This window comes from Brassica napus, chromosome A4 (genome assembly GCF_020379485.1).
Source record: "Brassica napus cultivar Da-Ae chromosome A4, Da-Ae, whole genome shotgun sequence".
Classification (NCBI taxonomy): domain Eukaryota; kingdom Viridiplantae; phylum Streptophyta; class Magnoliopsida; order Brassicales; family Brassicaceae; genus Brassica; species Brassica napus.
Window position 1 is genome coordinate 2,815,744 of NC_063437.1, and position 62,717 is coordinate 2,878,460.

General features: G+C 33.5%; 6 protein-coding genes, 1 long non-coding RNA gene and 1 pseudogene across 8 annotated transcripts in view; 2 read left to right on the top strand and 6 right to left on the bottom strand.

The window, feature by feature from the left end:
• The window catches only part of LOC106445352 (dof zinc finger protein DOF3.6-like), a 2,250-nt gene extending 1,205 nt beyond the window's left edge, over nt 1-1,045 (bottom strand). Inside the window, exons 1-2 of the mRNA XM_013886883.3 lie at nt 734-1,045; nt 1-126 (exon numbers count right to left, since the gene is read on the bottom strand). The exon at nt 1-126 is cut by the window's left edge and continues 1,205 nt beyond it. Coding sequence (XP_013742337.3) covers nt 1-126; nt 734-1,012 — 405 coding nt within the window. The 5' untranslated portion in view covers nt 1,013-1,045. The remainder of the gene's footprint in view (nt 127-733) is intronic.
• Nucleotides 1,046-10,884: 9,839 nt separating this feature from the next.
• Nucleotides 10,885-12,530, bottom strand: LOC106449217. The gene is made up of 3 exons (XR_001289104.3): nt 12,482-12,530; nt 12,200-12,319; nt 10,885-11,822 (listed from the first exon to the last, which is right to left on the bottom strand). It is a non-coding gene; the product is annotated as an uncharacterized LOC106449217 (long non-coding RNA).
• Nucleotides 12,531-26,214: 13,684 nt separating this feature from the next.
• LOC106445351 (psbP-like protein 1, chloroplastic) lies at nt 26,215-27,994 on the top strand. 2 transcript variants are annotated; one of them, XM_013886882.3, is made up of 8 exons: nt 26,215-26,406; nt 26,498-26,579; nt 26,673-26,756; nt 26,857-26,939; nt 27,017-27,139; nt 27,330-27,401; nt 27,508-27,604; nt 27,705-27,994. In XM_013886882.3, exons 1-8 carry the CDS (start codon nt 26,359-26,361, stop codon nt 27,803-27,805), a joined length of 690 nt encoding a protein of 229 aa, XP_013742336.1. In that variant the 5' UTR covers nt 26,215-26,358; the 3' UTR covers nt 27,806-27,994. The 2 variants fall into 2 exon arrangements, with proteins under 2 accessions (XP_013742336.1, XP_013742335.1); XM_013886881.3 differs by having other exon boundaries at nt 26,251-26,406; nt 26,483-26,579.
• A 2,160-nt stretch (nt 27,995-30,154) lies between these two features.
• LOC106445349 (ABC transporter B family member 20) lies at nt 30,155-36,434 on the top strand. Its single transcript, XM_013886878.3, has 11 exons — nt 30,155-30,720; nt 30,948-31,002; nt 31,075-31,250; nt 31,352-31,552; nt 32,174-32,433; nt 32,511-32,821; nt 32,912-33,132; nt 33,225-33,565; nt 33,713-34,488; nt 34,579-34,820; nt 35,067-36,434. The coding sequence occupies exons 1-11, from the start codon at nt 30,331-30,333 to the stop codon at nt 36,294-36,296; spliced, it is 4,203 nt and encodes a 1,400-aa protein (XP_013742332.1). The 5' UTR covers nt 30,155-30,330; the 3' UTR covers nt 36,297-36,434.
• LOC106445350 (3-oxoacyl-[acyl-carrier-protein] reductase FabG-like) lies at nt 36,397-37,797 on the bottom strand. Its single transcript, XM_013886880.2, has 2 exons — nt 37,529-37,797; nt 36,397-37,275 (listed from the first exon to the last, which is right to left on the bottom strand). The coding sequence occupies exons 1-2, from the start codon at nt 37,547-37,549 to the stop codon at nt 36,457-36,459; spliced, it is 840 nt and encodes a 279-aa protein (XP_013742334.1). The 5' UTR covers nt 37,550-37,797; the 3' UTR covers nt 36,397-36,456.
• Nucleotides 37,798-39,691: 1,894 nt separating this feature from the next.
• Nucleotides 39,692-40,888, bottom strand: LOC106449215 (annotated as a pseudogene).
• Nucleotides 40,889-42,096: 1,208 nt separating this feature from the next.
• On the bottom strand, nt 42,097-42,642 carry LOC106447933 (60S ribosomal protein L23a-2-like; the record flags this gene model as incomplete). The annotated part of the gene is made up of 1 exon (XM_048778903.1): nt 42,097-42,642. A coding segment is annotated over one exon (417 nt), but the record flags the coding sequence as incomplete, so codon positions are not given.
• A 5,535-nt stretch (nt 42,643-48,177) lies between these two features.
• On the bottom strand, nt 48,178-50,728 carry LOC106449214 (3-oxoacyl-[acyl-carrier-protein] reductase FabG-like). Its single transcript, XM_022718790.2, has 2 exons — nt 50,699-50,728; nt 48,178-50,447 (listed from the first exon to the last, which is right to left on the bottom strand). The coding sequence occupies exons 1-2, from the start codon at nt 50,717-50,719 to the stop codon at nt 49,617-49,619; spliced, it is 852 nt and encodes a 283-aa protein (XP_022574511.1). The 5' UTR covers nt 50,720-50,728; the 3' UTR covers nt 48,178-49,616.
• Between the last annotated feature and the right edge of the window lie 11,989 nt (nt 50,729-62,717).

Here is a 62,717-nt window from a genome sequence, read left to right on the forward strand (position 1 = left end):
CACCATTGAATTCACCCTGGCTTGGCTTGAGCCAGCCTGAGAAGCCGGGGGTGATGAGAACTGTGGTAAATTGAAATTAGGGTTCTGGTAAGATGTGACACGGTCTTGCTGTTGTGTGTTACCTTGCTGCATATATTAGCATAATACTAAGTTTTTAGGAATGTGATGAAGTAAAAACGCTTTTTAAAGAAACGACTTGAGATTGAAACGTTGTTCGGAGACAAAAGAATATATACAATGAGAAAATGTGCAGATTAATAATATCTTTTCAACAAAGCTGCAGAAAGAAGATGGATTGTTAACTCAAACTAAAGTTATAGTAACTTTTATATTTGATTTTTGTATAATCCAGTGGCTGAAAAAGAAAAAGGTAAATGATAATACAAAGAAAAAATCATCATATAATAGAATTAATTGGAACAAACAAAGACTTGCGTCTTGAAATTAATAAAAGGCCAAATAAATCATCATTATATAGTTCATAGCATATTCGAAAAGATAAGAAAAGGTTTTATCAATTAAGGAATATCTATAAGTATATACGGCGTCCACAAAGAAGAAGAAGCAAACAAGCTAGCAATTTTGTCAAAGAAAAAACTCACATATATATATATATATATATATATATATATATATATATATATGTGTGTGTGTGTGTGTGTGTGTGTGTGATCGAACTTGGAGCAAAATATAAACGGATCAAGAAACATATACAGTATCCTAGATTCATTACCTGCTGCCAGTTGTGTGAATCGAACTGATTAACTGGAAGAGAAGAGAAATCCATCTTTGAAATAAGCTTGAAATGCTTTTTTAGGTTGCATATATGGTGGAAAATCACATCACATAAGAAAGAATTGATCCACAGGGAGAGAGGAAGAGGGAGAGAGATAGGAAGAGAGAAGGGAGGAGCTGAATGAGATACAAAGAAGAGAATAAGTTTCCTTAGTTTATTTATATAAATCTCCTTTCCTATATATATTCTCTTTTTTCCCCTTTCAGTGTTCATCATTCTCTTTAAGCTCTTGTTTCTTTTTGTTTTTCATCAAAAACCTTCTTATTTATTGCTAACCTTTTTGGAATTAAGTGTTGATTAGAACAAGTTTTACTTTGCTTATTTTTCCAAGTCAGTCATCTGTTGCGTCATTTTTCTTGTTTGTATCTCTATATATATATTAATCAAATATGAATTGCTTGATGCATAAAATATTTCTCTTCAATATGTTTAAATCTTTTACTGTATGAACGTGATAATTGTGCCTGCACTATATGAAATTGTATATACATCATGTAGGTTTAAATTCAAATAGTGACCCAAAAATAATTTCTTTACATATATATATATATATATATATATATATATATTTTGACAACAAGACATTCACACTCATATTGACTATGTATAATATATTATTATATACAGATTTGAGTTCACACGGTGACACATAAACAACATTAATATTAATAACACTAGTCTTTATAAGTACATAGGTTATTCTTTCAATTTCAAAAACATGTTACTGTTGCATAAAATAGATAATGAAAAGTTTTTTTGTGTTACAAATAAAAGATATATTCTACTGTTTCATTTATATAAAAGTCCAAAATTTGAACATATTAGGTGATAGGACGATTGCATATATTTATAAAATACTAATATTAAAAAAATATGCATATGAATTGGTTTCAATAATAATTAAGATTTATTGATGTTATTATTTTCTCTTAATATATTTGAACGTCACTAGATTAAGCTTCAAGCATTTACAAGATCAGTAGCACACAATTTTATATATCATTTTATTTTTAGATATTAGTGATTATTATCGTGTTGTAGAAACAGAAACTACTACCAAAAATTTATAATTAATATATCAACTACACTTTAACAAAAAAAAAACATCAACTACATATATAATCATTTGTTCATATTGTTTTATATTTTTGTTTTTACAGATTCCTTATAACTTAAAATGATGATGTAGCCAGTTACACTTTAAAACCTATATTTTACATATTATATTGTTGAAAGAACATAAGCATCTCACATATGTTTGTATATGTTGGGACTTCTGAATAATATGAATTTGCAGCAAGTAGTTAAGATTATGCCTTTGAGCGATATGTGTCCCTATCTGCAATTGATCACATCACTTCACTACACAATTTGGTTCAGAAAAACATCATATATATATTCCTTATCAATCAATGAGCAAAAGACAAGTGAAATCTAATTAAGTTGATAGTCTGGTAGATAATTCACTTATCTTGTCCGATGCGATCCCAATTACTATAAGATAGTACATATTATATAATAGTATTTCATCAGAAAGTATATCTTTTAAATTAACATAACATAATGCAAAAGAAATTATTGTATGAGAGAAACGATAAGGACCAGAGAGTTTTCTTAGCATGTAAGCTTTTTATTTTCTTTTGCAAATGTTTACAGTGGTGCCCGGAAAGAGATGCGAAGAGCGAGAGTGGCCATGCAGAGAGAGAAACCCTAGGTACCTCCCTTCATTTTTATATTAAAAAGGTAACAAAAAACAACGAGGGAGGCGAATAACTAGATTAATTAAAAAATCAAAAAGATTTTGAAATACTAAAGAAACAAATAAAGGTGAATTGGTAGTGGGGTGGTCTTTGGTGGAGTTGTCACAATCGAGTGTACCTTTGTTTTCCTCAGGTAGGACCCAAATTTCGTTTCTCATGGGATTATATTATTTAGTTTTTATCGTTTAACATTATTGTCATTGTGGTTTTTGTCGTATAAATATAATAACCTCTGCATGTAGAGATTTTTGGAGTCCGAAAATTCAGTCTAAGAATGATGTTGGATTCTTTGAAAGTTAATTAGGATTTCTAATGAACAATTGTAATTTCTTTAGATCGCTAGCACTAATTGCACTGAATGTGGTATGTTAGCGTTGATACGAAATATGTTAATCACAAATAGTATATAGAGGAGAAAATGATGCAAGTTTAAGTTTAAACTAGATTCTGATCAGCATTTTGAAAGTGCAAAATTATTTTTTGTAAGACCTAATTAAATTTCAAATTCATTAATTATTATATATATTTTAAATCATATTAAGTAATTCCATTTAAAGAAGAAAAAAGAGGATTTTTTTGTAGATTAATAATTAGTTTTAAAGTTAGTTTTATGAGAAATATGATACATGTTAGATGGCCAAATAACGAATGACATGTATTGTGATTATTTTAGTAATTTAAATCTATTTTCTAAATATTTCAAGAATTATTTTAGTGATAACACATCATCATATCTCATATGTTAAAATGTTTCTCAATTAATAGATAAAGAATATGTGTTGTTCTATTTCTATAATATTCTTTGATATGCATTGTTCAATAATCCTACTAGAATACTTTATATACTGTAACAAGAGTAAATTCATATGTTATACAAAAATCCATATGTTATGGACCCAAATTTATGTCTCTAGTAAAGATCTGATATAGAAATGATGCGTGCATGAGAAGAAAATATAGCTCAAATGTGCTGATTTGGGTAATTTGGAACACAAAACTAAAACTATATGAAAGCATAAGCCAGCAAATCAAATCATGATTGATTCGACAGGGATGTTTCTTTTTCTTTCTTGAGGCTTGTATGTAAGCCATGTAGACCCTAATAATATAGCTTACTGATAAAATTGATCAACTGGAAAGAAAAAAGGATCTCGATGATTTTTATGTTTACATGAGGGGTACGTATGATTACGAAAGAGGAACATGTTGTAGGAAGGTGTCCCAGTCTTCCGCGTTTTCTAAAAGAAAGATTTGTGGTCCTGATTTGATACCAGACCTTATTTTAGATGGACCATGCTATGAGGACACAAACATCAAACACCGCTAACTACATAATTCAGAATCAAGAAATATCTAATGATAATATTTTTATATATAAAAGCTAAGGAGAAAAGGTACACTACTATAGATTTTGTAAATTACGTAGTAGAAGGGGTAGCTTTATTTAATCCGCACTAAGCAACGTTCTTCAACTCAAATAACACAGACATTATTAGTATATCTTTTTTTTTGTAAGCACATAAACTTCGACTACGTGGTTTCAGATTGTCGTGCTCATGATTCTGCCACCGGTTAAATGATTAATTAATCCAGAACTTATATGTCATTAAATGACAATCCCCAGTAACATGACACGAGACTTTGATGAAGCATATGGAGCAGTCCAAGGATTATCAATTCCATTAATAAGCAATGCTTTCCCATTTCTCTTTGATCCGCTTCAACATCTTAGACTAGACTACCACCAAGCAAATTCAGCAAGACTCTAGTTTCTAGAAACGTGCGAACCATCATTTGAATATCAACCTTATGTCTAGTCATTATTTCTGTTTTCTATAGTATTTATATTATTTAGAAGAAGTTCGTCTTTATAGAAATGTGCATGTGGCCATACTAGTAATGACTCATTTTCATGCAACTAAAGAGGATCTTCTCTTATCCGTAGTGTACATCTCAAAAGCCCATATTCATGGTAATAAAGCCACCCCTTTTGTGCAGCTTTTTCTGCATTCATATGTAATATTATATGCACATCTAAACATAATATATATTAATAAGTGATACAACTATGTCGTTATTTAATTTGATCTTCAGTTTCCGAAAGTTTTTAAAATGAGAAAATTAGATGTAACATCTGATGGAAATCGTTTGCACGTGCTGTTCTTTGGTAGAAGATTCCTAGATTCCAACAAGAACATGCGCATTTCCATATTTTAAGAGAAAGCTGCAAGAACATGGGTTTAACTGGCTGCAATATTTGATATACCGTAGTTGAGAAGATACCATAATCTATTTACCTGGTAGAAGTTTTTTGTAATTATATACTGCTTTTAAGCGTATGTTAGATCTGGTGTTGCACTTATTATATACCTATAAGTTTAAAGTAAGGCTTGTAGAGTAGAGTAACATAGATTAATGACCAAGTTGTGGTAGATTGGGTAAATTCCACACGGTAAAATACAGCTTTGTACAACATGTATCACACTTACTTTGTTAAGATATATCTCTTCTCTAGTATATACTTATTGATATTTGATTCATTTACATCATTGCATTGCATGTACATTATGCAGCTTAATTGCATGTTGACGTTTTGGTATATTTTTAAATAGGATAATCTGGCACTATAATCCTTGCTTGTATTCAGTGCCGTGCCTACAACTTTGAGGGCCTAAGGCTAATTTTAAGAACATGGTTTTTCACAAAAAAAAAGTTTATACAAGTTAATGAAAAATACACTAAAGATGTCTAAGAAGAACCAAAATTAAATGTAAAGAACATAATATATGAACAATCGAGCTCTCTCCTTTCTCAAAAAAAAAATAAAAACAATCGAGCTCTCTATAAATATATGTATACACTCATGAACTACTAATGTGTCTTGAAAACATGGGGCCCTAAATATTGATTAAAATGTGGGGGCCTGAGGCTGTTGCCTTTTATGTAAAGGGGTAAGCACGGCTCTGCTTGTATTATGTAAGGTGCAAAGGATTACACATCATTCTATCGAATGATCTAAATATATTGTAATCAATTTATTTAATCCTGGCCACGAGTTTATAACTGTATATACCATATCTAAATACAGAGTATGTTATTACTACGTAGGGGAATTGGGTTGTATGACGTTGAAAAAAACCATAATTCACTTTATAGCCAATTTCCCTAATATATCAATACACCGTTTGTCATTCCTATAATATTGCCATACTACCATTTCATTCCACCGGTGAAACCTGCAAGAAAAAAAGTAATCATAATTAATAATTAGTGACTGTAAAAATAAAAAAAAATGGCCTTGGTTATTCTCACATATCTAACAAAGTAAATTTTCATTGAGAAAATATAGAAAGGTTAATAGATTCATTTTTAGATTTGAGCGACAAAGATACCATTGACTACATTCTTAGAGAAGTTTTGTGGAGGAGAAGACCATTTTCGAAGGTTTGGTAGGTGACAGACGGTGTTGTATATAAATGGAATAGTGCAGATGATATGGAATAAAACTTAGATGATATGGAATAAATTGGAACGTTTAATATCACCTTATTTTGCTTCTGAATTCATAAAAATTTAAAACTTACGTATTTTGATATATGAGTTGGGGTTTATATTTCGTGTAGGGTTTAGTAATGATTGGATAGGGTTTAGTTTCTGGAATATTGGGTTCACCATTGGGAAAGCATTACTTGTTTCTATTCTGTTTGGATATGGAATAGAACACTTCTGAACTTTCATATCATGTGTTTTAATTTTGGTAATATAGAATTGACATATTACATAATATAATTTAATATAACATAACATTATGTATTTTTTTTGATTTTGATATATGAGTTTAGGGTTTATATTTGGGTTAGGGTTTAGTGATTAGATTTTAAGGTTTAGTTTTTAGATAATATGGAATAAAACTTAGATGATGTGGAATATAACTCTCGATGCTTATGTATGTGATCAATAAATTTATACATGGATAATTTTTTCTTCTTTCAAAAAACCACAACGTCACTTACTTTATAAATTGTAACTGGCAACCTATTACACGAAAGGACAGAACATGATAGAATGTGTACAAAAAGTCTGACATTAAATTAAGTCAAAATCAATGTTAATTACTTAATTTCACATTGAGCATGGCTATCTCATCAATAAGCCCGTACACGTAAGCTCACTATATTTTTTTTTTGATAAACATGATAGCTCACTATTTCTACTTGCATATTATTGCAACTCAAATAATATCATTTTAGTCGGTTATGCATAACGGCTGCTGTAGCTAAGAGGAAACTAGACATTCCTTCAAAATGGATCAATGGCTAGTACCATGATCCATACCAACTCACAATCTAGACACTAGATCTTACGATAAATTCCATAATGGAATCCACGTTTTTTTTTTTGAACTAATTTTAATGGAATCCACGTTGAGTCATCATGACTATACTTATTTACCTAGATAAACAACTCTCTTTTGGGTGGGGGATAAAATAAATATGATGACCCATTATACTACATTTAACCAAATTTGTTGCCGTTGCCATAACTTTTCTTGTTAATTCCACACAGAGAGGCTAGAAGATAAAACTTTGTACCGATCACTAATGCGATACCAACAAGGCAACAACATAGGATACTGCCTCTTTATATTTCTTTGTGATGTTGAGCTTCTTAAAGCTTTTACTTTTGCTGTACGCATCAATGCTGAGAGATTATCACATAAAAGAACCGGAATTGATGAAAGCTGAATTTCAATCTCTTTCAAGATCATACACATCCAGATAATCTCTAAGGCTGTTTTTGATAACGATCTGTACTCAACTTCTGTAGAACTTTTAGAGATGTTTGATTTACTGAATCCTCATGTTAATTGCATAGTTTCACCACAACTACTCCAATCACTGTCACTTGTCACTATATGCACTGAGCTTGAAATCTGTGTTTTTGTTGAATGATATCCCCATAGTGACTGTTCCTTTAACATATTTTAGAATCCTCTTCAGGTGACTGTAGTCTGTAACAGTAGGTGCATTCTCTGACAGACATAGTTGACAGCAAATTGTAAGATATTGAAGTTTACCGGCTAGACTTCTGAAGTATGTCGGATTCTGAAAGAGTTCCTCCTGTTGATTGGGATCTCTATCTCTGTTAATCTGAATTGGCAATAAGAGTTGGCATTGGCGAACAGTCAGACATAGAGGTCACAACTAGTAGATCTTCTGCATACTTTTGCTGCGATAGGAATATACCATCTTCGTGAAACTGAGCTTGAATACCTAGGAAGTATTTAAGTTTCCCTAGATCCTTCATTCTGAATTGCTTGTTTAACTCGAGAAGAAGAGTTTGTAGTAGCGCTGAACTGTTTCATGTGATCAACATGTCGTCTACATAGAGAAGTTAATATAATGATGTTGTTACCTTTGATGCAGACGCATTGAAGGATCATGATGCTACAGGTGAAGCCAAACTCAAGCAGGAAGGTGCTAAATTTGTCAAACCACGCCCTCGAAGCCTGGTTGATCCTGTAGATAGCCTTCTTCAGAAGACATACATGATTCAGGTAATCTTTATCCACAAAACAAGTTGGTTATTTCATATAAACCGTCTCATGTAGATCACCGTGAAGAAACGTGTTTTGACATCAAATTTTCTGACATCCCATTGCAGGAGAGTGGCGATGTGAAGAACCATTATGATAGTAGCCGTTCTGATCACTGGACTGAAAGTATCAAGGTAATAGATTCCTTCTTCTTGCTCATTACCTTTGGCAACCAGTCTTGATCTTTTTTTGTCTAGTGTTCCATCTGCATTTAATTTTGTTCTGAACATCCATATGCATCCGAGAACATGCATTCCTTCCTCATAAGGAACCATAACACATGTTCATGTTTCTTGACAGTTTTCAATCTCTTCTGTCATAGGTGCATTCCATCTTTCAAAGCTTCAGTAACTGTTCTAGGTTTCAGATAGGATATCTTCGATGTTATCAGAACATATCTAGGATTAGGCTTCCGGATTCCAATCTTAGACCTTGTAATCATAGGATGATGCGTTTCTGGTGCAGATTGTTGACCGGTCACATGTTGATGATTGACAAGTGATATAAATTGAGCTGGTTGAGGATTACTCTGAGGCTCTTCAGGAGGTGAAGAGATCACTGTCGAAGATGCATGAGCTGATGTACTGACTGAGTTTCCAAGAGGCAGAAAATCTTGTTCAGTAAACTGAGGTAAAAGTTGTTGTAGTACTACAAGTTGTCTTTCAACTGTCTGTTCTAAAGGAACTTGTCTTGTTTCAGGAGCTGAAGGCTGAGTTCTGTAGAAACTCTTCTTCCAAGCATCCATGAGAGGTGTTGAAACCTCTTGCTGAAGATGCTTGTACTTATCAGAGAATGGGTATGAGTCTTTATCAAATATAACATGACGAGAGATGTATACTATGCCCGTAGGAGGATACATACATCGATATCCCTTGAATCTTTTATTATACCCCAAGAAAACACAAGGTAATGATCTCGGATCAAACTTGTTTAATCTCTTAGAGTAGGATAACAAGCACATCCCAAAGCTCTTAGAGCAGTATAATCTGGAGTTGTTCCATGAAGTTTCTGATATGGACTGTTATATGTTTTGTCCAGAGAGGAGGATGGCATGAGATTAATGAGGAAGTTGGCGGTGAAGAAAGACTCAACCCAATATTTATGCAGAAGCTTACTGTCAAAGATCATCGAGAGAGCCAGCTCAATAACATGCATGTGTTTCCTCTCAGCTAGTCCATTCTGCTGAGTGGTGTGAGGACACGAGACATGCTGAGAAATCCCATGACGTTGAAGATGAGTAAGGAAGCAGGTACTGGTGAAATCTCCTCCACCATCACATTAAAAGGTACCGATCTTGCATTGAAGTTGGTTCTCGACTAAACTTTGAAACTTGCAAAAGATAGGATAAAAGTCTGATTTATTCTTGAAGGGGTAAAACCAACATAACGTATATCAATGGTCTACAAAGATTACATAGTAACAGAATCCCTGACAAGATACAACAGGTGCAGGGCCCCCACAGATCACAATGTATCCTTTGAAGAGGTCTTGAAGGAGAAAACTAGATTGAAAGAATGGTAATCTACTGCTTTTCCCAAGTCGACATCCCTCACATATCTTCTTGGTACATCGGCTTATTGTGATAGATTTTAAAGCAGAAAGCTGCTGGAGAACCTGCAGATTAGGATGACCCAGTCTCCTATGCCAAACATCATCTTAAGAAGACTGTTGCATAGAGGAGAACAAGGAGCATGCCTTGGAGCTTGGTTCCAGCATGTACATACCCTTAGTGTTTCTTCCCTTTATCAACAACCTCTTTGTGCGCTTGTTCTTTACACGAACCCCAACATCATCAAATTTAAAAGAGCATGGATAATCTTTTGTTGCTTTTGAAACAGATACGAGAGACTTAACAATACTAGGACATACTAACACACCAGACTAGGTCTTCTGTGTTTTCTTCACTTAAGCCATGAAAGTCACTTTAGTCTCCCGCATCGGCAGAGAAGTTCTCTCTCTATCTCTCTCTCTCTCTCTCTCTCTCTGTTTCTTTGTTCTCATTAGTGGGTTTAGTTTCTTAATGAAATCGAGGGCTTGAGTTTGCTCGAATAGCGAAGTGGTGTTAAATGGTGTTTTATTGTATTGTAACAGGCTAACAGCTAAGAAATTTTACCCATCGAGGCAAATACTGACACTTTCCGTGGCTCCTGAATCAAAGAACAAACCTATTGTCCTTAACAGCAAGAAACCACTCAAAGACTACTCTGATCATAAAAAACCACATCATGTTGGTGATACATAAGACTATCATCCAAAGCTTGATCATCCATATCTAAAAGAATGTTATGCAGCAAGCAACAAACAAAGATCATCTTTGGTAACCTGTTTCTATCAGGCCTCCACATCACTCCATTTATTATCCTCCACTTATCTTTAAGTTTTCACAATGCCATTTGCCCCGGTTTTGTAGTCTCAGAGTGTCTTCTGTTGAACTGAGTTTGAGGAAGTGGTAAGAGTTTGCGTTGGTATGGAGTGAGAAGCCATGGAAGAAGAGGAAAGCTTGAGTCACCTACAATGCATTCTCTTAGCTCTGCATCCAAATGAGTTTGATAAACAAATTACAAATATACCCTTGGTTTGAGTTAATCATATGTTTGATATTAATTTTAACTATACTAATTTTTATTATTTAGTCTAAAATATATTTACACTAAAATTATTTTAAAATTATCATTTTGACATTTATAAAATTTTATTTCATATAAATTTATAAATTTTTATATAAATTTGCATTAAATTTTAAAATAGAGACTCAAATTTTAATAATCTTTTAATAAACTTTCAAACAACTCAAAGTAGACTCAAATTTTAATAAACTTTCAAACAACTCAAAATAGACTCAAATTTTAATATACTATCAAAGTACACTCAAATTATATAAAACTGAAATTTAAAAGATGTCTCCAAACAAATAATCTTCTTGAATCTTCACATTCTTCACTCTCCAATTATAAGATTGAGATGGGATCTACTGTCCTGAAACAGATATGATTAAACTTTTAAATTCATATAAAAGCAAATGATATAACATAAACATAAGCATGATCTCAGACTCATAGCAAACAAAGCACTCAACACAAAATGATCTCAAACTCGTATCAAACAAAGCACTCAGCAAATGATCTCAGACTCAGCAAACAAACTCGTGACTGATAATGATAAGATCCATGAATGACTTGAGAGTACAAAACTTCACAATGATCAACTGAGAAAACATAGACTAATTAAACTTTTAAATTCACATACAAAAATGATTATCTCAGACTCATAGCAAACAAAGCACTCAACAATGATCTCAAACTCGTGGCAAACAAAGCACTCAGCACAAAATGATCTCAGTGATAGAGTCTTGAACTCCGATCTCTCTGAAACACTCCGTAATGTCTTCTTATTGATAACACGAACCAATTACAAGAATGAATGAAGCTTTGAGTACGATTACAACTATGCTCTCATGGCGAACACAGATGCAATCATCAGTCTCATGGCGACTGAGAGAGAAGACTCATATCGTCTTTCTACATACAACATCAAAGCATAACTCTCTTCATCGATCAAGCTCTCTATTTATACTTCATCTTCGTCCTTCTCTATCCCAACTGCAAACCTTCCCAGTCCGCCAGAGTCGCTTATCCTTTTAATCCTCGTCCACGTCAGCTTGATTTGGTATCTTCATTTAAGTACATATCACTCAGACTCAGCAAACAAACTTGTGACTGATAATGATAAGATCCATCAGTGACTTAAGAGTACAAAACTTCACAATGATCAACTGAGCAAACAGAGACTGATTAAACTTTTAAATTCACATAAAAGCAAATGATATAACATAAACAGAAGCATGATCTCAGACTCATAGCAAACAAAGCACTCAACACAAAATGATCTCAAACTCAGCAAACAAACTCGTGACTGATAATAAGATTCATCAATGACTTGAGAGTACAGACTTTCACAATGATCAACTGAGCAAATCGCATGTCAGGTTCTCTGTTTATTCCAGCAATTCAACAAGACTACAAACATAACAAGACCATAGACACATACCTGTTTGATGCTAATATAGAAGTCTAGTTCCTCTTGCCATCTCCATAGTAATAGAGTCACGCATACCCTCCATCACTCTTGCTTAAGATTTACTCACGCTCATGACTCAAACCATTGTTTCTATTCATTTGCAAGTTAAGATACATCATTCATAATTCACAAGCTATGAGATTCTGCTAGTGAGATAAGCTAAGCTAAGCTAAGCAAATCAGAGAACAATCAAACCCATCACTGAACAGACGAAATTCAAACAGAAGAAAAATGAAAAGTCGAGAGAGAGACTTCGAGAGATACTCCATAGAGAGAGATGCGGCGAGAGAGAGGCAGAGAGTGTTACGTTTGATCGTTGTATCTTAGATTCAGTTCGACTTGACTTGGCTAAGTAAAAGAAAGACAAAGAAATTTGTTTGCCCAGTTCGTGGATCCACCACTACGTCTGGGGGGAGGCTCTTGCTCCCAATCCACTATCAGATCACCGGGAATAAGCCTCCGGCGTGATTACACTTCTCCGATCTCACTATCTCTTTGTTTACAGGTTACAATAGAGATGAGGAAAACGAGATTACAATCAAGGACTATAGATCGATGAAGCTATATCCTGCTGAACTCGATTCCACGCTCGAGGTAAGCCAGCTTCCTTCTCGATCTTTCTTCTTCTCACTTGATCGCTCTGAGTGTGTGTAACAAACTCTCTTAACAGAATCTCCTTTCTGTTGCAGGTTATGAAGACGACGGCCCAACTCCTGAAGCCCAATAGCCTAAGCTTTTTCTTCTTCCTGATAGTGGACGGCCCATGAAGATAGGCCCAGGAGAGTCAAGACATAAGCCCACACAACATTCTCCACCTTGGCTTTACTCTCCCTCTACCTTCTCATTCGGACAACCTAGCTTCCAGTCGAAACTCTCGACTTTTCTCATCTCTTCAGCCTCTGTCACGATCTTCACCCTCTATCTTCAATCAAGCTCCTCCTTCAGTGTTTACCCTCCAAACCTCTCGGAAACAGCTCTTAATCCCTAGATCGATCAGCTCACGTCACTTCGCTTCGAACTTTCAGGTAACTCCACATTTTTTTTTCTCAATTCTTGCCTTTTAACTCACTGATTACTGACAATCCAAAAATGACGCTCTGTCCCTTTTTCAAACATGGGAGATAACAACTGAGATATCTCTTCCTGCTGCCAGACGACCCCTCTGTCATCTTCCTCAGCTGTAGGCAGTGAAGCCTACTCCAGAACCTTGACGTTTACTAGACTCTTTTCCAGAGTCTTGCCAGGTACACACTTAGTCAGGATATCTGCTAGATTTAGACTTGTGTGAACCTTGATAACTATGACTTCACCTGCTGCGATCACCTCTCTGATGAAATTGAACTTAGTACGAATGTGTTTAGTCCTCTCATGATAACCACCATTCTTAGCTAAGAAAATTGCTGACTGTGAATCACAATTAATCTTGACTGCTTGCTGTACATAACCCAACTCTTCACAGAACCACTTAAGCCATAACGCCTCTTTAGATGACTCTGTTAGTGCCATGTATTCTGATTCAGTGGTTGATAAAGCCACAACTGGTTGGAGGCCTGATCTCCAGCTAACTGTGTTGCTTCCCACTTGAAAAATATACCCAGTAACTGATCTGCTTCGATCTAAATCTGTAGCATAATCCGCATCACAAAATCCTTCCACTTTGAATTTTGAATCTTTAGTAAACGTTAAGCTGTAGTTGAAAGTGCCCTTAATGTACCTTAGAATCCACTTTACTGCTTCCCAATGAACACGTCCTGGATTCCCCATGTAACGACTAACCAAACCAACAGCATGTGCTATGTCTGGTCGTGATCCCACCATAGCGTACATAAGACTCCCAACTGCGCTCGCATATGGGATGTCGTCCATGTAAGCCGCTTCGATCGCACTCTCTTCCTCGTCTAAACTCTTCAACTTAAACTGAGATCCCATAGGAGTTGTAACTGGTTTGCAGTCTGACATGTTGAAGGTTGAGAGTACTTGCTTCAAGTACTTTCCCTGAGACAACTTCAGAAGATCTTTCTGTCTATCTCTGAAAATATCCATTCCAAGGATTCTAGATGCACGTCCTAAATCCTTCATCTCGAACTCTCGATTCAGACTTTCCTTCAAATTTTGAATTCCTTTAACATCCTTCGAAGCTACCAACATATCATCCACGTAGATAAGCAAATAAATCTTATCTGAATTTTCTTTGCCTCTAATGTAAACACACGGATCATAGCTGCTCTGTGTAAACTTCTGATCCTTCATGAACTCATCAAAACGTTTGTTCCACTGTCTTGGCGACTGCTTGAGTCCGTATAACGATTTTTTCAGTAGACACACCCAATTTTCTTTCCCTTTTACAATGAACCCCTCTGGTTGCTCCATGTAAATCTCCTCATCTAGGAAACCATTCAGAAAAGCTGTCTTGACATCTAGTTGCTCTAGTTCTAGGTCCTCATTCACGACTAGAGACAACATCAGTCTGATAGATACATGTTTTACAACCGGTGCAAAAACTTCATTGTAATCTATCCCTTCCACTTGCGAGTATCCTTTTGCCACCAATCTGGATTTAAACCTCGGATCTTCAACTCCAGGAATCCCTGGTTTCTTCTTGTAGACCCATCTACAACCAATGACACGTTTCTTCTCAGGTCGCTTCACTAAAACCCAAGTTCCATTTTTCTCCAAAGAAATCATCTCTTCTACATTTGCTGCAGTCCATTCCTTGTTCTCACGTGTTTTCATAGCTTCTGCATAGGAACGTGGTTCATCTATCTCAATGTCTTGTGCCGCTGCCAAAGCGTAAGCCACAACATCAAAGTCATCAAACTTAGATGGCATCTTAGTCTCTCTTCGACTTCTGTCTCTAGCTAGAATGTAGTTACTCAGATCCTGTTCTTCTTCTGTGCTGCTATCTGACTCGTTCAATACTGAATCTTCTTCAGTAACTGATCCTGAAACTACTCCACCTGAAACTGAAGACTCCGTAGTAGTGCCTGAGGTAGATGCCTCAGCATCATGTAGACGACCCGTAGGACCTTCAATCAAATCTGGACTGAAAGAAACTCTTTTACCTTTTCCTTTATCAACTGTCTTCATCTGAACTTGTTCTCCGGCATCATTGTCACGCTTGGACTCTTGCTTAGCAGAATCTTTGAAGACTTCTTCCTCATGGAAGACTACATTTCTACTAACCACACATATCCTCTCTTCTGGCATCCAGACTCTGAATCCCTTTGTTCCTTGAGGATAGCCAACAAAGTATCCCTTAGTAGCTCTAGTACTAGTCTTTGACTTAACTGAATGAACGTAAGCTGAGCACCCAAACCGTCTCAGGTGGGACAGACTTGGCTTAAAACCACTCCATAATTCTTCTGGAATCTTGAAGTCTATAGCTGAACTTGGTGACCTGTTGATTAGGTATACAGCTGTAGACGCGGCTTCAGCCCAAAAACTTTCTTCCATCCCACTTTCTGCAAGCATACACCTCACACGTTCCATAATAGTCCTGTTCATCCTCTCTGAAACTCCGTTCTGTTGCGGGGTGTATACACACGTCCTGTGTCGCTTGATTCCGGACTCTTTGCAGAACTCATCGAATCTAGTATTGCAGTACTCCAAACCATTGTCTGTGCGTAAACACTTCACCTTCTTAGAGGTCTGGTTCTCCACTTCGAGCTTCCACTCTCTAAACTTTGAAAAGGCCTCATCTTTAGTTCGTAGAAAATAGATCCAGACCTTTCTTGAGTAATCGTCTATGAACGTTATGAAGTACCGCTTCTCTGCTAAACTAGGAACAACTGTCGGTGCTCCCCATAAGTCCGAATGAACATACTCTAGGACCTCTCTAGACGTATGTTTTCCTTTCTTGAAGCTTTGCTTGTGTGCTTTTCCTAACACACATTCCTCGCAGAATCCAAGTGATCCCACGTCCTTGCTCTCCAGATAGCCTTGCTTGACTAGAGCTTCCATATTTTTCAAACTTAGATGACCCAACCTAGAGTGCCACTTCTTTGTAGCATCAACTCTAGGAGCAGACACATGTGCTTCACCCTTTAGCACGGTTTCCTGAAGAAAGTATAATCCGTCAGTGTAGATGCCTGTTACAACTTCTCTACCATCTTTGTAGAACTTAACTTTGAACTTATCTCCAGTGTAGTTGCATCCAGATTTCTCTAGACATCCATAAGAGATCAAATTTCTTCCCATTGTAGGCATGTACTTAACTCCAGTAAGCACAACTATAGAACCATTAGGATTTCGTATTCTAATGTTTCCCACGCCTTTGATCTCGCTGAAGGTATCATTTCCCATTAATACCTTTCCTCCTTCGCCTTCTTGGAAGTCAAACAATACTCCTTTGTCTGGTGTAATGTGAAAGCTAGCTCCAGAGTCCATTACCCACTCCTTTCTAGTGTCCTGAACACTCGCAGTTAATATCAACGGTTCCCTTTTAGCAGCTACATTCGCTGAATTTGAGCTGCGGTTCTTTCCCCTGTCGGGACACTCACGCTTCCAGTGACCTTCCTTTCCACAAACGAAGCATCCTTTATCATTCTTAGAGTTGCCTTGTTTTGAGAAGTTCCTTCCTCTGCTCTTAGAACGGTTTCGGTTTGAATGATTTCCTCTCTTATCATTTCTACCTCGGTCGCTGACATATAACCCCTCAGCCTCACTCTTGTTCTTATGCAGTAAGCCTCTCTCCCTTAACTCTGTCTCTTTAGCGTATGCTGAGGTGATTACATCACTCACCGTGAGCGTGTCTTTGTCACTTCCATACTTCAAGGTATGAACCAAAGGCTCAAACTTTGATGGCAGTCCCGTGAGTATTTGAATAGCCTGATCTTCGTCTGAGATGTTGATGTTAAGACTCTCCAAGTCATTAACAAGTTTCAGAAAAACGTCTAGATTCTCCTCTATTGTTTTTCGATCATCCATCTTGTAACTTGCAAACCTTTGTTTCAGGTATATTCTATTTGGGAGAGACTTCGTCTGATAATCCTTCTCCAAAACTTTCCAGATACCAAGTGCGGTATCTTCCTTCATCACTTTTCTTATGATCTGATCACTCAAGCTCATTTTGATAAGACTCCTAGCTCTCTTATCTTTTACAGCTCTCTTGGGATCAACTTCTGTCTTTGCATCATCTCCATCTTTTTCAGAATCTTCAGCTTTGACCACTTCTTCCTCAAGAACTGAGTCTAAACCGAGGATCTCTAGCGCGCACAACATCTTGTGCTTCCAGATGCCAAAATATCCCTGTCCATCAAACTTTTCAACCTCAAACTTCCCCCGAGTTGGCTCCATGACTGACCTTCTGTATCTCGATCTTCAAGCTTGCAGGATACAGTCTGAAAACTGAAGATCTCCGTGTAGTTATGGAAACAACAGACCTTATCCACAAGAGCTACTGATCGATCCTGCAGATTCTTCAACGCAAACAACACACACAGATAAACCAGATAAGTTTCGAACCTTGACCTGATCTTTCTTCTTGCTTGCTTGATTCTCTGATTTGACGATCTTGCTTCTCGTACTGATCCGAATGAGAACTTGAGGCGATGATCTTGATACTGCAACCTGGCTCTGATACCACTTGTTACGTTTGATCGTTGTATCTTAGATTCAGTTCGACTTGACTTGGCTAAGTAAAAGAAAGACAAAGCAATTTGTTTGCCCAGTTCGTGGATCCACCACTACGTCTGGGGGGAGGCTCTTGCTCCCAATCCACTATCAGATCACCGGGAATAAGCCTCCGGCGTGATTACACTTCTCCGATCTCACTATCTCTTTGTTTACAGGTTACAATAGAGATGAGGAAAACGAGATTACAATCAAGGACTATAGATCGATGAAGCTATATCCTGCTGAACTCGATTCCACGCTCGAGGTAAGCCAGCTTCCTTCTCGATCTTTCTTCTTCTCACTTGATCGCTCTGAGTGTGTGTAACAAACTCTCTTAACAGAATCTCCTTTCTGTTGCAGGTTATGAAGACGACGACCCAACTCCTGAAGCCCAATAGCCTAAGCTTTCTCTTCTTCCTGATAGTGGACGGCCCATGAAGATAGGCCCAGGAGAGTCAAGACATAAGCCCACACAACAGAGAGGTAGAGAGAGAGGTGGAGAGAACTCAAGCTCAAGCTCCTTTCATGGCGAGAGAGAGAGAGTGAGATGTGGAGATTGATGGTAGTGAGAGAGATACAAGAGTGAGACTTAGGATAATTAGGTTTGTTATTTCAGAAGTTTACGAGGGGTGATATCAAATTTTTAGGATTTTCACTGAACCAGTTGCAGCCAAATGATTCGATTCGGTTCAGTCAACTGGTTTTTAAATTTAAACCTATATTTTCGAAAATCATTCAGATGAACAATCCGGATGAATTGTACTTTTTGTGTTTAAACGAACAAAATCCTCATCTCCATCCGAATTGATCATTTGAATGGAGAAACGAACAACCCCTTTGTATCTTGGGTTAATTAAAATTAGTCTAAGATGATTTTTTTTTGCTAAATAAAATGATGATAAAATTATTTCAAAAATGTTCTCTTTTTGATCTTACGATTCTTACCAATGCTAACTAACTGCAGACACTGAGCTTCCGTCACTAGTTCCATTTGTTGCAACAACGGATACCGGGCTAGCAACTTATGTCTCGTCCATGTAAGAACCGCCATTGTTGTCAGTATCTCCTGATATCTTTTGATGATTATAGCTTGTTTCCTGAATCGGTCGTGCCTCAACAGTCTGGTGATCCACCTTTGCGTTTGTGTGACCAGTGTTTTGAAGCTTCTTGAGACAGGCCTTGGCGAGATGACCCTTTTCTATACACTCTTAATCCTCCTTTTGGTCTTACCAAAGCTAACCTCAGATGCTAATCTTCCAATATGAGCTTCATTTGTAGCAGTGTATGTCTCATTCATGCAATAAGAACCACCATTGTTCTTTTGAAGGTCATAGCGTAGCATAGCAGTACTTGTGTTAACAGTCTCTTGATCCAGCTTTGCGTTTGCCTGATCATGAGCATCTTCAAGCTTCTTGCGACAAGCTGTGGCAAGATGACCCTTTTCTCTACACAACAGATCCTCCTTTTGATCTTACCAGGTGTACGATTAGTACTGTTCTTCCACAGATAACATACTGATCCAGCTTAAGCGCCGCCATGGCCACAGACAGACTATCATTGAAATCCACATGCGCACACCCTTTGAACTCCCCTGTTTTTTTTGTTTTTGCCTAACCGTGCCGAGTTTATTACGTAGCCAGAGAAGAGTTTACATATGTCACACTCTTTTGTATCCCATGCTAAGTTCCAATGCATACCCTGTTATAACCCTCCACTATTTCTGAAACGAAGACAAAAGATGTTCTCCTTCTCCGAATATTCTGCTTCAGCTTCTTCTTTGATGGCACCACCATGTTCACTTATTCACCAAAGTGAAAACGAAATCTCTCCATAAACCCTAATAAAATGATTTTTATACGGCTTGGACATAGGCTCTGTTGGGTTTTAGGTTAATGGGCTCTGTTGGGATCTAGATATGAGATTAGATGTTGACTTGACTCTATCCTTGTTAATTGATTCAACTATTTTTACCATGATATATTTTATATTGGTGTTAAAATATACGTAATACATTAATTAAAAATCCTACTATATATTAAAATGAAATTCATTTAACCAAATTTGCTTGTTTATCGTTCATAGGTGAAGTTTCAAAAGATTGTCTTAAACTGACTATAATTCTCTTTTTATTTAATTTTTTTAAATCAAAACAATAATCCAAAAATTAATAATAGCCATTGCCAAACACCCAAAACAAAATGATTTATAGTAAATAATTATAAAACAATAGAAATTGTATACAACCTTTCATCAATTAACTTTAACAATCATGTATGAAAATAGTTTTTAAACAATTTATAGAAACCGGCACAATGACTTAGTATTTGTACACAAGACATTGTAATATTTATTACTTTTAGAAAACTCTTTCATAAATAATACATAATTAATAAGTGAAAATAAAATAATTGTGGCTAATAAATTCTTATAATACATTTTACAAGGGTTTATAAATAACTTTAAAGGTCTATAAATAATCTAATCTATTAAAACAGGAGTACAAAATTAAACTAACCCTGAGTTTTCAATGTTAATTACTTTTGAATGCCACTGAAACTATTATTACTCTTTCCTTAAAATTAGCTTGTCTTTTCCGATCATTTAATGCATATTTCCTCATTTTAATTTATGCATTAAAAACGGAAACAACTTCAAACGTTAAACATATGTGAATTAACTTAATTACATGAAAACTCTCAGGCAAATATAAATATATCTTACCACTGTAACGAAAAAAAATTTCTTCTTCTCCTACAATGAGATGAATCGAATTACTTCAAAAGTAAATCAATGGATTATAACTTTAGTTTAATCTGCAGTTTTCTTCTTGACGTAGAACTTGATATTCCTGTTTAGATAGCGATGGATTCTAACTTTAGTTTTTTTTTTGAAAAAACTAAAATCATTAATCCAATTATTCTTTCATACATGAATCTAATTAATAATACATATAAAAAGAAGTCACGTTAGTCAAAGCAGCATACATATTATTAATAAAATAGATAAAAGGAAGTTATTTAATAGAGATTTTACATGACTTATAAAATATAAATCAGCTATACCAATCAATTCAAAATCTAAACAGAATATCTTTGCATTTGTTGAAAAAAAAAATCTTTACCGATAATAATTAAGTTCTAACCTATAATCACTCTCAAATATTTAATTTACCTATAAAATATAGAAATTGTATCCTATAATTTCGTTAACTTCTACATTTTGGTGAATAATAAATTATCATTAAAAAATTCCCTATCAATTTTTTTTTGCTAACTTGCGGAAGAGTTCAACATTAATTAAATTATTTGTAAATATTTCAACTGCAAACAATTGACTATATTTGCGTATAGTAGGAGATATTTTGGTAACAATTTAATTGTTGCAAATCAAGGGATTTTATCGTGTAAAGTGTTTAGGTATATTTTCTTCGTTAGGGTTTTACAATCACGTTATATATACATATATATACTGTACCTTGCATATATATATTCAACATCACCTCAATAGCTCCTAAACAATTTTTTTAGTTCGCTTCTTAGAGGTTATAATGTCAACAAACAAGAGTTTTACATTGTTAAACTACTTGAAGCCAAGGTTGAGTAAATGGTGTGTGCAGGTGAAGCTGATTTAATCAAGAAAACAAACCCCTCCCTATGCTGATGAAACAGTCGAAATGGTTTTGGCTGATAAGACTGTAAGTTTTACCTACATTGTTTAAATGTTGGTTATACTTAAAGTTTATAATCGATTTTTGTTTGTTTACAAGGTCATAAAATCCATGCATCATGCAACAGATCACACATGTTTCGGATCCAGCGAGACCTTATGATAAGAAAGTGGCGTGTGATTGAAAACTTTAAGGTATCCGGTGTGGGTAAAGGAAAATACTCACCATGCTAACTATTAAATAGAATGTTTTATACCTTTCAAAATTTAAGGATATTTTATTTATAGTTTGTATCATGCTAACTATTAGTTATTTATTTGATCATAATTCCAAATTCAACTTTATGTTTCCTATGTATACTATACGTACCTTAAATTATATGTACACCGTCTGTTTTTTTATTTTATAATAGCAACAATTAATACAAACAATCAAAAAAATATACGAAAAAATTAATACCCGCCCGACCGGGCGGGTCAAGATCTAGTTATAAATTAAAGGATAAAAACTGTGCAAATATTATCTTAGATTTTTTCATGAGTAATAATAACGTTCAATATTTTAAAATTCATGAAATACTAACTACAGTTATGTGAAAGTAATTCTTCTAAAACTTCCAAAATATAAAAATGAATAGGTTCAGTTTCCATAGTTAATCTCATTTTTATTTAAACATATATTACAATATAGATTAAAACTTTATTTCAAACATTAAAGATGATACGAAAAGCAACAACATTTACGATTTTAATAGAATGTGCTCAATTCTTAACGTATGATTTATATTTTCACATTTGTTTTGTATATGAATATGTAGAGAATCAAGGTAATGATGTACAATGAATATATTATGAAGAATATTTAGTTTTTTTTTGTAGTTTTTAAAATCAATTAAAATTATTAAGGACATCAAAAGCTTCAGTTTTTATATTAAAGATAAATCATTTAAGTGAATTTTTATGTGTCGCTAATAGGTGAAATATCAAAAAAAAATCCGAAGCCTCTCGCTCCGATTGAACACGGTGGAGAACCGTTCCAGTTATCTGAGATTTCACAGAGCCAGGTGTCCAAAGCCAGCCGTAGTTCCGTCGTCAGTGTACTGTCACAGCTACCCACCTCGGAGGCATACCGCGGCCATCAAACGAAGAGATCCGTATGAAGATTTAACTCGCAAACCCTAGCCACCGTAATCGACTTTGCATCTCCACCTTCTCACAGGTCCGAGCCACCATGTGCTCCTCGTTTTTCCTACCGTTCATGAGTGAGTCCACGCCGGACAAGAAACCCAACAAGGAGAATCACCATATCCAAGTGAGCACCGCCGTCAACATCAGCCGGTTCTGTCCACTCCGTTTCCCATCGAAAAATCTCTACATCTAGCAGATCCGGTAAAAACCCGTCAAATCAGTCGTCCTCATGCGCCGGCGTCTCCGCGACGTCGCTCCCGATAAACGCGCCGGACTGGTCAAAGATTCTCCGTGAGGAGCATCGCGTTGGAGAAGGATCGAGGATGACGACGTAATCTTATAGACTGTTTACTTAATCTTTGTTGTCAATTTCTGTAATTTTGTTAGGCTAATATAGGTGAATTTCATAAAATAAATGGAGGAGGCTGAGAATTTCACGATCAAATGAAGAAGAAGAAAGACCAGAGGAATAGGAAAAAGAGAGAGAGAGAGAGAGAGAGAGTTAAATGAGGCTAAGTTCGGGGATTTGTATAGCTTCCTTACCTGTCTTCTCCCACAGTCTCTCTCCGTTGACAGGTTTTATGTTGTTTTCGTAGGTGTCTTGCCACCTTGATGTCAGATAGTAAGGATCAACAAAGCTACAAAATACAAAGAGAGATAGAGTTAGAACCTATATAATACTAAGATATGAGAAGAAAGAATAGTGCTTACTCTTCAGGTTCTTTGTTATGCTCGTTTATGACATAAATAGCATGCTGACAAGGTATCCCGGTGAGGTCCCATCGATTACAAGCACAATGCTTTTCTGGAAGACATACCACGTAGCTACAATCCCACTCAGTGACTTCATATAAGCTTTCACTACTTTTAATAACGGTGCAGTGGTTACTTGCTTGGCGGTTTTGCTCAAAAATCTCCATGATATTTGGTGGAAACTGAGTCGAACAGCCACTTGTTATGTCACGCCTTCGAGAGTTACGCTTCATTGCAAGTCTCCTAATCTCCTCAAGCATGTTAATCAGTGGCAACTTACGAGCATCTTTGATTGTTCTGTTGAAGTTTTCTGAGAGGTTGTTACACACATCTTCGCATCGTGCATGTCTACTGAAAAATGCTCTACACCATGTCTTTGGTTCTGTCTTCAGCAAGTCCTCATGTGCCTTTGCGTCGAACACTTCTAAAGCCATCAAATTGATCTGATAATCTCCATTCGTGAAGCTGTATGCAATTGCCCAGAAATAATCTTCATACTCTGACGCACTATAAACCTTCCTCCAATTTGCAAAAATGTGTCTAGCACAATGTCTATGCTCTGCCTCGGGTAGAAGGTCTGCAACAGCATTTATCAAACCTTTCTGCTTGTCAGATATGATAGTGAATCCATTGCCTAACCCCAAATCCAAATCAACCTTCAACTTATCAACAAACCAAGCCCATGAAGCATTATCTTCCACTCTAACTATTGCCCACGCTATAGGATAAATCCTATTATCTGCATCTCGACCAACAGCTGCAAGAATCTCACCCTTTAACTCCCATTTCATAAATGCCCCATCAAGTCCTATAATAGGCCGACAACAATTCTTCCATGTGTTCCTCAGATTCTCAAAACAAATGTAGAATCTGTCGAAGACAACCTTACCATCTTCACGAGGAATAGTCACAATCTCAGTCTTCGTATTCTCATTTGAACGCTGAAGCTCCCTCTCATAATCCCACAGCTTGGCGAATTGCTCTCTCTGAGTTTGTATTACCAAATCTAGAGCCATTCTTCTTGCTTTCGTGCATATCCACTTAGAAACTGAGAGACTGTACCTCATCATTATCTCATCCTTGATGTCAGTCCACTTAATACCAGGTCTTCTTCTTGCTTCATCCTTGTACATCCTTGCAATTGTACCCTGCTTCAACATCCTTGCTTTACTACTCTTCAGATGATTATGTTTATCCACATAAGATTTCACCATCCACTTCCCCTTTGGCTTCTCAACAGAGCAATAAATCTTCCACTCGCAATTTTCCTTTGTACAAATGGCTCCCAGCTTTGTTTTCTCCCATCGGCAAAGCTTCACATCGAAATTTGTCTTCAAAACATATCGCAACAGCTGGTCTTTGAACTCTTCTCCACTCTTGAATGTCTGCATTAACCACAGGTATGGAGGCTTCTCATTGCTGTACTTAGTTCTCGAAATCACCTTTTCCTGTCGATTGAAGTAATCCCACTCATCATCAGTGTCAACAGCAGGAGCCGGATGTTCATTATCCTTTAATTGCCTCTCCAATTCTTCTTCATCATCATCACAACCTGCACCTCTAATCTCCTCATTATCGGCATCTCTAACTTCCTCACTACTAGCACCTCTAACTTCATCATCTTGGTTATCTCCAAAGAGTGACTGAAATGGAATATCTTCTGCTTCTTCGATGACTTCTTCCTCAACCTCATCACGAGCATTAGACGATTCCCCATTGTTCTGAGCTTCCTCGTCTCTCTCTTCTTCACCGCTGTCTTCTTCACCTCTATCTTCTTCACCTCTATCTTCTTCACCATTCTCTGGAACCTGTTCACCAACACTCTGCTCAATGTAGATATCTACTCCACCTACTTTCATAGCTTCACAACACATCTGATTAATAGAAGCATCTGAAGAAAGTTCCAAAATCACTTTCACCGACTCCATATATTCTTGTGGAAGCTTGTACCAGACGTGTTTCACCTTCCCGTTTGACCCATTGTCTTCACAGAATCCTTCGAACATACACCACGTCATGTAATCTGGATCGATAGCAATGTCTTTATTCACTAACCCTCCCCGATACTGAAAGTCGTTATCTTTACGCTCCATAACGCCTCCATAATGTAGCCTAATCTTCATTAACCCTAATTCACTGCAATCAAACCAAAGATTATGATTTAGAAACACAATCAAACCGAAGAAGAAGAAGAACAACACAAACTTGGAAATCAAATAAAGATAAAGGGAAGGGATCGTGAATTACCTCATCTTTTCTGTCTCTCATAGAACATAGAAATCCGAGTTTAGAGAAGAAGAACAATGTTTAGAGAAGAAGAGAGTCTAGAGCAATTCGATTGTGGGGTAAATGAAATTAGGGTTTGTTCTTCTTTCAATTTGGGGCTTTTGATGAAAGAACCCGATGTTTTAACGGTTTAATCACGTGCTTAATTAAAAAATTAACGTCCTCTTGATTCTCTGTTAAACAGAGTTAACGCTGTTAAAATCGAATTGTGAAACCTCCGAAATTCAGAAGTTGATGTATTTTATGGGTAACGCAATTTAGTCTGTGTATTAAATGGGGAGTCTAAAAAGTTCGTGTATTAAATTAGCAAAAGAAATTCAGTCTGGGTATTTTTAAGGAATTTTCCCTTAAGAAAATGCACAGTAAATTCTGACATTCTGTCCATATACCTAATAAAATAAGTTTCTTATGTTATCTAGTGCAATTACCCTAAATTATTTATTTAAGTCCTTTTATTTTTGCATTTTTATTTTTCTTTTATTAATGCCATTTTTAAAAGGTTCAGAAAGTTTCGAAGTGGATAGACCAAAGAAGAACGGATCCCCCATCGCCACTACCACATATACAAGAAAACAAAACACAAGACTATCAATCAATCTCCCCTCTTTCTCCGCACGTCGTCAATGGCTTCTCTGAAGCTTTCACCTTCTTCACCAATCTCTATCCCTAAGGTTCTTCTCTACTCTTTCGTGCTTCTTCTTCATATTGCCAACCAAGTGAATTATCTATATCTAACAATAACATTAGTGTCTGTTATTACAGAGCAGCGGAATTGTCGGTAGGAGAGGAGTTTCATTTCTTGTTCGGGCCGAGCAATCTCCGTCGTCCAATTCTGATCTTCAGGGTCTGTGTTTTCTTTACATTTCTTGTTTTAAATGTTATTGAAGAAAAGAAAAACAATTTACATTATTCTTGTATTCTTTCTTTATTATTCAAGATAAATGTCAGAGGAGACGTGTGGTGGTAACGTTAGGTGTTGTTGCTCCTTGGATCTCATTGCTTAGTAAAGCTCCATCATCATGTAAGTAGCAGTCTTCTTGTTTATAATCCTATCTTAGTTTCTTTGACATGCACCCCTCCTCTTAGCTAAAATTATTCTAAGAGGATTGATTATGGTTCAGTTGCTGCAGAAAGCAAGAAAGGATTCATGACTGTCTCTGACAATAAGGATGCATATGCGTTTGTATATCCCTTTGGGTGGCAGGTTATACTCTTTTCTTATCAATTTTAAGAATCTGACATTTTCAAAGATCGACCAAACAATGTTGTGTTTGGTGTCAGGAAGTTGTGATCGAAGGTCAAGATAAGGTATACAAAGATGTGATTGAGCCGTTAGAAAGCGTCAGTGTCAATTTGATCCCGACTAGCAAACAGAATATCAAAGATTTTGGCCCACCGAAGGAGGTATGTTATATATGTTCATGGTATATATAAATTATAAGACCCCTAGGTTGTTAAATACAAAATTTTATTAAAATTCTTACTTAATTGTCTATAGCGGAAGTGACTATATTTGTAAGGATTTTTTGGGGATGTAGAGTATATTATTTTCTGGAAATATGGAGAAATGATTTGAACCTTGGTGTGGTCACAGATTGCTGAGACACTGGTAAAGAAAGTTTTGGCACCTCCAAATCAGAAGACTACTCTTATTAATGCATCAGAGGTGTCTGCTCGCTTCCTTTTATCTACTTTTTCACTATACATTTGAGTGGAAGCATATGAGAGAGCGTGGTGGTTCTGATTGTTTGGTTTTGTTTGAGTTGTTGCAGCAAGAAGTGGATGGGAAGACTTATTATCAGTTTGAGTTTACTGCTCAGGCTAGAAACTACACTCGCCATGCGTTGGGTGTAATCACAGTTTTCAATGGTATATATCATCTGCCTAACCATGACTCTATAACATACACACCCTTTGAAAGTTTGTATACAATGCAACGCTGATAAATGGTGTTTTGTTTGCTGTGCAGGAAAATTCTACACATTGACGACTGGGGCTAATGAGAGGAGGTGGGAGAAGATGAAAGATAGGCTTCACACTGTGGTAGATTCCTTCAAGATCACTGTTTGAACTGATATCAACTTTGGTTTGGTCATTTTATGCTTTCAAAAAGCCTGAGTTCTTGTATTTTTTGTTCATTCTTCCTTTTCTCACTTTCCCTTAACAATATTCTTCTCCACTAAGAGAGATTCAATACTCTGACTTCTTCACATTGTCTCCCATTATATATCTGATCGTCCGAGTGGAATGATGTTCGTACTTGTGGTCGCACTGTTCTCTCCACCACTTGCACCCTCACATTTTCACCAATGGCTTACTCTTATAACCAATTAAAAGAGAAGAGTAGGTAGAGAAAGAGAATTGATTTTTTTTTGAATAGTTAAACTCTATTCAAAATAACAAAAAGGGTGAGAGAGAGAAACAGAGAGAGAAAAACTGAGAGATTTTCGGCCGACGGCGAGGCTCTCTGAGCCACCGTCGGTCCGGTTGTGGGGTTCTTTTTGTTTTTAATATCGGGCCTTTGTTCGGGGACTCTAGATCTACTTAGGTTTCGGCAACGCACTTCTCTTCGGTGGTCGTCCGACTTGTTTTTGGGAAGGGGTGGTTTTTTCAGCACCTTCTTCGCCGGCTTTGGTTACCGGGAAGCGGTGGCTCCTTCAGCATTGCTATTGTCGGCTTCTGCTTCCGGGAGGCGGTGGCTTCCGCAGCATCGCTGGCGCCGGCTTTCATCTAGGGTTTTTTTTTTCCTCATTTAGATCTACGAATTTGAGCCTTATCTGATTTTGTGCCTCTCGATCTGAATCTGTTGCCGCATGTATGTCGGAGATGATGAATCGATTGTAGGCTTTTAATATCTGTTGATAATTCGTAGATCCGTCTGGTTGGCTTGAATTTTTATGCGTTTGGTGGATTCGAGTTTCTCGAAGGTTTGGTTGAATGGTTTAGTCCCGGATTCGACTTTGCTGTCGACGGTGGCCGTTGAGTCGTCGTGGCGCTGTCGCTGGTACCGAGGAAGAAAGGAGGCGTGCGTCTTCGCGTGGATCGAGCGGCGCCTAACCTACTAGGGTTTTGGTTGGTTTTGGGCCTCGGGCCCAGTTGTTTTACTGTGTTGTATGCCTCTGGTTTTGAGCCTCTGTTTGTTGTAAGGTTTGGGCTTTGCCCTTTTGGATTTAATCCTATTAATAAACTTCAGTTGGAAAAAAAAAAAAAAGAGCAAAGTAGGTTTATCAAAGCTTTTTTACTTAAATCTGTTGTCTTCTGTGTTATGTAACAACTCATTCCTAACATCTTATTTAATATTTATGCTAATAGGAGATAGTAAATACGGTAAAGAGAGAGAGATTATCCTGAATTTGTTTTTATTTTGGCCATTTTACCCGGATTCAAAAGTCAACTGGAACAAACCTAGAAAATTCAAACTAAAACCGATCCAAAACTCTATTTGTGTATATGAACATGGAGCTCTTCTGCTCAGGAGATCAATAGCCGATTAAAACGACTTGAATTATCTAATATTTTTATCCTAACAATCTGAATTATCCGATATTTAAACTGAAAGTTCTAAACTATTTGATATTTTTATCTATAAATCTGTAGTTACCGGAAAAACCAGAGTCACACTAAAACTGAATTCTACCAATTTTTTGTGTACATATTAACACCGGTTTCCAACTTTGCTATTAAACCGAACCAAAACCAAAATAATCCAACTGAAACCAGACCAAACTTTGTAAATAATTGAATGAATCCTAAATTTCTAGAACCAACACGCTAAAAACCAAAATACCCGGACATAAACTGAATGCTAAATTTTAATGGTGCATATATATTTAAATGGTGCGAAGAAAACATTATATATATGGTTTATAAACAAATTAAAATATAAACAGTGTCTTCATATCTGATCCAGATCTGCAGTCAAACCGGTAAGTTCGGTGGCTATAACAAGGACCGACTTATGTTTTTCTTGTAGCATTCTATCAAATATTTTACCAAGTTATATGTGTTATTTATGATTTATTTGTAAAGAAATTATATTTTTAAACGTTGATATTTTAAGTCCTTATGCTAAATTTGGAATTTAAAATTATTTAGTTGTAATTATTTAGTATCTATATTTGGTTATGAGTGGTGGGGGCATTTGAATTGATCGGTCCAGAATTTCTAGATAATTGTTTTTGGCTATATAGATATTTGGTTCAGTTTTGGTTGATTCTCTCGATCATGTGTTAGTTCAATTTTTTTAGTATCATTAGATTTGGATTTTTGATTTTGTAACTCAAAATTTATCAAATTTATTTTGTGTTCTAATATATTAATTTTTTTTACCTCATTACGATTTAGAAACTAACAATTTATGTTTGATTTGAAAAAAAGACAAAAAAGAAAAGAAAAGAAAAAAAGAGTTGAATAGTTGATTACCAGCTCACCAGAAAATATCTAAAACATTCCCAGTCGCCGTGACCGTTAGCAGACCTGCTACAATTCTTCTTCTTCTTCCTCTTCATCTCTATCAGCAGATCCGCTAAGCAAAAATAGAAATCTAGGGTTCCTATAACAGAGTAGCTTAGTTACTCCTTACTCCACCTCCCAAGATGATGATCTCTCGAGGCTTATTCGGATGGTCTCCGCCTCATATGCAACCACTAACCCCAGTCTCCGAGGTCTCCGAGCCTCCCGAGTCTCCCTCTCCCTATCCCGACCCAAGCGAGACCGGCGGTACAGCCACCGCGGCGCAGGCGGAGGACGACGACGAGATGGAGGAGGAGCCCGACGAGGCCGAGCCACCTCCCGCTGCTGTTCCTTTCTCTCAGCTCTTCGCTTGCGCCGATTGTTTCGATTGGGTGCTTATGATCCTCGGCTCGGTGGCTGCCGCCGCCCACGGCTCCGCGCTTATCGTCTACTTGCACTACTTCGCGAAGATCGTTGATGTCCTTGCTTTCTCCGGTGCGAGATCCGAGGATCAGTATGACCGACTCGTTGAGGTTAGTTGGAAGCTGGATTAGAAGATTGTAATGTTCAACAAACTCGTTAGGCTATAATTAGGTTCTATAACGCCGTCGTTTTAGAAAAAAATCATTTCCGTTATGAACGACGAAGAAGCAAGAGAACGTTTAGGTTCATTTCTTGATTCAGTGCATTGATAGGAACAAGCCGTCTCTTGCTTAAGAGCTATAGTTTCTAATTAAGTAACTTGTGCCTCATTGTGCAGCTTTCTTTGACTATTGTGTACATCGCTGGTGGTGTTTTCGTTTCTGGTTGGATTGGTAAGTCGATCTTTGTCAAACATATGAATCTTTTCAGCAGATGCAATGATGATGTTTACTTATTTATTATAGAGGTCTCGTGCTGGATACTGACTGGAGAGAGGCAGACCGCTGTGATCAGGTCAAAGTATGTCCAAGTACTGTTGAATCAGGATATGAGTTTCTTTGATACGTATGGTAACAATGGGGATATTGTGAGCCAAGTGCTGAGCGATGTTTTGCTCATTCAGTCAGCGTTGAGCGAAAAAGTATGTCCAGCTCTAACGTGTTTGACTCTTTTTTGTTCTCTCTGTGAGTTGTACTTCTTTGCTATTTCTCTAATCTTCTTTTCTGATGCTGGACTATGAAGGTAGGGAATTATATTCATAACATGGCTACGTTTATCAGTGGACTTGTTATTGGATTTGTCAACTGCTGGGAGATTGCGCTCATTACACTAGCCACTGGTCCTTTCATCGTTGCTGCAGGAGGTATATCGAATATATTTCTCCACAGGCTTGCTGAGAACATACAAGATGCGTATGCTGAAGCAGCCGGCATTGCTGAACAGGTATTACGATTGATAGGTTTTATTGAGAAATTATTGAATTAGCATCAATATTTTCTCTTCACCGCTATTCAAAACTTGATGTTTGTTGATGGCAATTTGATCGCTGAACTCTTGAACATTGGAAACTGGAAGCTTAAAACTAAAAAACTTGAAATTTATCAATTTTCTTGTAGACCTATGTGGCATGTTGGCGTTCAACTTTCGTTTCCTGCATATTTAATGCACAGTTATGCTTACAGAGTTCAACATCTTTTTTTATTTCTTTTGCTATTATTTGACCAATCTTCTTGTGTTAGGTTCATATGATGTTAGTTAGAATCGAAGAGGGTTAGTAGCGCCATACTTAGACACGAATATCTGGATTACCTCACTAGATTCCATGAGGTTTACTGCAACCAACAACCAGTTAGTTTTCTGCCAGTTTCATTTCAAAATATAGACCAAGGTATAGCCTTGTAGTTGTTGTGCTAGGAGGCAAGTTTAATTCTGAACATGTATTAATTGGGAACTGTGTCAGTAGGAATGCGTACTAGTGCTCTATTCAAAGATAGTTCACTGCCTCGTTTAAAGTTTGGTATGAATATTCTCTAACTCTTGGAAGGATTTATCTTAAATGTGCAGGCGATCTCGTACATTAGGACTTTATATGCCTTTACAAATGAAACTCTTGCAAAATATTCATATGCAACCTCCCTTCAAGCAACACTTAGATACGGTATATTGATTAGTCTTGTGCAAGGCCTTGGTCTTGGATTCACTTATGGGCTTGCTATATGCTCGTGTGCGCTGCAACTTTGGATTGGACGATTCTTTGTTTCCAGTGGAAGAGCAAATGGTGGAGAAATTTTAGCAGCTCTTTTTGCTGTTATTCTAAGTGGCCTGTAAGCTTTATTCTAGTGATATTGTCTTTATGAGTATATGTATAACTTGTCTTGACTATGCGTACTGTGTTGGGTAGGGGTTTGAATCAAGCTGCTACGAATTTCTATTCGTTTGATCAAGGAAGGATTGCTGCGTATAGACTGTTTGAGATGATAAGTCCTTCATCCTCTGTGGCTAACCAAGAGGGAGCTGTGCTGGCTTCTGTTCAAGGAAATATCGAGTTCCGGAATGTGTATTTCAGCTATTTGTCACGACCTGAGATTCCAATCTTGAGTGGATTTTACCTAACTGTTCCTGCTAAAAAAGCAGTTGCACTTGTTGGTAGAAATGGTTCTGGAAAAAGCAGCATTATTCCTTTAATGGAACGGTTTTATGATCCGACATTAGGTACTATGACTTGTGATTTAAGATGCACCACTCACCTTTGCATGGAGACAATCATGAGCTGACGACAGTTTGTTGGTTTCACTTATGCAGGAGAAGTACTTCTTGATGGGGAAAATATTAAAAATCTAAAACTGGAGTGGCTGAGAAGCCAGATAGGCCTGGTTACACAGGAGCCTGCTCTGCTAAGCTTGAGCATAAGAGAGAATATTGCATATGGTCGTGATGCTACTCTTGATCAGATAGAGGAGGCAGCTAAAATTGCGCATGCACACACGTTTATCAGCTCGCTTGAAAAAGGATATGAAACTCAGGTAGAAATATTTTTTTGAAAATTTTGTTATGAAATCTTTTTTTTCAGTTGGTATTCAACCTTGAAGTGGGAAATTCCTTGTTTGGCTTCTAGGTAGGGAGAGCCGGTTTAGTAATGACAGAGGAGCAGAAAATAAAACTTTCAATCGCTAGAGCTGTGCTTTTAAATCCTACAATTCTTCTGCTTGATGAAGTAACTGGGGGACTAGATTTCGAAGCTGAAAGAATTGTTCAGGAAGCTCTTGATCTTCTGATGTTGGGGCGCTCAACCATAATAATTGCCCGACAGCTAAGCTTGATTAAAAATGCTGACTATATTGCCGTGATGGAGGAGGGCCAGCTAGTTGAAATGGGTACACACGATGAATTGATAAATCTTGGTGGGCTGTATGCTGAGCTTCTGAAGTGTGAAGAAGCAACAAAGCTTCCGCGAAGGTATGATAGCTTAGAACATAACCAGTTAAGTCGTGTATTGAAAGTTCGTAGAATATATATTTGGGGATCTGTTTTCTGTTGTTACGATCTCTAGAGGGTGTATTTTTGTTAATTATGTTTGTTTAAGGAACTTGTATGTTCATCCAGGATGCCAGTTCGGAACTACAAGGAGTCTGCAGTATTTCAGATTGAGAGGGACTCTTCAGCTGGCTGTGGCGTCCAAGAGCCATCATCACCCAAAATGATCAAGTCTCCATCTCTTCAAAGAGGTAATGGCGTGTTCCGTCCCCAGGATCTGTGTTTTAATACTGAAGAATCACCTAATGATCATAACCCTGCTGCACCTGAGAAATTGGGGGAAAATGGCTTGCCTCTGGACGATGCTGACAAAGAGCCAACTATGAAAAGGCAAGATAGTTTCGAGATGAGGTTACCAGAGCTTCCTAAAATCGACGTCCACGGTCCACAGCATAAATCAAACGACTCAGATCCAGAGTCCCCTGTTTCACCCCTTTTGACTTCAGATCCCAAAAACGAGCGTTCCCATTCTCAGACGTTTAGCCGTCCTCTTAGTTCGTCTGATGACACTAAAGCAAATGGTAAGGATGCTCAACACAAGGAGTCACCTTCGTTTTGGAGGTTGGCACAGCTTAGTTTCCCAGAGTGGCTCTATGCTCTATTAGGGAGTGTGGGTGCTGCCGTATTTGGTTCCTTCAATCCTCTTCTGGCTTATGTCATGGCGTTGGTAGTCACGGAATATTATAAGAGCAAAGGAGGCCACCTGCGCGAGCAGGTTGACAAATGGTGTTTGATCCTTGCCGCCATGGGGATAGTGACAGTTTTTGCCAATTTCTTGCAGCATTTCTACTTTGGTATAATGGGGGAGAAAACGACTGAGAGAGTTCGGAGGATGATGTTCTCAGGTACTGGATTTTTTTGATCATTATAATTAACTTCACCACATTTTAACTACTTTCACTTGCCTCGCATCATTAATTTCCCTGATGTTACAGCAATGCTGCGTAACGAAGTTGGATGGTTCGATCATGAAGAGAACAGTCCAGATACGTTATCCATGCGTTTAGCAAATGATGCTACTTTTGTCCGAGCTGCCTTCAGCAACAGGCTTTCGATATTTATTCAAGATAGTTTTGCTGTTATTGTTGCTCTTCTTATTGGGTTGCTGCTTGGTTGGCGTTTGGCCCTTGTTGCATTAGCAACTCTGCCAATACTCTCTCTTTCTGCCATTGCTCAGGTTTGCATCGTTTCTTCTAGGAGATTGCTTGACATTTAAATTCTTATTTTATAATTTAGTAAACGTGCGGTCATAATCCCCTCTTTCACATGTGTTTCTGATTTTGTAATATTTTTTTCCAGTTCAAGTAGCGGTTTAGCATGTGATTCGTTGCTTTTTGCCATTTCATTCTCATGCACATAGCTCAGACATGTTTGTTTATTCAGCTGACATTGCATATTAATAACCCTCGAAACGAATTTGCAGAAACTGTGGCTTTCTGGATTCTCGAAAGGCATCCAGGAGATGCATAGAAAGGCATCCTTAGTCCTCGAGGACGCTGTTAGAAACATCTACACTGTTGTTGCCTTCTGTGCTGGTAACAAGGTGATGGAACTCTACAGGATGCAACTCCAGAGGATACTCAGACAAAGCTTTTTACACGGGATGGCTATCGGTTTTGCGTTTGGTTTCTCACAGTTCCTTCTCTTCGCCTGCAACGCCCTCCTCCTATGGTGCACTGCGCTATCTGTTAAACGCGGGTACATGAAGTTACCCACAGCTATAACGGAATACATGGTCTTCTCTTTCGCTACATTTGCCCTTGTGGAGCCATTTGGATTAGCACCTTACATCCTCAAGCGACGCAAGTCTCTCATATCAGTATTTGAAATCATAGATCGAGTCCCAACGATTGAACCAGATGACAACTCTGCTCTCAAGCCGCCTAATGTCTACGGAAGCATTGAACTGAAAAACATCGACTTCTGCTACCCATCTCGACCAGAAGTGTTGGTGTTGAGCAACTTCAGTCTCAAAGTCAGTGGGGGACAAACGTTAGCTGTGGTTGGCGTCTCAGGTTCTGGTAAAAGCACAATAATCTCACTCGTCGAGAGATACTACGACCCAGTCGCTGGCCAAGTCCTACTAGATGGGCGTGACTTAAAGCTATATAACCTGAGATGGTTGAGAAGTCATATGGGTCTGGTTCAGCAAGAGCCCATAATCTTTTCCACAACCATCAGAGACAACATCATATACGCAAGGCATAACGCGAGCGAAGCTGAGATGAAGGAAGCAGCGAGAATAGCAAACGCTCACCATTTCATCAGCAGCTTACCTCACGGTTACGACACACATGTCGGGATGAGAGGTGTGGAGCTTACCCCAGGACAGAAACAGAGAATAGCGATAGCGCGTGTAGTGCTGAAGAACGCTCCCATCATCTTGATAGATGAAGCAAGCTCGTCTATAGAATCTGAATCAAGCCGGGTCGTCCAAGAGGCTCTTGACACGTTGATAATGGGGAATAAAACGACGATTCTGATAGCGCATAGAGCTGCTATGATGAGGCATGTTGATAACATTGTGGTTCTCAATGGAGGGAGAATAGTGGAGGAAGGTACGCATGATGCGTTAGCAGCTAAGAATGGATTGTACGTCCGTCTAATGCAACCACACTTCGGTAAAGGTCTACGCCAACATCGACTAATATAGCAAATAGGGCTTGTAGATGTAGATTTCCACGATGATGAAGCTTCTTTCTCCAAGGTATATCGATTGTGTGTGCTAGATTGTTATCGGAAGACAATGTATGTAAAGAAAATGTGTAAATGTATTCACTTATTAGTATTACACACAACACACAAGTTTCTTCTCAAAGAGAAGAAAAAATAGGCAAGCCAGGTATTGTAGCTCCGGAGTCGAGAATGTATGTGTTCCCTGAGACATAACGAGAAGATTCATGAATGAGATAGCGAACCAACGAGGTAAGTCCCGGATCCACGGTCTGTTGCACCTTTAACGGGATAGTCCTCTCGGTCACGTTCTTAAGCCACTCTTTTTGCATAAGGCCTTGCGTGATCTCTGACTTAAGAAGCCCCGGTGCGATTGAGTTCACTCTGATGTTGTATACACCTAACTCAATAGCCATCATCCTCGTCATGGTATCAACACCACCTTTGGAACAAGCATAGGCGACTCCACCGGGTAACAAACCTCGGTGGAGACCCGCGATAGACGATACGTTTATTACTGAGCCGCCGCGTTTTGCGTCACGCATTAGACTGCTGACGTATTTGGATACTAACCAAGGTCCGGTTAAGTTGGTTCTGAAGACTGTGTTCCACTCGTCTTCAGTCAGATCTAAACTCGTCTTGACATTGCCTCTGATTCCAGCGTTGTTGATCAACACATCTATCTTTCCGAAGATGTCCCAAGCTTGTTTGACCGCTTTTTGAATGGTGGCTGCGTCTGATGAAACGTCTAGCTCGAGCGGTGCGGCTAATTGGATCCCGGTTGAACTTAAGCTGTTGATTTCAGAGCAAAGAGATTCGAGACGGTCGACACGGCGAGCTGCTGCGATAATCTTACAGCCAGCTTTGCCCAGATCAAGACAGACTTCTCTTCCTATACCAGAAGAAGCTCCGGTCAGAAGAACCACTTTGTCTTTAAGCTCGCACCATGGCTCTAGTTGCTTCTCTCCCATTAAAAAGAAAACAAACAAATTTCTTATAAGAAAAGGCAGTAAATATATGAATGACTATTTCCATGAACTATATATATGATGAAAAAGATAACCCAAATAATTCAAGATAACATGAGATCTTATCAAGTTATAGTATCAGTATGGGTATGTATTCAAAACCTTATCTTATAAATCTGCATTGAAAAGGAAAGAGTGTGAAGGGAGTAATGAAAAATGAGAGAGAGAAGATAATAGATCTCACCGTGGTTTGATGATTGCTCATATTACTCTCTCTGGTGTGTGTTTAGCGAAGAAGGAGAAGCCCATAACACATATTTAAAGCCCTTCTTCTCCGTTTTAAATTAAAACGACAACTTAAGTTATTTAACGTGGCTATCAAGATCTGTAACTGATTTTGTGTACTTACCAAACTAATTAGGTTTTCTGAATCTATTATATCCAATTCATTTTTTTTTCCTGTCAACTATATTAGATCTGAATGCAAAAAATATTTGTTCTCACTCTTTTTTGGAAACAAGCTAAAATAGTAGTACTATAAATGACTTTTGTAATCACGAGTACCACATGGACGCCGACATAATAATGAACATGATATAATAACCATAAAGAAACTATGGCTATGATATAATAATATAATATATATTATCAAGCAATTAGACGAAATTTCTCTTTTCCATTTTATCATACCACTCGCGATTGATATGATTATAGTAGAAAAATTTTCAGGTCAAAACTCAGTTTGTGGGATGTAAATGGACTTCGGCGGAATAAAAACGCACCGTGGTGGTGATCTATCTTTCGCTCTCTCGTTAACGGCTATTAAAATTAAATGAAGATTTTTAGCAAAAAAAAAAATTAATAAATGAAGATGGTTATACTGTTTTGCTGACAAATCTGCGGAATGCTAACCTCTTGTGTTATGTCGTTGTTGTTTGTTCTCCTGTAATAAGTTGCTTGCAACATTGTGAAAAATTTCAAAAATGGTATAATATTAATATTTTATCAAAAAAAGAAAAAAAATCTGCGGAATGCTTTTTTTTGAACTGTTTTATGGCATTAAATTAAAATAGAGCAGCAAAAGTGATTACATAATCAACTTTAGAATAAAACCCGTAAGTATTGGAATCTGCGGAATGCTAACCTCTTTTAAAGTTTTTTGTTTTTTGTTTTTTGTAGTACTAATGACTTAGGGATGAAAAATAAATATCTGATTAAGAATGGTGATAAACAGTGATTTGTATTGCATTGTCTATTCTATATTTATATAATAACAAATATAATAGAATTTATAAGTTATAGTTGTACAAACAATTGTATGTCATTCATTTGAGTAAATTGATCTAGATTTTAATGACCAAAACTATGATTTTCTTTCATATTTTTTTTTTTGTTCTTCTCAAACAAACAATATATGATTGATTATAATATATTATTAATATCATATACTATTTTATGTTAAAAGTATAATATACTATGTTACAATACTGGACAATTCTCTCAAATATTTTTATTTAAAGTTTTTGTCACAAAAATAACTATAAAACAATTAAAATAGTTCTTTTTTATTTTGAACATTTTAATATTTATTTTTTGTTTTTTTTTTTAATTTGAAACTCTATTTTCAAACTCTATTTTCAAAACTCCACCCCACTTTAACTTTAAACCCTAAGTCTAAAATAGTTAACCCTAGAATAAAAATTCATTTTTACAGTTTAATAAAATTTATTTGGTCATTTTCTTCATTGACAACTATATTTGTGACAAAAACTTAAAAATGTTTATCCGAGAAAATTTTTCTACAATATATATTTCTCTTATTCTTATATTTGTTCTTTTCACTTAATCCTCCCCCCCCCCTTTCTGTTGTTTGTTTTGATTTTCCTCACTTCTTTCTTTTGTTCTTTTTCACCCTCTTTTCTTCTTTCTTTTCCATCTATTTCTTAACGTATTTCTAGTTGTTTGGCTTTATTTTTTTTTTGTCCGCTTCCTCTCTTCATCCTCCACTTACGTCTTCTATTACGTTTCTTCTGCTTTATCGAAATTCTTTTATATAATATACTATTCACTCCGTTTCTAAAAGATCTGTGTTTTAAAATTTTCACAATTTTTAATAAAACATATTAAAATTTAGCTATAAGTGCATAATTTTTTGTAATTTTATATTTCCTATATTTTAAAACTAATAAAATTTTAAGAAATGCAATTAATGTTCTTAAACTTCACAATTTCTCATTATTAATTAGTTGACAAAAATAACATTGAAAATATAAAATAGGTATCTTTTTGAAACAAAAGTTTTCTCTAGAATATAGATCTTTTAGGAACGGATGAAGTATATATTTATAATTGTAATAATAGAATAGATATTCGATTTCATGTTAATATAAACAAGAATATCTTTGATAGTAATTGATTGGTCTATAATTTTATGAAGAGAAAGTATGTATGTGACGAAAATGTGAATGTATTCACTTATTAGTACATATTAGTATTACACACACAAGATTTGAGAGTCAAAGAGAAGAAAAAATGGGCAAGCCAGGCACTGTAGCTCCGGAGTCAAGGATGTATGTATTCCCGGAAACATATTGAGATACTCCTCTCGGTCACGTTCTTGAGCCACTCTTTGTGCATAAGACCTTGCGTGATCTCTGACTTGAGAAGCCCTGGTAGTACACACCTAACTCGATAGCCATTATCCTCGTCATGGTGTCAACACCGCCTTTGGAACAAGCATAAGCGACTCCACCGGGTACCGTACCGCGGTGGAGCCCGGCAATGGACGTCACGTTTATCACCGAGCCGCCGCGTTTAGCGTCACGCATTAAACTGCAGACATATTTGGATACTAACCGTGGTCCGGTTAAGTTGGTTCTGAAGCCTTTGTCCCACTCGTCTTCAGACAAATCCAAACTCGTCTTCACATTACCTCTGAATCTGTTGTTGATCAGTACATCTATCTTTCCAAAGATGTCCCAGGCTTTTTTGACAGCTTTTAATTTTGAATGGTGGCTGCGTCTGATGAAACGTCTAGCTCGAGCGGTGCGGCTAATTTGATTCCGGTTGAACTTAAGCTGTTGATTTCAGAGCAAAGAGATTCGAGACGGTCGACACGGCGAGCTGCTGCGATAATCTTACAGCCAGCTTTGCCCAGATCAAGACAGACTTCTCTTCCTATACCTGAAGAAGCTCCTGTCAGAAGTACTACTTTGTCTTTAAGCTCACACCATGGCTCTAGTTGCTTCAACACCTGCTTCTCTCCCATTAAAAGAAAAAAATACAAATAAATCCAATTGTACTTCAGATTATAGAGACACAATACATCCAATTGTACTTCAGATTATAAAGACAAATAAATCCAATTGTACTTCAGAACATATGAAGGACGTGTACTTCAAAACCTTATCTGATATGTTTTTGCATAAAATTGGAAAGAGTGAAGGAGCGATAATAGATCTCACCCTTGTTTGATGATTGCTCATATTACTTCGTCAGTGTGTACTGTGTGTTCTGCAGAAGCCCATAACACACCTGTTCTAGAGATATAATTCAAAACGACAACTTAACGTGGCTATCAAAATCTTTAACTAATTTTGTGTATTCACCAAACTAATTAGGTTTTCTGAATCTGTTATTATTGCATGCATATATCTATACGATTTTTTTTGTTAGGACTATTATTAGATCATGACTTATGAGATCCGATTCAAAAGATTTTTCTTTTCTCTATGTAAACAAACTAAAATAAACCTTAGTACTGAATAGGGTTCGACGGTCGTGAATCCGTTCAGTTTTGGCTCAAATCTATTCGGATATTGTTTTTTCAAGATTAGAAAATTAAGTCTCATTTAAATATTTAAATTTTAGGTTCGTCTTACGAATTTGGTTCAGGTTCGCATAACCATTACATTATGTAAACGTTTCAAAAATCCGAATATATTTAAAAATTATTAAAACTCTAAAATGAAAATAATATAAAACATACACAATATATGACCAAATGCCAAAAATTGACATGAAAATTAGCTTGTTTTGGAAATTAGGATGGAGAATATGTGACTATTTAAAGATAAATTTTGACTATATTTGGATAGTTACTTGTGATTATTTGCCGATAAATTTTGGATATTTTAAAGTATTATCGATATTCTGAAGATAATATATATACTGTAGTTTATAATTATGATTCAGATATTTTTAGAGTACCTGAAATATTTTGGTTTGATCGAGGTTAGTTTCAACTAATAATATCTAATTTTTGATCAATTCAAATATTTTACTAGTTTCAATTCAGGTTTCGTATCAATTTTTGGATTAGATTTGGTTTAGTTCTTCAGATTTAAATATTTTACAAAGCCTAGTAGTACAGCTACTTTGCACATGTTTTTAACAGAAAATATCAAAAATAAATTATTAAAAAATAATAAATATTTTAGTAAAAATAAATAAAATAAGAGATTGCAAAGCAGATTTTTATTTCATAAAATGTGAGATATTGTTTGTATAAATATTGACCACTCATTAATATGCAACTGGTTTCTTTTTTTTTTTACAATTGGATTTAAAATTGGTTAAACTATTGGTAAGATTTAATCCGTATAAAATACCACGAAATAGAAATTGGAACAAGATGAGAAAAATATATATATATATATATATATTCGAATTCAACGATAAAGCAGAATAAAGAGAAACATAATATCTTTCTCTAGCAAAACTGAGACTCCAAAACAAGAATTCTGTTTTAACTCCAAAAGTAAACTGACAGAACTCAGATGATAGTAGCTTTAGATAATTCCGTAACAAAGCATCATAATCAGGAGTCAATCTCACATAAGCCTTCTTCGTTTCATCAGGCCTGCAAACAAAGCATTTCACTCACCTCATCATCCATGTTTTATATTATAAACCCATCTCTCTATAAAGAAATTTTTGCTTTCAAGAATGTGTGTACCTAATGAGGGTATTGAATTTCTTGGTCTGAATGTCATACATCTTCTTGACAGCATCTTTGATCTTCTTCTTGTCAGCACGAATGTCAACAATGAAAACCAAGGCCTTGTTGCCTTCGATCTTCTTCATTGCAGACTCTGTGGTGAGTGGGTACTTGAGGATTCCGGAGTGGTCCAACTTGTTCCTTGGAGTGGTACTGATGTGTGGGTATTTGGGGTCTCTAGCCTTTGTCAATGTCTTTGGCCTGTGGAATGTCACCTTCGTCCTGATCTTCTTCGCCTTCTTCTTAATGATTTTCCCTGATTTTACAGCTTTCACAGCGTTCAAGGCCTTGGCCTTTGGGTCAGCCTTCTTAGTGACATCAACTGCAACAACAACAACAACAATGAGAAATGGAGATTTGAATCAAATTAAAATTTGAGACCAAAAACTTGGGACATTTTTTTAACTACAGAAAACTCAATTATACATGTCTATAATTCAAAAATCAAACCATAAACCCAATGTGACTCACAAAGACAAGCAAAACTCATTTAAATGCAAATTATAGACGATTTTATTATCCATTTCAACAAAGATTTCTGCTAGTAACAGGATATATTCAACAGTTTACACAGCGCATTAAGCTTTCTCCCATTGCAAATCAATGTAAACGGTCCAATTAATACATTAATAATTTAATGTTTAGATGATGCAACAAACTTTATACTATGATAATAATAATAAAGTATAATAACATAGCGAGTTTTGTTTATGATAAAAATAATAGATCTAACACACTTTACTCCTAGCGGGATTACGAACAATAATTTAAGTTAATTTTTCAAGACTTATTCTTAGGTCCACCCCCTAAGTTCACCAACCAATAGGATTGTTTTATTTTATATTCGATATCTTTTAAAAAAAGAAACAAAATATTGTCAAATTATATTATGTTTTTAAAATTAAAAAGTAAAAAAAAAGTAATAATTACAAAAAAAAAATATTTTACGTCGTCAGCATAACATTAAACCCTAAACCCTAAATTCTAATCCCTAAACCCTTAATCCTAAACCCTAAACCCTTGAATAAACCCTAAACTCTAGGATAAATCCAAAACTCTAAATCAAAATCACTATACACTAAAACATTCAAGCGTTTAGGGTTTAGGGTTTTAGTGTTTTTTATTTAGAGTTTAGGATTTATCCAAGGGTTTAGGGTTTTCCCAAGGGTTTAGGGTTTTCCCAAGGGTTTAGGGTTTACCCAAGGGTTTAGGATTTATCCAAGGGTTTCGGGTTTATCCAAGGGTTTAGGGTTTAGGATTTAGGGTTTAGGGATTAGGATTTAGGGTTTAGTGTTTTGTTGAGAACATTAAAAATATATTTTTTTAATTCCTTTTTCTGTAACTATTATTTTTTTTTATTTTAAAAACATAATATAATTTGAGAATATTTTGTTTCCTTTTTTAAAAGATATCGAATTTGAAATAATAAAATGCTATTGGTTGGTGAACCTAGAGGTTCACACTAGGGAGTGAACCCAAGAATGACTCATTTTTCATTAGTCATATCAGTAAATTTAGAGAACATTTTCCTACGTGGCATTGAGCACATCTTATATATTAAAATAGAAGTCACAACCTTGATTCATGTGTGATTTTTTTAAAAATGGACCTAATGGACCTATTCATAAAAATTCATACTACATTTTAATTCAGACTAATAATAAATATAATTTTTAAAATATTTTAATCTAATATCTTTTCATTTTAAATATAAATATATTTATTTTAAAATTCTAACAAATCTGTTTAAAAAGATTTTTACAAGATCTTCATTTTCTAAATTATATTTAAATATTTTCACTAATTTTGAAATTAGTTTAAAATATTATTATACATTAATATATTCAGTTATATAAAATGAAAAATAAAAAAATCTATAATATTTTATTTATTATATAATCATAATCAATCATATTAAAATAAAATTATTATATTGAGCTAAATATAATAAAATTGTATTAAATTTATATATTTATATATTTTATTTTCGTAATTATAAAATATTTATGTTCAAAAATAAAATATAATATGTTGGTAAGATGGGTTAACATTATCAAACTATATAATACATGTATAAAAATTAACATGTATTTATTTAAAGTTAATAATATAAAATCTTTGTAACTACTTTAATCATAACTAAATTTCCACCCGCACAACCGTGCGGGTATATATTTTCACATTTATATATATAGATATTTGTTTTACATAATTATTATATATTTTTAATGTTATTCACATATTTAAATGTTTGTATAATTATGCCAAATATAATAATTTTATAGTTTTCATACTGTAAATTAAAATCATCACATATATATGTTGCTTATTAAATATTTTTCCTATTGAATTTGCATTTGATTGCTAAACTAAATTTTTTAATGCATGAAACAACATATATGAAAACAATTTTGTATTTAATTTATTATAATCATGATCCGTAATTTAAATCGCTAGATCTTTTTAGTAATTTTTTAATGTTTATTAATTTTATATAATAAATTACTGTATATTAAAAAGTTTAAGATAAGTTAAATTTTTATACATGTGTTATCTAGTTTACTAATATTAACCCGTTCAACCAACATATTATATTTTTAGCATAAATATTTTATATTTATAAAAATAAAATATGTTAACTTATCAATTTAAAATAATTTTATAATGTTCAATATAACATTTTTATTTTAAAATGATAGATATTATTATAAAATTGATAAAATAGGAAATAATTTTATTCTTTTAGTAATATTTCATTACTAATTACAAAACTAGTTGAAAATATTTATATTCAATTTATGACAATTAAGATCTTATTATAATCTTTTTCAAGAGATTTGTTAGAATTTTAATTTTTTTTTTTAAATTAAAAGATATTATGATTAAAGTAGTTAAAATATTATATATATTAGCATTAGTGATATACATTTAATATAAAATTTAAATGATGGTCCAAATAAAAATATCACTCATCAAAAAATCATGATTTTTATTTTATTACAAAACAAATTTGAAAAAAATTAAAATAGAAATAAATATTTACTTCTAACAACATCTTTAAAAATTATTAGTAAATGTATTTTTGAAATTAATTAATTTCATTTTATTTAAATTTTCGTATATAAACCAAAACTATATTCAATTTTAATTTCTAATTATATTTTATAATAATTTAAATTAAAACTAACTAATTTTTGAAAGTAAATTTAAAAAGATTCTAAGAAGATTTTAAAAAGATTTTGTTAGAACATTTTAAATATATTCATTTGTATTTCAAATAAAAAGATAAAGATATTAAAAGATATAATAATGAAATTATGTAAAATATGATTTTTTCTAGGAATGGTCCAAACTAAAAAAATCACACATGAAAAGAAGTCATGAATTCTGTTTTAATATATTAGATATATTTTCATCTTAAATATAATATATATTTATATATTATATTTTAAAAATTCTAATAAATCTGTGTAAAAATATTTAAACAATAACTTAATGTATTTTAAGTTATCGTTTAGAAATGAAAATAAATAAATTATATCCTATTCTATCTACTTTTATAGTCATGATCATGTTAAAATATAATTATTATACTAAAATAAATATGATAAAATTATATTCAATTGATAAATTTATTAATTTTATTTTCATAAATATAAACTATTTATTTAAAATATAATATGATGATAGAACATCTTAAAATTAACAAACTATATAATACATGTCTAAAAATTAACATATCTTACACTTTTATATATAGAATAATAAATTATCTAAAATGAATAAGCATAAAAATATTGGTAAAAAAAATCAGAGGATTTTGAAATACGGGTCAGAATTTAGCATAAATTAAAAACAAAATATTTTTTAAATATATTTTCTCATGAATATATTAATTTGCCTAATAACTAAATGCAAATACAGTAAAATAAATATATAATAAGAAGTGGCAAATACATAAGGTTTAAACAATTAATTAATTATAACATGTAAATTATAAAATTATTGTATTTAAAATAGTTATATAAAAATTTAAGTATATGATTAACATTAAAAATATATACCACTTATGTTCTAAAACAATAATTTATGTATAGAAAAGTGAAAACAAACACACGTGCGGTTGCACGTGTCAAAATCTAGTTTGAGTCATTAATACATGTCATACAAGGTTTTGAAAATCGTACCGGTTTTGACCGGTTGACTCATTTAGCAAGTTGCGTCTGGTTCGTTTCAAAACCCGGATTTGATAAAAACAGGAAAACTTGGTTCAAAATCAGTGATCCGGGTAGACATTAAAACCTGGGTTTTGATACATTTTACTATTTCCACTCATTTTTTGGTCGCCATTTAGAGCCTAAATAGGCTAATCCTTGATATTGATAATAAGTTAAGAATATTTAGGCTCTAAAAGGTGACTAAAGGAATGAATAGGAATAATAAAAATTTTATCATTTTTTTACAATTTATATAATTTACAAGGAATATTTGTTACCAGTAAATTTTTAATCATTGCTTACAATTTACACCATCTACAAATTACTACTTTTTTTAGAATGTAAAGAAAACGAAATGTCATTGTCTAGATAACACAATTGAATAAGTTTGAGATATTTTATCATTTTCCAACAGATTTTTTATTTAATTTGTCATGTTTTCATTTAATTCATTATGTAATCATGATTTATTTATTATTTATCTGTTTTATGATATTCTTTCTAGATATTAGCCATTAGACAATTTGACCAGTCTAATGACACTGGTGGGAACATTCAACTTATGCGGACACAGATTCACTCGACGCGATCAGCCTTGCATTCGGAAGTAGAAGTACTGCGATCGGTGATGGAGAATATGCTTCAACATTCGACATGTCAGAGCTTTGGAACAGACTGTAAGGAGCTGATTACAATGATTAAGGAACCCCATGCTTAGCCAAGCTTTGGGACGGAACTAGAGCGGATAGAGACGCTGAAGATAAGTTTTCCGGACTTCAACATCACTCATGTACCATGAGCGCACAACCAGATTTCTGATTTTTTAGTTAAGACTGCTATAACTTTCCATAGGGAGTTACATTTTATTGATTGTTCTTTTCCGGTATGGTTACCCAGACCACCTCAAGTTTAAGTAATAGAATGGTCAGTCAACCAGTACGCTGAGTCTATTCGGTCATGTTTTTTAAAACATTGACGTCATATTTAGATCCAATTAAATTATAACGTTTTTATCTAAACATGTTCTCAGTCGATAATATGATTGACGATACGTGATTCTACATATTTATATATTATTTTATTATTTTTCTAACTACTAATTGTATAATTTCCTTCATTCATTACCATGCTTACCCCTACCCTTCATGTTTGTTTTACTGAATTAAATTAAATAATTAAATAAATCATGTTCAAGTGGGGTTTATAAAATAGATTTAGGGAAACTGCCAAAATGATAAAAAAAAACTTATTTTTAAATGCAAAAGTATATCTCAAATTCAATCAAATGCAAAAGTAATCCAAAATGCTAGTAAAATTACAATCAACCTCTTATGAACAAACAAAAAACAATATGCATTTTTACGTATATTAATACCCCGGGATTTTTTTTTGTAGTTTTGTAGGTTTTCTATAAGAAGACTCCTTGGAAGTATTCTGTGAGAAGACTCATTGGAAGTCTTCTAAAGTAGTAGATTTTAAAAATAATTTATAAATTTTATAATAACTATTTTTATGGGGAAAAAAATAAAATCATGTAATTGTAAAAATTATTAAAAATAAAAATTAAGATCCATTAAATTTGAATTGTTTTCAACATAGATGTAGATTGAGTCATGAAAAAATTAAAATCATGTAATTATAAAAATTATTAAAAATATCTATTTTAAATGTTTTATCATCTTTGACATTCATTTTTCACTATTCATAACTATTTTATTAATTTTCTTTATCATAATAATTTAACATCATTTATTTTACATGTTAACCATAATAAATTCACAGGATTAAATGCAACTAGATCTTGACCTATGCACCCACACAGATGTTTGTTTTAATTGTATAGACAAATGAAATTCTTCACAACATAAAAATCTAATGGTTTCACAAACATACATATATATGCGCGTTTTGAGTATTTTTAATACATAAAATTTATGATAGATTGATGGTTTTTAATAGTCTGTATTTTTTATTGCTCATATTACGGTTTGATATAAAACCAATCAAAATGATATATTATATAACATATTCGTATATTAATAAATTATAGTAACCATTTTTGATGTATTTATTTATAGATTAAAGCACCTATAATTATGTTTATGTATATCAATAAATCCTTATTTGTTAACAAAGAAATAAATTTATCTTTCCAAAATAAAATAAAAAAGTATTTATTTTTTAATAAGATAGATAGATATGTCTCTAAATTTTTTTATATGCCAACTAAATTTCACTTCTATGTTTACTTTTAATGAAATTTTTTGATTGAAATTTATTTTTTGCATTCTTATACTTCAAAAATATAGGTGTTAATTATATTAATCATCAAATTATTTAACATATATTTGAAAATTAACTTTGTATTTTTAATAAAACATTTATAGTTTATATTTTGTTTGTGAAATGGAATAATAATTTACATATTAATTAATATGTAACATTTAAAATTTGTAGTCACATTTAGATAAATCTATTTAATTTTATTGTAAAACTTGGTTAACGAATAATTCGGTTAAAGAATAATCGTAGGTTTAGTAAATATATTAAGTTTGGTTAGAGAAATTCTACCAAAAATAAATGAAATGTGGTTAATTAATTAAGTTTTGTAAGTTTGGCTATAAAAGAATCTAAGAAAATAATGATTTGTGGTTAATTAATTCATATTTATTAATTAAGTGGCACAATTTGTAATTATTAAGATGGAAGAAGGGTTATTTTCAAAAGATGCTTCAGTTTTAGTAATATTGGTTGTTCCATTGACAAGAACTCAAATATATTTACAAAGAACTTTTTATTTGTTTACAGAATCAGATATGCTTGTATATTTAGGTATTTGTTCAGATAGGAATCAGTTCTTTCATGTATAAGAATTTTTTGGTTTAAAATTAGATTCTGTTTAAAAATACTATAAATTTATGGACAGAATTCGAGTCGGGTCCTCTTGAATTCGGATGAATTCAGTTATAATGTGGTAGAACCTAAAATTATCCAAATGACATATATATTTTATAAATGTCATCAAACAATTTATAAAAAAGGGTAAAACACAACATCTGCATTGGTGCATGGATCAAGCTCTAATTGTTTTTATTACAACACACGGGCTTTGAGACTCAGAGAGAAGAAAAAATGGGCAGGCCAGGTAATGTAGTTCCAGAGTCAAGAATGTATATATTTCCGGAGACATATCGAGAAGAGTCATGAATGAGATAACGAACAAGCGAGGTAAGCCCAGGATCCACGGTCTGTTGCACCTTTAACGGTATAATCCTATCGGCCACGTTCTTGAGCCACTCTTTTTGCATAAGACCTTGCGTGATCTCTGACTGAAGAAGCCCCGGTGCGATAGAGTTCACTCTTATGTTGTAAACACCTAACTCAATAGCCATCATCCTTGTCATGGTGTCAACACCGCCTTTGGAACAAGCATAGGCGACTCCACCGAAAAACATAACGCGGTTGAGACCGGCGATGGACGAGACGTTTATCACCGAGCCTCCGCGTTTTGCGTCCCTCATTAAACTGCAGACGTATTTGGATACTAACCAAACTCCGGTTAAGTTAGTTCTGAAGACTCTGTCCCACTCGTCTTCAGACAAGTCCAAACACGTCTTGACATTGCCTCTGATTCCAGCATTGTTGATCAACACATCTATCTTTCCAAAGATGTCCCAAGCTTGTTTGACCGCTTTCTGAATGGTGGCTGCGTCTGATGAAACGTCTAGCTCGAGAGGTGCGGCTAATATTATTCCGGTTGAACTTAAGCTGTTGATTTCAGAGCAGAGAGATTCAAGACGGTCGACGCGACGAGCTGCTGCGATAATCTTACAACCGGCTTTGCCAAGATCAAGACAGACCTCTCGTCCAATACCAGAAGAAGCTCCTGTCAGAAGAACCACTCTGTCTTTAAGCTCACACCATGGCTCTAGTTGCTTCAACACCTGCTTCTCTCCCATTGAAAAGAAAACAAACAAATTTGAGGATAAAATGGCAGAAACAGATGAAAGACAAATTCCGTGAGCTATATATATGATGAAGAAAATAACAAAAATTAAAAAAAAAAAAATTCAACATAAGATGAGATTTTATCATCAAGTTATTGTAAGGATATGTTTTCAAAAACTTATCCTGTAAATCTGCATTAAAATGGAGAGTGTGATGAGAAATGAGAGAGAGAGAAGATAATATATGTCACCGTCGTTTGATGATTGTTCATATTACTTTCTCTGGTGTGTGTTTAGCGAAGAAGGAGAAGGCCGTAACACATTTATAAAGACCTGGGGAAGGGAGGGGGAGATTGGTTAAGATGTACCATATATCTTTAATTTTAATGTTTTATCTATAATCATAAAAATCACTAATTCTGTTTCACCAAGTTTTGAAAGTTAAAGTAAAAAAGGTTTTAGTTGACCAAAAAAAAAAGTAAAAAGGTTTTAAAATATGGTTGTAGCAATCTTTTTTCTAAAGTATACGAAGATGATTTTTTAGTCCGTAGATAATTTTAGCTTTAACTTTTATCTAAAATATTTGAAAATACCAATTATACTTTATATCAATTTCTAAAGCTACATCCAAAAAATAGAAACGGCTGTAAAACCCTATTTCCTAAAACAATATTTAATAGGCCGTAGGAAAAATGCATTATTGCAGCAGATATAACTACGTCAAAATTTATACAACCAAATTTTTACAACACAAATTTAAAGATACATCTCAACCAATCAACCCACTACAAGAAAACGTAGCAGTAACAACGAAGATTTACGATAAATGATGTAGAGATACATCTCAACCAATCAACCTCACTATTTAGTAAACTATAGAGATAAATAATGATGTAGTTATAATTTTTATTTTTATTTTTTTCTCATTTAATTCTTATAGTTATATCATATACAGCTACATAAAAAAATTTAGAGACTAAATTTCACAATAAAACTTTATAATATATTTATGTAATTTGACTCCACGTAAATCTCTAAATTTTGTAATTTGACTCCAGGTAAATCTTTGACTAGTACCTAAAACTCCCTGTGTTTTTTTAGAAGTGTTATTTAAATATTTTTTTGTTACATCGTGCATGTTGCGATTGTGCGGCTTTCTGCTAGCTGGAGATATATCATTTTAAATTTTAATGTAACTTTTATTTACTTTTATTTTAATATTAACAGAAAACTGCATTGATTATATGAATTTTTTTTTTTTGTTAGTCAAATATGTGTATTAATAAAAAAAAAAATATGTATATATCTATATATATATATATATATCAGTCATTTTATTAATCCATGTGAAAAATATTAAAGTGACAATTTTTAAGAAATATAAAGAGTAATGGGAGCCCAAGAGTAAGGGGGGTAAATTCAACTTAGAGTTTTAGGTGATTTGTATTAAAATGACAAATCTACTATTACTCAAACATGAATTTTAAAACTCATTTAAAATCAATTGAAAATATTTTTTTTTTTTTTGGCTCAACTTCAACTGATTCATTCACCCATAAACTTGGTACAAGACATTTTGACACACAATGTTTCTACCACATATACAACACTGCATCGTAGCAACACTCTGGAACACTCACTAGGTGAAAACTCACTTGGATCCAGCGCAGCCTAGAGTACAATGCTGTATTTTTTAACCACAGTGAGATGAGAGAGCTCCACGACTCGAAGCAAACCATCTCTTAAACCACCTAATTAGACCTCATGATACAGAAAATATTTTAAATTGTAGAGTTTTAAAGTTTTCAGGTGATTTTAGGGTGTTTGGGTGGAGTTTCATAGTTAAAAAAAAAAAATTAAAATCCAAATCCCATGGTTTTAGGTTATATTCAAGAGTGGTTTAACAAAAATCACATAAATCTCTATAATTTATTGAAATCATCTAAAACTCCATTAAAAGTTAAATCACCTTATTAAATCACCAGGTTTTAAGTTTTAGGTTATATTCAATCACATTTGAGGTGATTTAACTTTGGGGTTTTTGCCAAAACTAACCTACAACTTGATTTTAATCCCAAACCTATACCCAAACTTGAATCAAATGCAAAACTAACCTAAAAGCCTAGTGAAATTACAGCTCAGCCCCTTGTGACCAAACAAAAAAACAGAAGCCATTTTTACGAATATAGCCCCAGTAAATCGTCTGAGTTGTCTGAGATGTTGGAAGTCGTCTGGACGACTGAAGTGTAAGTCGTCTGGTACCAGTTTATTTTAAAAATAATTTATAAATCTTGTAAAAAATTATTTTGATGCGTAAAAAATAAAAATCAAGTAATTATAAACAATTTTAACTGATATAAATTAAGATATGATAAAATTGATTTGTTTTGAAGATAGATGAGTGGAAGTAGTGAATCATGAAATACTTTGGTTTAGGAGTTTGGCAAACATATGTTGTAGTATTGTATGTATTGTTAGGGTTAGATTTTGGAAACCTAAAATGTTTTTTTCAAAAATTAGTTTTCACCTATATGTGTTTATTTATGTGTATAGTAAACACTTTTCAAGTTTGATTTGGTTTTATGAAGTGTTTAATTAGATAATTAAGTTTAGGGGTTATGTTTAGGGTGTGGACGACTTATATTTCAGTCGTCTGTTGAATAATTTACCCGGACGACGTATATTTCAGTCGTCCAGACGACTTACTTGTAAGTCGTCTGGAAAGTCTTCTATTTTAGTTTCCCACTAAAAATATTTAATTTCCCGCTAAAAATATTAAACTCTTCTGGACGACTTACATGTAAGTCGTCTGTTTTAATTTCTTCACCAGACGACTGAAATGTAAGTCGTCCAGGAAGTCGTCTGAGTCAAAAATATTTAATCTAATTGGATTTTTTGTCTCCCTATATAAAGAAAAATTTACACATTCTCTCTCCTCCTCTCAAATGGCTGCAACAAAAATGTAATGTTCATCATTCTAAAACTCTCCAACCTCTCTCTAATCTCTTTGACTTGAAAACACCAAACTTTATATGAATTTTTCAGTTTTGTCTCATGTATTTCTTACTAATCTATCTCTTTTGCAGGTTTTTAATCAAATGGTACTCATCTTCCACTAATTTAGAGGTAGATCTATTAATTTTAGATATGTATTTTTGTGTGTTCTATAAATGTAGATTTATCTAATCTTCCACTCATTTTCTCTATTTTTAAGTCATTTGAACGTTTTTGGATATGCAGGTTTTTCAGATCTGGATTTGATGTGCAGGTTTTTCAGATCTGGAAGACTTCTGGGACGACTTACCTGTTAGTCGTCTGGAAGTCATCTGGAAGTCGTCTGGACTTCTTGGAAGTCTTCTGACAAAGTCATCTGGACTTCCAGGAAGTCGTCTGGACTTCCAGGAAGTCGTCTGGACTTCTAGGAAGTCGTCTGGACTTATAGAAAGTCGTCTGGATTTTTCTGAGCGTTTTGGTAAGTTCTTATGTCTGATTTTTCTTCATTTGGTAACTTCTTGTTGTATAAAGTTCTTACTTTTTTCCCAAACTAAAACTCTCCAAACCCACTCTAATCTCTTTGACTTGAAAACACCAAACTTTATATGAATTTTTCAATTTTGTCTCATGTCTTTGTTACTAATCTATTTTTTTTTTTGCAGGTTTTTAATTAGATGGTACTCATCTTCCACTAATTTAAAGGTAGATCTATTATTTTTAGATATGTATTTTTGTGTGTTCTGTAAAGGTAGATTTATCTAATCTTCCACTCATTTTTTCTGTTTTTAAGCCATTTGAACGTTTTTGAATATGCAGGTTTTTCAGATCTGGATTTAATATGCAGGTTTTTCAGATCTGGAAGACTTCTGGGACGACTTACTTGTTAGTCGTCTGGAAGTCGTCTGGAAGTCGTCTGGAAGTCGTCTGGACTTCCTAAAAGTCGTCTGGACTTCCTAAAAGTCGTCTGGACTTCCTGTAAAGTCGTCTGGAAGTCGTCTGAACTTCCTAAAAGTCTTCTGGCAAAGTCGTCTGAACTTTCTGGAAGTCGTCTGGACTTCTTAGAAGTCGTCTGGACTTCTTAAAAGTTGTCTGGTCTTGTCTACTCAAGTGGAATCCAAGCTTGTTTTTGTAGATGAATGATCTATAATAGTTTTGTTTGTAGTCTGTTTTGTGAATTGCATGTATACTCTTTTAGTTGTGAATTTTTTGTAAAATCAGTAATAATGTTTTCCAAGATGTATTAAATGTGCTAACAATGTGTTTACACATTTACAAATCAATGAAATAATAGATTTCAGTAGCCTTTTTCTTATCTTTGGATCTCTCATATGCAATAATAAACTCCAATGGCCTTTTTCTCATCTTAATAAACAAGAATGTTGGTAAGAGATGAAAACAAACAATAGTAACTAGTCAAAGCATATCATATTTTTTATAAGTTTGCATTGAAAAACTTAGTCAAATTTAGTAAAACTAAGGGAGAGAACATATTTTGTAAATATGAGTTTTACATATCTTGAAGTTACTTATCACTCTTAAAAATACAAGTTATTCAAAAACTAACGTAGAAGACTTAAAAACTAGTGGAGAAGACGCGGACGACTTCAATCTAAGTTGTCTAGGCGACTAAACTATATGTTGTCTGGTCAACGCAGAGGTTATTTTTGCAATTGACTTTGAAATCTGTTATTTCGGACGACTGAAAGTTAAGTCGTCTACTATTGTTTGGTTAAAAAAAAACTCCAAAAAAGCTAGACGACTTACATTTCAGTCGTCAGAGGTTAGTTTTGCATTTGACTGGATTATTTCAGAAGTTTGACTTTTTTGACGACTTACATTTCAGTCATCTAGTGAAAATTAAAATAATAATATTTTTTTAAAAGTAGACGACTTACAGTTAAGTCGTCATAGGTTAGTTTTGCAATTGAAAAAAAAAACTTCAAGATTTAATTATATACAGACGACTTATAATTCAGTCGTCCACAAGACGACTGAAATGTAAGTCGTCCAGGATTTACGAGGTTTGACCAGAATCTCGGAAAAAAATCCTGGACGACTTACAATTAAGTCGTCTGGTGGACGACTGAATTATAAGTCGTCTGTGTATAATTAAATCTTGAAGTTTTATTTTCAATTGCAAAACTAACCTATGACTACTTAATTGTAAGTCGTTTACTTTAAAAAAAATATTATTATTTTAATTTTCGCCTGACGACTGAAATGTAAGTCGTCTGGGGAAGTCAAACTTCTGAAATTATCCAGTCAAATGCAAAACTAACCTATGACGACTGAAATGTAAGTCGTCTAGGTTCTTTGGAATTTTTTTTGAAACCAAACAATAGTAGACGACTTAACTTTCAGTCGTCTCAGATTACAGATTTCAAAGTCAATTGCAAAAATAACCTCTGCATTGACCAGACGACTTCCAGGTAAGTCGTCTACAGCCAGACGACTGAAAGGTAAGTCGTCTACAGCCAGACGACTTCCCAAGTAAGTCGTCTGACGAACAGATCTGGAAAAAAACTCGATGTCATACCTTAAATTGGTGAGATAAGTTCCTTAGCATACATAAGGCTTCTCCAAGCACACAGAATCACAAACGGAAGTCACCCACCCATAATCGTTAGCTTCTATGACTCTATGAACCATAAAAATTTTAGAATCAAAATCTTTTGTTTTTTTAGCTCATTGTGGAGAGAAAGTGAGAGATATGTTGTGTTTAGTTCACAAGAATGGAAAAAGAAGAAGGGTAAATCGATTTTGGGAGCATTAAGAGCTTCAAATTGGTTGTTCATGGTGGTTGTGGTATTGATGACAATGACAATCTTGTAATTACTTGAAGATGATGAGGGTGAGAGAGTAAAAATGTCATTTTCGAAAAAAAAAAAAAAAAAAAATTGATGGCATTTTCGTAAATTATATGAACTTGTGGGGTGAATAGGACAAAACCAATTTTCAAAAAAAAAGGAGGTTAGTTTTGTGTTTGACTTTAAGTTGTAGGTCAATTTTGCAAAAATCCCTTTAACTTTTAACAGAATTTTAGATGATTTCGAAAAGTTACAGAGATTTATGTGATTTTTGTTAAACCACTCTAGAATATAACATAAAACCATGGAATTTGGGTTTTGATTTTTTTTTTAACTAAAAAAACTCCACCCAAACACCCTATAATCACCTCAAAACTTTAAAACTCCTCAACTTCAAATATTTTCAATAACAGTAGATTTTAGAGTACTCTACGAAATATTAAGTTCAATGACACTTGATTTTAAATAAGTTTTTAAAATTCATGTTTGAATAACAGAGAATTTATCATTTTAATACAAATCACCTAAAACTAAAACTTTCTATGAATACTATACACCCCCTAAATAATTTTTGTAATCACGAGTTCCGCATGGACGATGTCATGATAGTGACATGGAATATTTGAGTGATCTTTACTTATTTTGAGTGGGCTCCACAAGGCCACGTTTTTAAATTAAAGCTATAACATTACGTAGCTGCAGGTCTGGAACAAATCGGATATCCGGATAATTTTAAGGTATGCAGATCTGGATCCTTATTCGGTGGATCCATAATTTTACTATCTTTATCTAGATTCGGGACTTTCCTTCTAAAAATTGTAATATCCGGTGGATATCCGGATCCGGATTTGGATCCTTAAAATAAATAAAAAATAATATTAATATATATAAAAAATATTAACAACAATTTTAAAATAAAAAATATATATAATGTCTTTATTTATTTTTAAGTATAATATTACAAAATTTACATAAAATTTATATATACTAAAAATGAAAATATATTAAATAAAATTAATTTTTATATATAGATATTACTATTTTGAAATATTTATTAATAAAACTTACGGATCCGGATATCCGGATTTAAAAATTAAGATATCCAGAACCAGATCCGGCTTTGACGGATCTAACATTTTACTATTCGGATCCGGATTCGGCCCCTCCGGATATCCGAATTTTCGGGCTGGATCCGTATCGAATCGAATCCGGATCTCAGATAAAAGTTTCAGGCCTACGTAGCTGTATATTACTAATAATATACATAAAATCCTATCTATTTTATTAAAAGAAAAAGAAAAGTAACCTTTGAAACTAATTTTAGTTTTATGTGAGATATTACAAAATATACTATTTAAATTTGTAATTTTTGTATTATTTCATTAACGATACTTTTGTAATCAAATGTTAGACTAGAAAATATGAAATTAAAATTAAAAAATAAATATTAGGTTATTAAGATTTCCCAATTCTGATTCAAAGGAATGTATTTAATAAATTATACAATAAATATTTATTAATCACTAAAAATTTTAAACGGCCATGTAACAGTCTTCATACGACCCATCTGCTTTTTTTTTATCAAAGGAGTCATCTGCTAACAACCTTTTCATGATCCTAATACCATACAATCATATTTAATTAATACTAGATTATGCTCAGCTCGATGGTGTGAATATTATTTTAAATTAATTAACTAAATTTTCTAAATTAATCGAATGTTGTTTACTGTTAAAAGAAAATTTAGTTGTAGAATATTTATTTTATGTGGTTCAATTAACATTATTATAATTATTTTGTGTAATATATGTTGCTAATAAATTGGTTGATACTATAATCAGTTTAATTTGTTGTTTATTATTAGTGTTAAGCATTAATCTTTGGATATAATATATTTTGAATATTTTTATAATTATTTTTGTTATTATATTTATCATACAATATAGTTATTTTCAATGTATGATGTTTATATATATATGAGAAATTGCCAAAAAAAAAAACTATTGTAACATTCCGAGTGTTGATATATGGAAAGACTTAAGATGATTGATTTGGCTATCTATGTCACCGAAATTGACTTACTTTTTCCGTCATACATCCTTTTAGAACTCTAGAGTTAAGTGTGCATAAGCTAAAGTAGTGGAAGGATGTGTGATCCATTGGGAAGTGATTCACGATATCGTGTGAGTGAGGTCAAAGCACGCAGAAAGGTCATGTGGTAATTGCATGGTCAGTAAACAAGATTTTCAGGCCATGGAAAATTAACGCACCGCCTGTCAGATGGAATGAGACCATGGGCCGAGTAAATGGGAGTGGGTGGTCTATTAGCCACGAATGGTCAAAACGTTACAACTACGTTCATAATACTGTTTTTTATGTTTACCTTAACCATTTTTACCCTCACTTTTTTTTTTTTTTGTCATCACCCTCACTTTCAAAGAGGAATAAAACACTTATAATACTAAGGTAAACTAATCAAGACTTTAGATTTAAAGTTGGAGGAATTTCATATTTACCACTTTAATGCTACCATTATTCATTTTTACCACCATTAAAGAATATTTTCAAAAATATCTTCTTCATTAAGTAGCAAAAGACTCTTATATCAGTGTTCTCTATATATATAATAAATAATTATTTAAATAAAAAAAAAAAATTATGTTTTTGAATTATTCTTTTTCCAATTCGAACTTTAAAAAAAAATTGAAAAAAAAATTGATTTTTTTTTCCAAATTATTTTTTTTTTGAAAATCAAAAATTATTTTTGAAACTATTTTTAATTTTTTTTATATTTTTTTATTATTTATATATTTATTAGAATCCTAAATTTCACATTCTAAAAATCCTATTACATTCTTCAACTCTAAAACCTAAGTCTAGATTAGTTAACCCTAGAGTATAAATGATGGAAATTTCCTTTAAAATTGAGGGGTGTGGTAGAGTTTTTGGAATATAGAATTTATGATTCTAATAAATATATAAATAAATACTTAAAAATTAATAAGTTTTTTTTGTAGAATGGTTTCAAAAATAATTTTGAACTTCAAAAATAAAATTAAAAAACATCCAAAAAGAAATTTATAACAAAGTTCGAATTTGGAAAAAGATAATTCGAAAACATAATAAAAATTTATTTTTTTTTTATTTTTTTATTTAAGTAATTATTTTATATACATATATATATATATAAAGCAAGTGTATAAATGTCTTTTACTTCTTAACGAGTAAGATATTTTTAAAAATATCTCTTTAGTGAATGTAAACATAAATAATAGTACCAACAATGTGGTAAATATGAAAAATTCCCTTACATATATATACATATATATATATGTATGTATATAATAGCTATTATATTTATATAATAGCTATTATTGAATTATTATGTTACTTAACTAAATATGATTACATTTATTTGATTGTATATTAGTGCAAACAAAATAACCGATGTTGTTAATATAGAAGTATGAATAAATTTTTGTTTCCATATATATCATATAAATTACACTTCAAATAAATATTCGTATGCTCTATACATTTCAATTATAACATAAAGATTTTTATTTAATTAAAATGTACATAAATTTATCCAGTTAGCTATATAATATTCGTTTCTTGTTTTTTTTGGCAACCTGCTATATAATATTCTATAGCTTTATTTTGGTATATATTTTCTTATGAAATCATTCTGATTTTTTTTTTAAAAATAATTGACCTAACAAAAACAGATATGAGATTTGGCCCAACGGATTTTGTTAATTATTCATTTCTAAATTAATACTCATCATTTATCATCTCTTTCACGAGGATCAATAAATACACGTTTGTATAATTTTATTTCCGTTTTTTATTTATGTCGGATCTGTACAACCACGTGAATTAGTTACACTTCCAATTATATAAGATGTTTTCATGGAATTTTAAAGGCCACTAATATCTTATAACCAAATAGAATTTACTAAATCAAAATGTTTTAACATTTTTATTTTAGTGTATTTGAATATATATATTATTTTTTATTTATTAAACATGTAATTGTATAAGATATTATTTAATTTAATTTTTAGTTATTTCAAATATTTTCTTCGTGAATTTTGATAAAATCTATGTAATTAATTTGATTAATTATATGATATATTTTCATAAATTTTTAATTATAAAACTTATTTAATGCCAATTTATTAAATTTTATTTATATATTTTATTTAGTTTAATATAAAAGTTTATTTAAATTTACATGAATGTAATTTTTAATTATGAATATATAAATAAAACAATCAATTAAATTAACTGATTATATATTGATTGAAATTATTTTGTAGTATCTAAATCTGCAAAATAAGTTATACGTATTTTTTAATTTTTAAAATTATAATGTTTAGTCAATTATTTGATTTATTGATAAAAGTTATTAAAAAGATGAAACCAAATATTTTATATTGTTTGGAAACCATATTAATTATTGTGTTGTTTGGAAATATAGATAGCAAATATAATATTTTTTTATAATTATTTATAATGGAATGACGTATTTAATTTAAAATCTTACAAAAAAAAAACTGTTGGGTCCAAGGAAATATTTTTGTTTCAATAAGAGATTGTAATTTGAGTCAGAAACAATACAAAAATTATAAAAAATATTTTTCTAGATTGAATTTTTTGTACGTTTCAGTTTTATGTATTATTTGTTTTTCGAAAATGACATTCCGACACATTAACAACGTGAAGAGCTTGATGCTAAGTCTACATATAAACGAAATCAAAATAAATAAAGGAATCAATACATATATATACAATACTAAAAGGCACTTATAAGCCATGGAGAAGATATCCACGTAGGATAAGAAAATCAACTAATCAAATAGCTCAAAGTTGCCACGTCATCTCATTTATTTTTCGTAAAAAAATGAAAATACAATGCAAAGGAAATCCGGGTTAGTATGACATAAATATAAGGCAGTTACCACTAAGCCACTGAAGCTTTCTAGGACACAATACTAAAAGGGAAATATAAGCCATGGAAAGAGTGTCCACGTAGTATAGAAAAATCAACCAATCAGAGAACCCGAAGTTGCCACGTCATTTCATTTATTTTTCGTAAAAAAAGAAAAAAACAATGCAAAGTAAAGGATCGCACCCGGGTTAGTATGACATAAATATATGGCAGTTACCACTAAACCATTGAAGCTTTCTTGGACACATATACATGAATTACTAAGTATGTAATCACAAACTCTTATATACAGTTACAATAATATGAATTCAACTTTTAAGACTCTGATACTTTGTTTTGTAAAAAAAAATAAGTAAGTGACTAAGATTATATATTCTTTGAAAGTGTGAGAATATTGACAAATATGAAAAAGCATAGATTTTTGTTTTCGTGACAAAGTTAAGAATTTTGTAAAAGTAAGTAACATATAAATTTTCGTGACAAATATGAAAAAGCATAGATTTTTGTACAATTTTAACAAAACAACTCAAAACATAGTTCTCTAATGTCTTAATAAAATATTATTTAAGGGTGCAATAATTAAATATATCAATTCAATAAATTTTGTAATTTATAGATAAAACAATAACACAATAAATTTTGAAACATTTGTTTAACCTATTGATTTCTTTTCATTCATGAGAATCCAACTAAACACGTCATCTCATTTATTTTTTCGTAAAAAATAAAAAACAATACAAAGTAAAGGATCGCACCCGGGTTAGTATGACATAAATATATGGCAGTTACCATTAAGTCATTGAAGCTTTCTTGGACACATACACATGAATTACTAAGTATGTAATCACAAACTCTTATATACAATTACAATAATATGAATTCAACTTTTAAGACTTTGATACTTTGTTTTGTAAAAAAAAATAAGTAAGTGACTAAGATTATATATTCTTTGAAAGTGTGAAAACATTGACAAATATGAAAAAGCATAGATTTTTGTACAATTTTGACAAAACAACTCAAAACATAGTTCTATAATGTCTTAATAAAATATTATTTAAGGGTGCAATAATTAAATATATCAATTCAATAAATTTTGTAATTTATAGACAAAACAATAACACAATAAATTTTGAAACATTTGTTTAACCTATCGATTTCTTTTCATTCATGAGAATCCAACTAAACAAGATAAAAAAAAAAAATAGATTTACCAATATTTAATTACCATTTTATTCAATTTTGATTAATTTCAAATTGTAATAATGTATCTTTTTGAATTTAAAAAAAAAATAATGTTCTTTCTTTATTACACTAGCATTATATATAGATTTTTTTTTTTGTCGACAACTAGCATTATATGTAGATTCTATAGGAAAATCAAACAATCAGAGACCCCGAAGTTGCCACGTCATCTCATTTATTTTTTCGTAAAAAATGAGAAAACAATGCAAAAAAAGGATCGAACCCAGGTTAGTATGACATAAATATAGGACAATTACCACTAAGCGATAGATG

What these genes read in the sequence shown, in the direction of transcription:
- LOC106445351 (XM_013886881.3), top strand. Translation starts at nt 26,359, where the DNA reads ATGGCTTCTCTGAAGCTTTCACCTTCTTCACCAATCTCTATCCCTAAG. An exon ending in CTCTTATTAATGCATCAGAG is followed by an intron (nt 27,402 to 27,507) that starts GTGTCTGCTCGC and finishes GAGTTGTTGCAG; the next exon opens with CAAGAAGTGGATGGGAAGAC. An exon ending in TGTAATCACAGTTTTCAATG is followed by an intron (nt 27,605 to 27,704) that starts GTATATATCATC and finishes TTTGCTGTGCAG; the next exon opens with GAAAATTCTACACATTGACG.
- LOC106445349 (XM_013886878.3), top strand. Translation starts at nt 30,331, where the DNA reads ATGATGATCTCTCGAGGCTTATTCGGATGGTCTCCGCCTCATATGCAA. An exon ending in GCTGTTATTCTAAGTGGCCT is followed by an intron (nt 32,434 to 32,510) that starts GTAAGCTTTATT and finishes TGTGTTGGGTAG; the next exon opens with GGGTTTGAATCAAGCTGCTA. An exon ending in TCGGAGGATGATGTTCTCAG is followed by an intron (nt 34,489 to 34,578) that starts GTACTGGATTTT and finishes CTGATGTTACAG; the next exon opens with CAATGCTGCGTAACGAAGTT.
- LOC106445350 (XM_013886880.2), bottom strand. Translation starts at nt 37,549, where the DNA reads ATGAGCAATCATCAAACCACG. An exon ending in TGAGCAATCATCAAACCACG is followed by an intron (nt 37,276 to 37,528) that starts GTGAGATCTATT and finishes ATGGGAGAGAAG; the next exon opens with CAACTAGAGCCATGGTGCGA.
- LOC106449214 (XM_022718790.2), bottom strand. Translation starts at nt 50,719, where the DNA reads ATGAACAATCATCAAACGACG. An exon ending in TGAACAATCATCAAACGACG is followed by an intron (nt 50,448 to 50,698) that starts GTGACATATATT and finishes ATGGGAGAGAAG; the next exon opens with CAGGTGTTGAAGCAACTAGA.